Source organism: Chenopodium quinoa, unplaced genomic scaffold, assembly GCF_001683475.1.
Source record: "Chenopodium quinoa cultivar QQ74 unplaced genomic scaffold, ASM168347v1, whole genome shotgun sequence".
NCBI lineage: Eukaryota > Viridiplantae > Streptophyta > Magnoliopsida > Caryophyllales > Amaranthaceae > Chenopodium > Chenopodium quinoa.
Genome location: NW_018743920.1, coordinates 7356058 through 7427169, shown reverse-complemented (window position 1 = coordinate 7427169; position 71112 = coordinate 7356058). Strand labels below are relative to the sequence as shown.

General features: G+C 33.7%; 9 protein-coding genes and 1 pseudogene across 11 annotated transcripts in view; 6 read left to right on the top strand and 4 right to left on the bottom strand.

Annotated features, from left to right (window-relative positions):
- Positions 1 to 866, bottom strand: part of LOC110688588 — a 1403-nt pseudogene extending 537 nt beyond the window's left edge.
- Positions 867 to 7835: 6969 nt separating this feature from the next.
- On the top strand, positions 7836 to 10806 carry LOC110688306 (laccase-4-like). Its single transcript, XM_021865042.1, has 6 exons — positions 7836 to 8033; positions 8124 to 8275; positions 8745 to 8989; positions 9079 to 9210; positions 9319 to 10242; positions 10351 to 10806. Exons 1-6 carry the CDS (start codon positions 7935 to 7937, stop codon positions 10479 to 10481), a joined length of 1683 nt encoding a protein of 560 aa, XP_021720734.1. The 5' UTR covers positions 7836 to 7934; the 3' UTR covers positions 10482 to 10806.
- A 17238-nt stretch (positions 10807 to 28044) lies between these two features.
- On the top strand, positions 28045 to 30827 carry LOC110688305 (transcription factor DIVARICATA-like). Its single transcript, XM_021865041.1, has 2 exons — positions 28045 to 29721; positions 30017 to 30827. Exons 1-2 carry the CDS (start codon positions 29291 to 29293, stop codon positions 30522 to 30524), a joined length of 939 nt encoding a protein of 312 aa, XP_021720733.1. The 5' UTR covers positions 28045 to 29290; the 3' UTR covers positions 30525 to 30827.
- A 7783-nt stretch (positions 30828 to 38610) lies between these two features.
- LOC110688304 (beta-glucosidase BoGH3B-like) lies at positions 38611 to 43519 on the bottom strand. 3 transcript variants are annotated; one of them, XM_021865038.1, is made up of 9 exons: positions 43149 to 43519; positions 42816 to 43020; positions 42633 to 42723; positions 41867 to 42012; positions 41441 to 41684; positions 41042 to 41146; positions 40781 to 40963; positions 39686 to 39887; positions 38611 to 39279 (listed from the first exon to the last, which is right to left on the bottom strand). In XM_021865038.1, exons 1-9 carry the CDS (start codon positions 43303 to 43305, stop codon positions 38783 to 38785), a joined length of 1830 nt encoding a protein of 609 aa, XP_021720730.1. In that variant the 5' UTR covers positions 43306 to 43519; the 3' UTR covers positions 38611 to 38782. The 3 variants fall into 3 exon arrangements, with proteins under 3 accessions (XP_021720730.1, XP_021720731.1, XP_021720732.1); XM_021865039.1 differs by lacking the exon at positions 43149 to 43519 and having other exon boundaries at positions 42877 to 43008; XM_021865040.1 differs by lacking the exon at positions 43149 to 43519 and having other exon boundaries at positions 41867 to 42004; positions 42877 to 43008.
- A 1813-nt stretch (positions 43520 to 45332) lies between these two features.
- LOC110688587 (protein WUSCHEL-like) lies at positions 45333 to 46401 on the bottom strand. Its single transcript, XM_021865355.1, has 2 exons — positions 46062 to 46401; positions 45333 to 45601 (listed from the first exon to the last, which is right to left on the bottom strand). The coding sequence occupies exons 1-2, from the start codon at positions 46399 to 46401 to the stop codon at positions 45333 to 45335; spliced, it is 609 nt and encodes a 202-aa protein (XP_021721047.1).
- A 1857-nt stretch (positions 46402 to 48258) lies between these two features.
- LOC110688586 lies at positions 48259 to 53309 on the bottom strand. Its single transcript, XM_021865354.1, has 7 exons — positions 52226 to 53309; positions 52081 to 52131; positions 50563 to 50610; positions 49327 to 50453; positions 48750 to 49025; positions 48419 to 48622; positions 48259 to 48324 (listed from the first exon to the last, which is right to left on the bottom strand). The coding sequence occupies exons 1-7, from the start codon at positions 53307 to 53309 to the stop codon at positions 48259 to 48261; spliced, it is 2856 nt and encodes a 951-aa protein (XP_021721046.1).
- An 881-nt stretch (positions 53310 to 54190) lies between these two features.
- LOC110688303 (superoxide dismutase [Fe] 3, chloroplastic-like) lies at positions 54191 to 62399 on the top strand. Its single transcript, XM_021865037.1, has 10 exons — positions 54191 to 54313; positions 58689 to 58705; positions 58832 to 58969; positions 59687 to 59767; positions 60308 to 60499; positions 60966 to 61137; positions 61313 to 61386; positions 61487 to 61513; positions 61761 to 61784; positions 61870 to 62399. The coding sequence occupies exons 3-10, from the start codon at positions 58877 to 58879 to the stop codon at positions 61993 to 61995; spliced, it is 789 nt and encodes a 262-aa protein (XP_021720729.1). The 5' UTR covers positions 54191 to 54313; positions 58689 to 58705; positions 58832 to 58876; the 3' UTR covers positions 61996 to 62399.
- On the top strand, positions 54731 to 56065 carry LOC110688585 (glutathione S-transferase T2-like). The gene has a single exon (XM_021865352.1). The coding sequence runs from the start codon at positions 54731 to 54733 to the stop codon at positions 56063 to 56065; it is 1335 nt and encodes a 444-aa protein (XP_021721044.1).
- On the top strand, positions 56242 to 58611 carry LOC110688301. The gene has a single exon (XM_021865036.1). The coding sequence runs from the start codon at positions 56721 to 56723 to the stop codon at positions 58197 to 58199; it is 1479 nt and encodes a 492-aa protein (XP_021720728.1). The 5' UTR covers positions 56242 to 56720; the 3' UTR covers positions 58200 to 58611.
- A 5443-nt stretch (positions 62400 to 67842) lies between the features above and the next one.
- The window catches only part of LOC110688299 (ATP-dependent zinc metalloprotease FTSH 7, chloroplastic-like), a 7578-nt gene continuing 4308 nt past the window's right edge, over positions 67843 to 71112 (top strand). Inside the window, exons 1-4 of the mRNA XM_021865031.1 lie at positions 67843 to 69006; positions 70348 to 70413; positions 70524 to 70658; positions 70741 to 70806. Of these exons, the coding sequence (XP_021720723.1) occupies positions 68104 to 69006; positions 70348 to 70413; positions 70524 to 70658; positions 70741 to 70806 (1170 nt within the window). The 5' untranslated portion in view covers positions 67843 to 68103. The remainder of the gene's footprint in view (positions 69007 to 70347; positions 70414 to 70523; positions 70659 to 70740; positions 70807 to 71112) is intronic.

Sequence of the window (71112 nt, the reverse complement as noted above, 5' to 3'; positions counted from 1 at the left end):
AAACCATACATCTGTTTTTTTTGACATGAGACAGAAAGATTGTATATTTTTGTCAATAGGAAGAAGAGATAACCGAGTCACTAGAGCTATGCCATATGACCGAGGCTATATTTGGTGCCACGCCCACGAGAGTTAGCAACCCAAACATCAAAATCATTATCTGCTAAAATGAATGCCAAGGATTGGTCTAGAGGGTTAGATAGCCCTGTGATTCCATCCTACATCCATAAAATAAAGCTATTGCTGAAAGATGTAAACATACAATTCCAATTTTCATCTAGGTCAATATCTATTTATTTGATGCATAACTTTTGCTAATTTTTACCAATACGCAAAATCAAATTAGATACACGGTCCGTGCACAACATGACCTATGGTTGGGAACTTAAACGAGTAATTATTGCATGGTTCATTAGACATATGGTTATTATTTTCGTAAGAAGACCGAGAGGCCGGGTAAAAAGCAAAGTCTCAGGATCATACATACAATAATTTCTCCCCTACACGGCCACGCACCTCGTCGGCGTGATTGGTGTGTCATTGCTGATTGCGTCTTTTAAGTACAACTAACTCACTCCTGTCAACCAATTACATGACACGGATATCATTTCGTTAGTAATTAACGACTTTGACTGGCTGCGCCCTTGTTCTTTATGAGAGCTTCTAGTACGTACTTTTGGAATGTTATATATGTCACTGTTTATATAATGTAATTAAATCTCCAATGGTTTGACTAACGTGCTTTAATTTTCTGAATTTCTTGATCTGACTTTTTTTAATCTCTTTTGACATTTCAATCTAAATTAACAATTCAAGTGTCGGCTGTAGCAATTAAAGGGTCCAGCAAAAGTCACCTCACCTGCCATTTTTTAAAAAGACTTAATTTAGTTCGTCTTTATAATAATTATAAACTAACAAAATAACACTCATACTAGACGTACTTGATATATTCAAACATATATTGACTAAGTCATGAGTTTGACCCAAGAAATCCGGTTTAATAATTCAAGTTCTTTCATGCACACACTCATATATAAATTCACCTTTGCTTGCTTGAGAATTGTATAGATCAGATTGCTCAATTTTTTCGAGAGATTATTGCTGTTTAAGTGATCGAATCACGTAATTTATTAATATGAGCTGCAATAATGATGTTAATGTTCATGCACCAAAGGGAAGGACTGAAGAGTGCTTAGCAGGATCAGCATGCAACGATTCATCAAAGTTCAAGAAGCAAATTCCGGGAGAAATTCCCGGTCCGGTTGTTGTGTACATGACATCGCCGAAGGTTATAGAGGTCAAGCCAGAGGAATTTAGGGGTCTTGTGCAACAACTTACAGGAAATCAAGCATCTCCGCACCCTTCAAATCCCAGCTATTTTCAATAGCTACTTAGTATTCCCTTCGTAAATGTATTCCTGGTTGAAATATTTATCGAGATAAAAGTCAAATCGGGAAAAATAATTAGGAACTGAGGGAGTAATATATATGCTAGATATAGTTAGGGATGAAATCATGCTATCATATGCAATTTGTCAACTTTCTTTTCTATGTTTTGGGCAATGATGTGAATTAACTAGGAATCTAGGTTTTTGTTTGTCTCCTAGAGACCTATTTTCGCATAAATTGATGGTTTGAAATAAATTGAGTAATATTATGCTAGATATAATTACTTTTGCAAGTGAGGCAAAAAAAATTGTGTTCTTAATTAAATACTTTTGATAGCACTTCAGAGTGGTACATAGTTAGCAACACTTAAATGGTATAATTCCCAATAATTGATATGCGTATTTAAAAGTTTTAATATGCGAAGTAGAAGAAAAGATTAGGTTTGCAAAGAGGTGTACCTAGTGAGGCTAAACATGCATCTCCAAAAATGACAAATCTAACAAAATCGATCACATTTTATATTACTATCTGTTTCGGGGTTTTTTGATGTGTCCTGCGGGAGAGTTACAATTCCAAGAATGCCCTTCGACGCCTGTGCCTGCAAAATCACGAAGACTCCTGGGGGTAGGAGCTCCGCCTCCGACGATCAAGTTAGTAAAGATATGGGAGGTAGGATGCACGTAATGTAGAAGTTACTTCTCGCGTAATGGGAGAATTCTGCAATTAATATTGCTCGGGGTAAGTGTTTTTCTTTTTGAGGAGTATTCAATGTGAATAATAAATGTTCCAGATGCCCCTTAATGAGGGTCCTTCCACTATTTATAGTGGGGAAGGGATGGTTCCCCTTTTAGGGTTTAGAGGACACGTGTCAGCAGAGGATTGGAGCCTTGCTGACCAACGGCTGGGTGCCACGTGTCACTAGGCCATTGGGCCACGTGTTTAGGGTATTTTTACCCCAAATATTTGCCCCTCACTGGTGCTGACGTGGCAGGGTGCCACGTGGCGCCGGTGAAAGGTTTTTTTTTTTTTTTTTTTTTTTTACAACTCTTCAGATTCTTTTTGAAGGATGGAAAAGCAGAAGGCGAAGAGTCACGAATCTTCACCTTCTGGGACAAATCCTATAAATAGGAGAAGATGTCCCCCGAGCTCTCATTTACAAACTTTGCCAAATTTCTGAAAATTTGAGAGCAGCCGGCAATTTGAGAGTTGAGAGCATTCGGAGTTGAGATTGGTTGAGAGCAACCGGTCTACAGACCGTCTGGGTCGTTGCAAGCTAGCAAAAGGTTTTCGAGAGGGTAATCAGAGAAACCCAGCCGGATTTTGAACCGCCTGCGTCTTCGCAAGCATCCCAAAGAATTTCCAGATTTTCTTCTAGGTACCGTCTCTATTCTTTCTAGCTTTTTCATGTATTTCCGTTTGAGTCTTTTACTCGCATTTTTGTTCATTGGTCCCATAAGTAGATGGACCCCTTATACCCATACCCGGAACCTAGCTGTGAACTCAGCCGGTTTATTAGTACGGCTGAGTCTAGAACTAGGTCTGCCGCCTCTGTTCTTTGGGACAACCCTTTTTCAACACCCATATCGACCGACTCTGTGTCTGCGCAGGACACAATGGCCAGAATCCGGTCTACTGCCAGAGATCCCAACTACAGAAGTGGGAGCTCAGATGAGAAGCCGCCTGAGGTCCCAGCTTCAGGCGGTGAAGTAGAGCAAGGAGAGGTAGAGCAGAGAGGCTCACCCGGGGGCGCTCCTAGCACCCCAGGTGATAGCATTTTAAATGAGGAGACTGCTCCCCTCCAGGAGACCAGAGAGCAGGCAGGCTCTGATAAGGAGGTCTCCAACTCCCCAGCCGGCTCTGATGCCGGTCGCGTTCAAAGTAGCAGTAGCAGCTACTTAACCGAATCTGAGGATAGCGAGGAGGCGGAGAGGCCTTCTTGGGATAATAGGAACGATCCTCTCATGATCGCCGTCTCCTCTAAGGACCGCGAGCTCATGCGGGCTGCGCTGCCAGATTTTATCAAACGGCGGCCGCTGGGGGGTGACTATACAATAAAAATCCCGGCTGCTCTGGGAACAATATGGTGGGAGGATGGACAACCGAACGCGAACGCTTGGTTCGGGTGCTACGAGGCGGCCTTCTTGGCCGGAGTCCGCTTCCCTCTCCACGACACAATAAAATCCATACTTAGGGGGTATGGCCTAGGTCTCTGGCAATTAACCCCCAACTCATGGGTAAATATTTTAGGGTATATCGCCGCCTGCGAGATGCAGGGCCTCAACCCCGGCTGGGAGGCGTTTTCCCACATGCATTACTTGAGTAGGAGCCCAGGCGGCTGGAGAGCCTGGTATACCTTGACCACCCAGCCCAAATACCTTATGACCTTGGACAAGCCATCCAAATGGTCGGACTGGAAGCACCGGTTCTACTTGGTTAAGGCCCCAACTACGGCAGAGAACAGAGAATTCCGGATCTACAACCGGAAACCAGAACTCTTGGGAACCAAGTGCTGCCTGCCCCCTGTCCCGGAGCATGATAGAGAGACCATCCTTGACTCCGGGTTTTTTGAGTTAGTTCCTGACACCCTCTCATCCGGAGAGATAGTAAGGGTACCTAGAAACTGGGTGCCCAAACATGAATTTTTTAGGGACGAATGCTTCTTGTCCGCTTGTGGTCTAAGCAGCATGTTTAAAAAACGTATGTATTCGGAACTCAGCCGGTGTCTTTCGAACCGGATGCTTTTATTTCCTTGCTTGTTTATTATTCTAACCGTGTGTCTGCCTTTGCAGAAGAAGCCAAGAAAATGCTGCCCACCGAGAAGACACCGGCTAGGTCGGCTGCCGACATCCGGAAAGCCAATCTCGAGAAAAAACTTGCTGCCCAGGCGGCGAGGAAGGTATAACCGTCTGATCCTTCTCGTTATCTTCAATCCTTTTATCCCATAACTTATATTTTTCTCGTTTACAGGACGGGAAGTAGATGCCCCGGTCCCTTCAAAAACAGGTCAGGCCTCCGCCGACCCAACAAGAGTCTGCATCCAAGGTGCAGAAGACAGCCGACCGGCCAACTACCGGCGGCAAATCAATAAAGGTCCCAGGCGGGCCTGGATCTGCGGATGTGCTTTCTGCCATCCCATTGAGGACCGCAACCGGTCCCTCTGAAGGCCGTTCGGGCCGCCAAGGTAACTTCGACCTTACACTGCTTGACCTGCCCATGCGGGTCAAGTCTTATTCAGTCTCGATCGCAGCCGGGGGATTCTCCAATCAGCCGGCAATCTATAGGCAGAGCATATGCGAGTTTCTCACCGTCTGTTTCTGGTGCAGATAATTCTCCCCGCTGGCCGGATGGGGCACAATATGCCCGGGCCATGCTGAAAGCCGTCCCCAGGGACGAGAAGGAGGCGATCCCTGGGATCAACTCCTTTAATGCCGACCGGGTGCTGGTCGACCTGGCCGACGTATGCTCCAACAACCATGCGGTAATTTTCTTGACGTGCATTTTTAAATATGCAGTATTAACCGGTTGTATTTTTGCAGGCTATGCTGCGCGTAGAGGGGCTCAAACGAGCTTATACCCGCAAGTCTGAAGAGGTAAGGAGAAGCAAACGGGCTGTTGATGACGCCCATAATGTTGCTGACTACTCTTTGTACATGCATGGCTTAGAATCTAAATCTATACGCATGGAACAGGCGGAGAAGACCAAGGCCCTCCAACAGCAGATTGATCAACTGAAAAACCAAGTTGACCAACTGCAGGCGTCCCTGGATGATGCCAATAAAAAGTTGGAGGAACAGAAAGAGCCCCTCCAACGGCTGAGCAAGGCGGAGACTGAAAATGGCCGCCTTGCCAAAGAGAATGAGCGCCTGCTCAAAGAGGCAGCTGCTGCCAGTAAAAACTTCAAGGCCACCTTGGAGTCGGAGCAGGAGAGACTCATTGAAGAGAATGAGCATGACTGTGCAAACCAGATGCAACGGGCGTTTTCCCTCATCCACCCGGAGGCGGACTTCACCGTCTGGGAACTCGCCTTCAAATATTCTGATCTTGCCATTCTGGCCGAGGAGGCGAATGAGCCGGGGCCCGGACCCTATGACGCTTGGGTTAGGGAGGAGATTGCGCGACGGCAGGCGGAGGCTGCTGAAGAGGAAGAAGTTGTTCCTAAAGCCGACGCAGCCGCTCACCCTGATCCAACCCAGATTCTGTTAAGTGGTACCAAAATCTATATTTTGTAACTTTTCAACCTTTACAAAAATTAGTATAAGGCAGATATGAGGTGGCCAGGTGGGTGATGGGGCGGGGGGGAATGGGGCGGGTTCACTCTAAAATCCATACCTGCTCCATCACCTGTTGCGGGTACACTTTTTATACCCATCTCCGCCCTATACCCCGTCAAACCTCCCTCCATCCCTGCCTATTAGGGCGGGCATGGGGCGGGTCTCCTATTTGACCAGATCCACTATCATCCCTTATCATATTCAGGGTAATTAAAATAAATAAAGTATCCGACGGCAGGTTTAGCATGAGTTTAAAATCATAACGATAGAAATATCAAAGCTAAAATGCATGCAAATCTAGATTAAATTGTACTTTGTTACTAGTTCATGAAAATAACTTTTGAACTAAAAGTAATCTTGGCGTGTTAGCTAGCTAGAATATTAAAATGTCATGTCTACTGTTGTTAATGCAAGCTAGGAGTAGTATTAAGCAATCAATTTTGGTCATCAGAAAATGTCATATCGATCGATCGCGTAACTTATTATTCAGAACTATATAATATAATGTAACTACGAGTATCAGAAAGTTGAAGTGTTATATACGTTTTTTTTTAATGAAATTCTATGCAACTATATATGATAACAATGTTTTGACCGTTTAGGAAAATTTATTTATTGATTAAATTCCAATATAATTAAACGGTAGTCGGTAGGTATAGTAGCTATATTCACTAAGAAGAGGAGTATTTTTCTAAAAAAAAAAAAAAAAAAAAAAAAAGGATTATTTGGCTATTTGTTAACTATTTGTATAATCGTATGAGAGTACTTAGTTACAATGGTAAAGTCTAATAACTTGTACTTCGTATTTCGTACGACCGTATGAGAGGTGGCCACATATATACACATAATAGATAATTATACCGTTATACGAAGTATATATATCATTACTGGAGTGACTTTTATTAAGCCACATACATATATCGTCATCACTACATTAGTGATTAGTCTATTAGAGGCTTAGAGCCTGAGTTTGAGGATTCCTGTTAGAAAATGACAATGTAATTCACTAATTCATGTAATTGTTTCATACTTTTATTTAGTTGTTAATAATAAAAGCTAGTTGCTTTATTTAAATCATGGAAAAAGAGAAGGAAAAAAAAGCTTTACATCTAATCCAATAAAATAGTGAGGTCCAAATTAAAACTTCATAGAGGTTAAGTTAAGGTCTAGATTATATAGAATTATAAGTGTTGTGAGCTTGTATGTTGTTGCATATCTTGTTGCAAGATGAGATATACGGGATGTCGGGATATGATGAATTTATTTACAGTATATAATTAGACTTTTTTTGTTTTTACTCCGTATTAAAATTTTACTATTTTGACGGAACTTGATTTAATATGATTCTCCTACATACTTGTTTCTCCAAAAAAAAAAAAAACCCATGTATAATGCGTAATTTTTTTTGGTTTTAAATTGAAATTGAATCTTGAATTATTCTTGGTGGACCACCCACATCACAATGCATATTATAACCGTAAATGATGATCTCCAGCTCTCTCTACTCGCAAAATCCAGTATCTCAATGAGTCAATGCTATGAAATCAAACATAACATAGTTTATAGTAATAGAAATTAAATTAAATAATGTACTCGTAGCACTTCGTTAAATAAAAGGTTTGGTGTACTAATTAGCTGATAAATTATGTCATCAATTTGACCCAAAACTAGTTAGATTTACTAATATTCAATTAAAAACATAGCAACTGAATAAATATTATTGAAATCCTTTGTTTGGTTGTAGTTAGCTGAGAGTTCTGCTATACTTCAACCAATATCGTTATTTGTTAGAGTGTTAGGCCAACCCTATTTTTATTTCTTTTATATGATTGGATATATAATATTTCATACACAAATAAATAATAAATAAAACTAGCAAAAACTAAAAATCTTAGCTTAAAATACAGGGCATTTTACACTTTTTTGACATATATGCATGCACAATATAACTAATTTGGTGTAGTCTACAAGAAAAGCATCTGTCTTTGTTAATAGTTAAGGATTTTTTTTTTTTTTTTTTTTTTTTTTTTTTTTTTTTTTTTGCAAATTCTAGCTTGTTCATTTTCAATATACCAACTTATAAACAATGACATCTTAGCAATAATTAAATATTATCTTTAGCAAATTAATTAATTTCTCTCCTTTGCACATTATTATTCCTTTATATAAGCAAAGATTTACATTGTTTCATCTTGTGTCCTTCACTTGCTTGAGCAAATACATAGCTCGACCTCGGTGAAGTAAATTCATACGAAAATCTTTTTGTTAGAGAAAAATGGCAACTTGGGTTGAGAAGGTGTTGATATTGGTGATTGTAGGTTGCTTATTGCCTGCATTGTTAGTCGAGTCTCGAGTTCGTCACTACAAGTTCAATGTAAGTTCATGATTTCTTCTTCTTAGTTAAATGTATTGTATATGTGCATGTTAATTGTTATAATAATATATGTACGTGTGGTATTTATAGGTGGTGTTGAAAAATCATACGAGATTATGTTCAACAAAACAAATTGTGACCGTAAATGGTAAGTATCCGGGACCTACTATCGTCGCTAGGGAGGATGATACACTGCTTGTGAAGGTAGTCAATCATGTCAAATACAATCTCTCCATTCATTGGTTAGTGCCTATTCTTTATCATCCCCTCAACATACTTTGGAATTTGACTTAATTAAACTTTAACGAGAAAATATGTTTTATTTCCTATGAAAAATAAGGGTAATACTCGTTTTACTCACATGTCAACTTATATTTTTCCTATACTTTTTACTCACCTAAATAATTACTCCACCAAAACTAATGATATTTTTTACGAAGTATAATTTTACAACATTTTATTTATATTCGTATATTATCCCTTATTTTCAAATTCATCAAGTATGTAATTCGCCCTGTTAAAATCAAACTTCAATATTGTACCACATAATTCAAACCTTTTTTTTTTTTTTTAAGAAACATAAAATCAAACTTTTAATCAACCATATTATAAGTATTATTTTAACAATCAACCTTAGGCTATACATTAATTAATTTCAATGGGCCAATGACAAAATAAAACTTTATTTGGATGTTGTTTGATTTTTGGCAGGCATGGGATCAGACAAATAAGAACAGGTTGGTCAGATGGGCCAGCATACATAACACAATGTCCAATCCAACCAGGACAAACCTACACTTACAACTTCACTTTGACGGGCCAAAGAGGAACCCTTTTCTATCATGCCCATATTCTCTGGCTAAGGGCCACTCTCCATGGTGCTCTTATCATTTTGCCCAAACTTGGTGTTCCTTATCCTTTTCCCAAACCCCATAAAGAAAATGTCTTGGTCTTAGGTAATTTTTTAAAAAAAAAAATTTAAAATTATGCTTCATATTGAAAAAAAGATATATCATTTGACATGAATTGTGATGAAAATGGATAGGTGAATGGTGGAAATCGGATGTCGAAGCTGTTATCAACGAAGCTATGAAATCTGGCTTGGCACCTAACGTGTCTGATGCTCATACAATTAATGGATATCCAGGTCTCATTCATAAGAATTGCAACTCACAAGGTAAAACTCTATTCGACTTTTGAAAAATAAGGAAAATAATTGTGTCACGTTGTTATGTTATACTATATTATATGCATTTTAACATATACTTGTGTCTATATTATGCAGAAATGTTCAACTTGCATGTGAAACCAGGGAAAAAATACATGCTACGTATTATCAATGCTGCACTTAATGAAGAGCTCTTCTTCAAGATAGCCAACCACCACCTCACGGTTGTCGAAGTCGATGCTACCTATGTTAAACCCTTCAAAACGGACACAATTGTCATATCACCCGGTCAAACAACCAATGTTATAATTGAAGCCAATAACAAGGCGGGTAAATACTTGGTGGTAGTTTCACCCTTTATGGATGCACCTGTCCCAGTAGACAATGTAACCGGCCTTGCCGCTGTTCGTTACACAACGTCCCATCCCACCACCCTATCGACCACCCTCACCGCTCCACCACCAATTAATGCAACCGAGGTGGCTGATAACTTTACCAATGTTCTTAGAGCCCTTAACTCAAAAGAGTACCCTGCTAAAGTACCTCAACAAGTTGATCATTCCTTACTTTTCGCGGTAGGGCTAGGGGTGAACCCTTGTAAAACTTGTGTCAATGGGTCTAGGCTCGTGGCATCTATTAACAATGTTACGTTTGTTATGCCTAATATTTCTCTACTACAAGCACATTACTCTAATATAAGTGGAGTGTTCACGGCTGATTTTCCGGCGAAACCTCCTACACCATTTAATTACACTGGAAATCAAGTGACAAACCTTAATACAACAACCGGAACTAGGGTGTACAAACTTCCTTACAATGCAACAGTTCAATTGGTATTACAAGATACCGCGATGATTGCACCAGAGAATCACCCATTCCATTTACATGGATTTAATTTCTTCGTTGTTGGTAAAGGTCTAGGAAACTACAATCCTAAAACGGATCCAAAGAATTTCAATCTTGTTGATCCCGTTGAAAGAAACACCATCGGAGTACCATCTGGTGGATGGGTTGCTATCAGATTTAGAGCCGATAATCCAGGTAATAATCATCCATAATTTTTATAAATATTTTGTGCATATTCTCTATCAGTTTCCTCGTATTAAATATTGTGATACTTATATATTAACTATTCTTTTGATTTCGCAGGGGTTTGGTTCTTGCATTGCCATTTAGAGATTCACACAACATGGGGATTAAAAATGGCATTCTTAGTCGAAAACGGAAAAGGACCAAATGAATCTTTAATTAAACCTCCAAGAGATTTTCCCAAGTGTTAGCAAGTCGATCAATAAGCTTAATTAAATTTTTTACAACAAAAGTTCCATTTTTTTGGTCCTCGAAAGAGCCAAACACAAGAAGAGAGTATGGAGTTTAATTTTACTTCGTACGTCAAAATTTTATACAAGTATACAAATTTTTTATAAAGGAATTGCGTGGTTTTTAGTAGAAAGATATGCTTTTTGAGCAAGCTAAGTTTAATTTTAAGATAATAATATGGTTTGCTTATTAGTAACAATGTAGCCAAATGTATATTGGTCTCAAACACTATGTACTTCAAGCATATATATTTTTGTCAATAAAATAAATGCTTCGTTTCCATTCTTCACGAGATAGTAAATTCGGCCCAATAGTTAGGCCCAAATAAAGTAAATTCATAGCCCAACTCCAAATTGGAAATCGAACGATTTATAGTCCATCTATAATAGTCTGATCACAAATGCTCGAAAATCAGATTTGATTTGTAACATTATCAAATAAATTTAAAATTTTAGTGGATTAATTTTTTACCCAATTTTTAAAAATTTTATGATCCGCAATTTTTTACCCGATTTCATTATAGTGGATTAATTTAATACGTAGTTTCTTTCTATTCTGTAATCGTTACTGAAATTTATGTTGTTGAATTTACATCTAATCTTATAAGATTAGCATCGGCATACGTGCTTAGGAAAAATGTAGCAAGTATTTTAAAATGGAGGGAGTACATATCTTCAAAATAAAAAGTACATAGTCTGAAGAAAATAAATTACACTAGCCAAGAAATTGAGTAAATGATAAAAAATGTAGAACTTAATCTAGTACAAGCAAATTGTAATAACAATGATAATAAGTACCAGTACATTTTTAAAATTATACACCAATAAGACCATACTGATGTTACTATAGTAAAGATTAGCAATGAGAAAATTATACATTGAGCCGTTAACCATAAATCCGTTAACCATTAATCAATGTTTAAATTGTGATTAAACATTTCGACTTTGAACTCGTGATCAATGACATTTTTTCCAAATTGGAGTAGTAATAATAGTAAGGGAGAAAGTTGGCTCGCAAACCACTGAAGGGACACCCACGAGTGTGGTTGGAATCAAATTGGAGTCTTTCAATAAAAATAATAAAATTATTATTAAAAATATTCTGAAATTTTACTGATTAATTAATGCCTGAAAATAATGCAACAAACGGGTTTGTCAAAATTCCACCCACATTATTTCCATTAAAGGAAAGATTCCTAAGCTGTACGTTCTTTCCCCTTTTCTCAAGTCATACGGAATTACGGAGTACACCATTTTATATTACAAGTATTTTTTTTTCACCAAAAAAAATATTACAAGTATTTTTTGTTTTTCTCTTTAACTTATTTTCTTAGATATTTTGTTCGGTTTTTTTGTTGTTCTATAAACAAGTTTCTCTATAAAGAAGTTTGACCATTGTTGAGAAAATAATACGAGTATAAGAAATTATAAACGAAACTTTATAATCTCTACATTGAGTAATCGTTTAATTCGTCGTATGTATAACTATAAGTACCATATATATATATATATATATATATATATATATATATATATATATATATATATATATATATATATATATATATATATATATATATATATATATATATATATTGTGTTTAAATGATTTCATCAAAATACTTATATTTATCGTACTTTATTTCTTTTTAGACACTTCATATACACACATAGTATTTCAATAATGATCTCACATCTGATCCATTAATGACTTTGCTAATAGCAATTCTTGATAATGGTCTTGCATCAATTATGACTTCCGTTAATAATACCAATCTAAACAATCCTTGTTACATAAAAACGGATTTTGAAAATATATACTTCATGCATACGAATCGGTCAATCAGGATAAACAAAAAGAAACAGACGAGAAACAAATAGGAAGTAAATACATTTCAAGAAATAAAATAAGCAAATGTTTATACTATGTATATAGTATTTAGATGGAATAATTTTCAACATTGAGTATTCGCTACAATGGGATGCCCCATATATATTGTAATATATATATGGATGATGGGCAATAGTATTTATCAACTCCATTACAAAGTATACACAAACAAACATATATGAGTAATAGTTAATAAATTAAATGGTAGCAGGACCAGGAATAAGACAGACTGTGAACTACAACTAACAAAGTGGTCATATTTCATTCATTTTTTTCTAAAAAATAAAAAAAAGTGTCTTTGTGCCCTGTACTTGGTTATGAACCACTTTGGTTAATTAAGGTAGTTATATAATACTAATCCAATCACTTTTACTTGTTATTGTAATTAATTAGATTAAAGCTTCCTAGCCTTAATCCGTTTCTAATACGAAGTATTTTTGTCTTTGGCGTTTCTACGTTTCTAAATTGAATTTTAAATATAAATTTGATTTAATGTACTTTTTCACTAACCTAATGGATTATTTATTTATTTATTTTCATACTTTTGCTTTTTTTTACATTATTTTTTTACTCATCCCTACCTCACCGTATTGTTCACCTTCGCTATAACATATGATAATATCAATGACTATATATAATTTTTTTTTTCCTATCCACTTTAATTTCCACTAACTCTTTCATTTTCTAGATTTTATTTTACTCACATTAAGTAGAAGATAAAAAAAAATGCAATATAATGTATATTGATCAATTATTTACACTTTATTTTTACACAAATTCTAGCTCTCCGTTATTTATTTTAACATGCACTTTTAAAATTCTCATATATATACCTTTTTTTTTTGTTTTAATCCTACAGTATTTGATATTGTGATGATTTTACGAATTGAAAAAACGTTTTATTCACCTGATTTTATAGTAATACGGAGTACGTAATATCTATCCACGAAATAGTGAAATACTAACTCTTTATTTTTTAGCAAAACCTTAGTGCTTTGCCGAAACTTGTTCTAGTTTCAATATTTTCGCCCTACGTACCCGCCTCTCACCTAAATTATATACTTTCGTAAAAAAAAAATACAAATTAAGAATGTAAATCGTAATTAATTAGTGATTTCCAAAGACCCGCATGCAATCAAAATACTAGTATTATATTTTTTCACCCCACAATATGAGACGAGCACAACAAACTATATACAAAATTATTTAACACTATTATTTAAATAAATTAAATGGCTTTTTAATTTTAAATTTGTTGTAACAAAATAATATTTGTTGCATGCATCCACGAGTCAACTGAGTCTAGCAAAGCGTAAGTTGTACTTGTAAAAAATTGACTAATACGCGCACTTGTTGCGTTTCACGTGATTGCCGGGACGTGGGATAATCATTAGGGGAGAGAGAAAAGAGATTAGTTAAAATAATTAAGCTTAATTATGTTTAAACATTGTTAATTGATTAATGTGGACTGACTTATGTAAATGGACATCATTAAGGTATGAAGTGTAATGATGAAGCTTGATCTTGACGTTAAAAGTCGCATCAAATTAAATAGGACGGTCCATCAGTTCCATGTTGTTTGGAGCACTAAGTTTAGTACTCTAATCTTAATCTTTTTATTAATTTAGTTTATCCTTTTTGTCATATTAGAATGTTTAATTTGATGTTGTAAAATTAATAGTACAGTTGAATAACTATTTTGATAGAGTCCGACAACATTCCTATGTTAAAATAGTGTGCCCCGTTATTTAAAGTTCGTTGTAAGTAATAATGTAGGGATATAATTAGCACTAAATATATTTATATACTTTGTATAAAGGATATTCTTGAAATCTAAGGGTTTTTTTTTTTTTTTTTTTGGAAACTCTTGAAATCTAAGTTATTTATAAATGAAATGTTTGATCGAGACATAAAAACTTAAACTTAAGGTTATAGATTAATTATATGAGTTGAGAGGCTTTCATACATGAAGCCAGGCCAAAACGTATATTCATTAGTTTGTTATTACAATTGAGAGTCCTGACTCGTATATATATTTTTGGATAGACAATGAACCTTTTTATCTTGAAATTAATTCGTATTAATTTCACATCATATCTCGATCATAAGTAAACACTTCATACAACTCATATGAAGGCATATATAAAGCTATGCATGCATTAGATGTTTAATTAAACATTATAATTAAGCCAGTTAATCAACTAATTATTAAGGATCTTGCTAACGAATACCCCCGAAACGTTAGATAAGCATTGAAAATATTTCCTAAATTAATTTGAGAATACATGTCAAACTCACGAATTAATCGGTGTAATTAATATTTATTTTAATCTAATTTTCTACTTTTAGCTAGCTATCTTCTACAACGCCCCGAAAATATCCGTTAACTTTTGCATATAAAAAGGGACAAACAAAGCTAGGATACCATAGACAAAAAATGAACCACCGTTAATGTTGGTGAGATGCGGTAGTGCTAAATTTTTAATTATTTCAAACCGACATGCATGTTAACGAGGACTTATGAGCTGTCGACCATTTACACGGCCGTTAATAATCAAAATTAAGTTGGCGGCTTACTAATAATCAATTACTAACGTTAACTTATTTAACTATCTACGTCTTAATTAAGTAATAATATACTCCATAATTATATACAATAATAATATAATTCGAGTGGTATTCTTACTTTTTATGGCTCTATGATATTATTGTTACCTTTTATCAGTGACATTCTTGCCTTTCTTGGACCTGTGGTGTTTCCAACCACTTCACAAATATACAATTATTGTCCAACATCCTACTCTTCATTTCAACAACCAAAGAATTCCTTCATAATTTTTTAAAATTTCTTTTTATTATGACAAAATGAAGAAAAGAATCAAAATTCAGACATATGAATGTGTGCATCTACCTATAGTGAATGGATAAGTGCATAAATACTTTGAAAATCCAATCATCTTTTGAGATCAAAGAATCATTCCTAAACTTGATAGGTTCAATATTTCACAAATTTAAACAAACTTCATAGTACTTTGCTACATTTGTTATATCAATCAAACTTGCAACCGAAATAAAAGTATTTCATCAAGTGCCTAAAACATAAAATAGAGGATTCTAACAAAAAGGGATCGATCAAGATCAATCTTTCACTCTAATTAACACTCTTTATAATATGGAGTGCGGAATAATAAGGCTATGCGGGCTTAGAGCTATATGGAATCTAATGTTGCTCGTACAACTTACATACAAGTATCGAATTATGTGATTCATAAGCTCAATTGACCAACTTATTAATAATGTTAACTAATACTCCGTATATTGCATGCTAGCTTGTTAGAATTATTTCAAGATCCCCAACCAAATCATTATATAGATGAAGTCAATAATGCAATGCATCATAAAATTTAAAATTTGCTTTTGAAGTGAAGTGATTAACTAACATACCAAAAGAACCAAAAAAAATCAAAGTGGTACAAGTGTTAACAGCTTACTCTTTAAAGAAATAAATATAATTGAAGAACATTGTAGAAGTAGTGGACAACTGGCCAAATTGTATTGATCATATATATATTTTTGATTTGATACACCACTAAAACTACAACAAATTTTGGAGAATAAAAAATGAGGCAAAAACACACAAAAGAGGCTGCAATAATGGAAAAGACATAAATGGTCCGGAGCTCATGGGTTCGCCATGAGACGTGTCCAAATGCTTTCACGTGTTTCTGGTTCTTCCCCAATTTGGAAATTTCTACTTCCAAACCATTTTATACCAAATTAAGTAATTTTTTGTAAAAAATAAAAATTATCTTTGATTTTATATTTCTCAATTGCATTGGTTAGTAGTGTTATTTAGGTTACTTTATCAATTAATAATTCATTAATTACTCAATTTTGGTCTCTAATCATCCTCCAACGACATGTGTTTGAACACTCCAAAAGTGTCAAACAAAGATGTGGCAAATAATTGGAATTGATTGACTTATATGCCGTGGAGTATACATAAAACGTATCAATGTTTCAATTGCGTACGACTGTATGAGTATGGATTCGTGAATCAAGGATTGAAGCTAATTAAAGGGTAGTTTATGTTTTTGTGCTTCTTGCGGGTATATATGTAATATACGATTATCACGATACGTATTGGATGAAGTTGGCAAATTAAAGAGGTCAATTATGTCCGGTATGGTTATGGTACAGTATATAATTATGTCATGTCAAACCCGATGTATGATTTTACGTGTTTGAATTTTTCATTTCATTTGCTTACCTTATTATATAAAATACTCGTACTAGGGATATAAGTTTTAGTAAGTCACACAAGTGAAAAGTGGTAATTGCGTACCTAATTTCGACACAAACATCATAAAGCTCCCCACTCCCCACCTCTCCCTTCTCTTCCTGACCAATCATGATAGCAAATGGGTGCTAAAAGTAACATCTTTAGTAATGGCAACAAATGTATTGAATGGAAGCACACCCTAGCTAATTCAATTGAATTGAATTGAATTTTGGGATGTAGTAGTATTGCGATAACCAATGTGCTCACTCATGAATAAGGGGGTGATGAATACTTATTCTAGACCATTCCATCCATTCATTCATAAAGAAAAAGGGATGGGCATAGTATAAAATACAAGTATAATGCTTAAGTCAACGAAGAACATGTTACATGTGACCATCACTTAATTATTTTTAATTATTTTTGGCTTAATTATGGCACTTTGTTTCCATGCTACCTAGCCCTAAAATCCCTAATGCGGATTTTGTTCTTTAATTAATTTGGTTCATTGTAATTAAATTTCTGATTAATCAAATTTCAACTTAATTAGATAAAGCTAGCTTTTATGGTGTAATTTTCTATTCTTGTTATTAAATTGTTGTTGTCAACTTGAAAAGGTACAAGGGGGGAGAATTTAGAAGTAGTATGTTGGTATCACATGGTTTTTGGTGGAAGAATGGTTGCCTCTCTTCATATTGTATAGATATATTAAGGTAAACGAAGGAATAAGGAATCTCTTAACTAGAGATATTTATACCAAGGTTCATGCAGTTGTAGCATCTATAGTATGCTACAATAATATTACATGTCTGAAATTTGTGTAGTTCGTGCATGATTATGCGAACAAGCATACGTATAGTGATATGATATAGTGGGTGCATACAATATTATACAAGTACGCAGCATGTGTTAATTCAATATAACTCGTGGATATTTAAAATTTTGTTTTGGTACAATTGGAACACATAGCTTTACAAGTTGAAACTCGTTAAATTCGTAGAATATCTATAAGAGTATTAATTAACTAAGTTAAAATTCCGTGCAATGCATGATTGTTAAATATTTTTGCCAATAATATTACAAAATATAAAGTATATAAAATATATGTAGAAACATTTCATTAGGGTATATATAGATTAAATATGATTGTCAAATTAGAAAGAAAATATCTTAAGGTATAAATAGTTTACTTAAAGATTTAAAAAAAAAAAGGCGGGAAAATATTTCACAAGGTAATGACAAATAATCTAACATATGAAATGATATAAAATATTATGCAAAATTTAGTTTAAATGTGGTGTGGGCTTGGGTTTGGCCCACCTATCTACTATTACTAGGTACTTAAATTAGCCCATTCGAAGCCCCACACAACTCCTCCTCCCTTCTTTTTGCTAAACCTAGCTTCTATTCCAAGACAAACCCCTATATTAAAACACAAAATATTTAAACTGTAAAACTTAGGGCATGTTTTATTCACCTTATTTTCACTTATTTTAGGTCTAATAAGTTTAAATAAGTTCAGTTCAGGAAAAATAAGTTTTAATAAGGGTTAACCAAGTTCAAATTACAACTAAAATAAGTTTTAATAAGTTCTCATAAGTTCAGATAAATTCAATTTAGTTCAGATATGTGAAAATTAGGTGAATAGAACACACCCTTAATGTAATCTATTCCCATAAACTACATATAAGTGTTTCGCAATAATAGAAAAAGAGCAAGTTAACCACTATATAAGGTTCTTTTCTTATTGCTATATGATGTTAAGGTGAATTTTCTTTTGACTTTATAAAATGACTAAATTCTCTTAGCGATGAATACGCTCATACCTATAATTAACATAAACCTACCATCGATGTCACACCTACGCCACCAATTTATGTATTCTTATTAACATACACAAAGAAAGAAGTACTCCGTAGAAGCTATAAGTCAATTCTACCTTTGAGAGATGACATACGGTTTATAAATTAGGAATGTACCGTTGGATTAGTTGTTCAGTTGGTAGTCAGGCGTACAATAATCACTACTCATATGTCATGTGCTCATGTCCATACTATATATCACTATTATAATTGTTATTTTCATTTTTACAAAAATACTACTCCAATTTATACTATGAAATAATTTAAATCGAAAGTTATAATGCTAAGTTCAGATTGCATCAAAAAAAAATAATGCTAAGTTCAGACTTTCATTCACGCTTATAGTATTTAAATGCCATAAAAGTGGTCAACTAATAAGCCACCAGCAACAATTCTGCTTAATTCTATTAAATTAAAGAGAGGACAGTGATATGGACAACCCAACAATTCTCCCTTTTCAAATTTTAATTATAATTTGAAAATTTAATAATAATAATAATAATAACAACAATGATTCCTTTTCAAATGTAATACGGATATTGGTGCTCGTGCAAGCAGCTGCTCACATTTTTAGTAGAATCGAGTTCGCTATAGCTAGAGGGGTGGGGCCCCAGATTGTATTTCGATTCTCCACTAATTTCTTGTAATTCGATTAGTTTTTGTTATTTTTCATAATAATAATAATTATTATTATAATAGTAAACTGATTGATTGTCTTTCAAAAAAAAAATTGATTGATTGATTATTTTTAGTATTGTTATGGTGGGCCCTTAATAATTAAGCCCTCTTTTGTCAATTAATCTAATTAGAAGAAACCAAGATTAGTTGCTTAAACTCTTAAACATGGCCCTCTCGTCAAAATAAATAAATAAATAAATAAATAAACAAAAAAAAAAAAACATGCCCCTACTATTTAGTGTCCTTTCCAAAAACGGAAAATTGATTGATCCCTTACCTCTTGAACATAGACATAAATAGAAAGATGGGCCTCAAAATGGGCCCAACGGGTTAGTTAGCGAGCTAGCTATTAATTAATTAATTAAACCTATTTAACCTTTTCTACCTAATCAAAGTGTCCTATGTGAGTGAGTCTCAAGCTTATTATTATGCTTATGCAAATAAATGTAAAGTGGAGCAGCTTGCTTCCATTAACTAAAGTATTCAAATTTGGATTTACTTTTTTTTTATTTTTTTTTTTATTTTTTTTTTTAAACGATAAGATACGGGGGTGCCCCTCCTATCACAGGAGGGGTGGGGTGAGAATCGAACCCAGGTCACTTCTGGGGGGAAATGGGGAGACAAACCGTCCCTCCACTCCATGATCCTCGGATTTACTTCCTATTAATTTAAGTGCTTTGTCTCCCTTTTTAGTATTTGATATTTCAATTTACTTGTCAACATGTCGTAATTGTTCATTTTCTCACTATTTCAATTTACTTGTCGAAATGTCACATTTGTTCATTTTTGATATCTATAGACGTATTCAATGAAATAATCCGTTAAAACTTAAGTACTCGTATTTTATTAAGTCATTCCTAAATTTCTTGTTATGTATGATAATTCAATTAGCACAAATACTATTAATTAAACAAAAAGAGGACTATAAACCTTACAAGTCATTCGAAGAAAGAACAAGAACAAGATTCAATTGTGTGAGTTATTGTGAACAAGTTTAGTGTGTATGATAAGTCTTGTGATGATTAGGTATGTTGTATGTATGTATATTGACGCGAAATTAAGAAGACCTAATATTATGATTAAATATATACATTGAAATTCGTGTACATGATTAAACTAAAGACATTTATTTATATGCGTGAATATTAAAACATAGCCAAAAGCCCAAAATTATACATGAAATTATAAAGGTAAAAGTCAAAATAAAATAATTAAAATGCATGTATTTAGAGATAGAATTGAAAAAACTTTAACACAAGTATTATCTGCAGTTATCTTATCTAAAATTATTTTGTCAACAAAATAGAAATGAGAAAGAATCACACCCTAATTGGTTACATAAAATAGGATTTGGTGACGTGACAAAAGGGCTAAAAGAGGTACAAGAATTTGGTTCCTCGGCAATTGAGTATGACAAGGAAGGGTTGTTTGATGGAGGGGTCGACCGCTAGACGTGTCGAGTAGCAATGGGCATACACAAAGAAATTTGAGTTTTTAAAGAGAAAGAATGAAAGATGGTGCAAAAGCTAAAGGACCGTAAACATATTACACTACAATCAGGGTAGTTGGTCACATCACTAGCCCTTAACTAGTAATTTTGTGGTCACCTTTCTTCTTGCATTGGTTAACGGTTACCATTACTCCATCTGTCACATTTTACTCGTCGCGAATTATTTTTACCTAAAATTCAAGAAAAACATTTAAAAAAAATATATAAAGTATTTTTCAACTTTTATATATGGTTGGTCACACTGTGTGGCCAACCATCATGGGAATTACTTTGTTAATGTTATATGAGATATTTGACTAGTGTTACAGGGGTCACTTTGTCAATGTTATAAGGGTTACTCGGTCAAGATTTCAGGGGTTACTCAGTCAGTGTTATAGGAGTTACTTTGTACTTTTATAAGTGGCCACATAGTATGATCAGCCGCACACAAAGCACGGTTTCCTTGAAGGTTTGAATAAAAAATATAATAATACTGGACTAATATTTAGCAAGAAGGTAGTAATAATTATTACTTCAAGCCTTCTTATTTTCACAGTAATAGAAAATATTATATTTTAATAAGAATTAAGTTTATACTATGACTAGACTTGTCAATTTTCAACCCGTTTTTGTGGGTCTTGAACAATTTTTTTGGCCCGTAACCCGATTTAATCCAATCTGGTTCCGCAAATTTGTGGGTCAAACCCGACCAGATGACACGATTTTATGTTTTTTTTTTTAAAAAAAATACATTTATTTGAAAATTAATATTAGTTTATTGATTAAGTTTGATCGATTGTCTACCATTGGACATTCATTTTATCTCTTTCTCATTTATCTATCTCATATAAACTCTTGTTCAACTTCACACCAATCACCTATTACACCAATTATCGACCCACACTAATTGAATCCGCAGAACCCACATCACCGTCATGCCACCGGTTAACAGGTCTACTGATATTATGTCAAAAGAGATACAAGTATTACACTGCACATATATAATAATGTTGGCCTCCTCCTTAAATTTTTGGATGTTTAAAAGTTTTATTTTTAATTTTATTATCATTTTTTATTAGTTAGGAATTGATGTGTTTTGGTGAAATGGTGACTATTTAAATTATGTAGTATGTAATGCTAATTAAAAATAATATGGTGAAAATGTTCGATTAAAAAATTGGAAAAAAAAAAAGCAAAGTAAGCTTGAAAAATCATAAATTACTAAAAATTAGCCAAAAAAAATTAAATAAAAAATTGTTCTAAACACGTTGGGTTGACCCGAACCCGAAATTTTGGGTTATGGTTGAGCATTTCTCGACCCGTGACCCGAAGTAACCCGACCCGAAATGATCCATGACCCGACCGACCCGATTGACAGGTCTAACTATGACTATCAATTTCACTCTACAGCTATATACAAGTATATAAACTTAATATTACCTCCGTTTTTTTTTAGTTGATATGTTTTGACTTTAGCACTATTCACTCACTCCCCTTTGACTGTGTTTTGTGCTTTATACGTAATGAAAAATATAGTCGTGTGGGATCTTGTCAGATTTGTCACGATATATACTTTCAAAATATCAACTTTTTAAAATTTTTGTTTATTGGTAATTAAAGATATTAATAATTGAAGTTGTGCATTGGCAAATGTGACTAAAAAAACGTGTCAACTAAAAAGAAATGGAGGTAGTATATCATAATATCACACCAAGATTATCAACCGATGTCCAATGAATACAGGTTATTTAGGATATGTTTAGATATTAAGTTTATCAGGTGAAATGGTTAAAAATTCAGTCAATTAAGTATCTAGTTTATGGCTAATATAATTTGCATGCATACTTTGCTCCTAAATATAACTATACAAGGGGAAACCTAGCTATTAGTCACATCTTGGTGGAAAATTTTGTGGAGAGTTGTTGCATAGTCAATTTTAATAAATATATCCCCTTTCACTGTACATGTTAATATGGATATGAATTGTTGAAATTAATACAAAATAATTAAATAGCTTTGATCGATTCTCATCGCGTATTGGTGACATATTAGTTACGGCAGATTTTGAATGTAATCAGATTTATTTATCGAAAAACTGAAAATGAATGATTTACTAGTGTTAGCATTTTGTTCTTCTTTAATGTGAATGTTTATTACTCGGCAATACAAACCAAATAGGCACATTTCCTTTTGTTTAGTGTGGTGAGAGCTAAGCTAATTTAATACATATGAATTCATGGACTTAGGTCATGTTGTTGATCCAAGTAGTTATATTTTTACGCTTATTTAATCAATTTTTTTGCACCGATATCAATACTCCATTCGTTTTCTAATGATCTTAATATATTACGCTATCCTCATCCATTTCAAAAAGTTCGTCACCCATGTTTTATCTAGTCTTTAGCAAATGTATGCGATATTTTACCATGTTACCTCACAATATTTACTTATTTTCACCCCTTCCTTATACTTTGTTGTTTCCATTTTTCTTACACCTACTAACCTTTGTACACTCTCACCCTGACGTGGATTAATGTGAACTTTGATTGTTAATCTTTAGTAAAAGAACAAATATGTTAATCAAAATTAAGAGTAAGGTTGATGATCAAGGCTGCATGATGTGGCAACGACTACTTGGCCAACTTGAATGATTGGCTCCATCTGCTTTGGACGAATTATTAATAATTCAGCCACTTTTTTTTTTTTTTCAAAAAAAAATATAAAAAATTAAAAAATAAAAAAAAATAAAAATGCCACAACCTGACCCAATAACCCATCACCAAGTGTCCTCATCGTACTCGAAAGGGTACCCTAGCAAATTAGAGTAGTGCTAAGTGTTTATACGAGTACTCTACTTCTTATAATATGAGACCATAACGTGTGGGTCCCTCACCAACCATCCTAAAATTGTTGGTTATGGTTGTTGCTCTTTTTCTTGTCCAAAATTTTTACTGTTCTTTTACACCAAATTCTCTGTTTTCATAACTTCTCTCTCAAATTACTAGTACTCCCTTCGATAAAGAAAGTACTCATATATCAATGTATAATGTCATATCATTTGTTTGGAAATAGTTGTTACGTTGTTGCTTTGATTTCAATACATATATGAAATTTTTTTTGAAACGAGAGAAGCAATGTAAATAAAGATTCGTTAATTGGATAGGAATGAAATGTGAATAAATTTTTTAAAAAAACGAGTAGAATAGTTCATTTAACTCTACTAATGCTCAGATAAATGAAGTTCAAAGTGAATAGATTCAGATATGTGAAATTCAAGTGGTTAAATCTCACATTTATTAAGTCATGTTCATTTATTTATCAATTTCTTTGTAAATTATACTTTGTGTTTGGTAAAATGGATTTTACAAAATTAATATTTTTATTTATCCATTAGAGTTTCATAAGCCCAATATTGTTTCACCTAATTTGTGTTAAACCTAAAACTGTTTTTTTACCAACTAAAACTTAATTTTACTAATTGAGGTTGATTTTTAATGCTTTGTAATTATTTTACTAATTCGCCACAGTAATCATTCTTTAAGATTACTAATTGGTCTTCTCACTTATTGAAACTTATTAATTTTTCTTAAAAAATATGTTTATTTATGAAAACCTATTTGTAATTGCTTACAAGTGATATTAACTAAATATTATCGAACTATTTTTTTTAAAAGGTGAAAAGGACATTGGCCAACAAAAATACGAACTACTGATATACATATTCTAAACTCTTTTGCTTTACCTCTACCTTTATGGTTGACTATAGGGGAAACATTTCCTCTTGAAAGAGATAGTTAAAACAATATGTTAGCGATAGAAAGTGCAACAAATACAAGTATTCAATGTGAAGTCAAGTACCAATACATAATAGTTTGCCAAAAACTAATTATATAATAAACTCATTTTCTTCAACTCTGTTGTCTACCTTATATTTACATATAAACAGGAAAATAAATATTATTTTATAATTTTCTTGACATTTTCCAAATGATTATGGAGATTAGTAGATCGATTGATAAATACAATCATAAGTCAACACTAGAATTTCTTTGACAAAGACTAATAAATTTTTAATCGACGAGAAATAGATAGAGTATACTGATTGTTCCGAGAGAATGTTGTTCAATTTTAAGTATCACACATCATGGCCAAATTCCATCTTAATACTACGTATATACTTCATAATAACTTGACTTATTTAATTTGTGCTAAACAATATTTATATTTGTTTAATTTCAATTTTTTTTACTAAAACTTTGTTTGGTTTAACTATTTTTTGCTAAGTTGTAGATTTATTGAAATTAATTTTTTTTTTTAAAAAAAAATTATAAGTATTCCGTACTACATAAAAAAGTTGAAAATAACAGCTAGAAGTAGAGTATATTCTAATCATACACATCATAAATAATAATAAAAAAAAAAAGAAAAAATAAATCCTCCGTACAGATATTATGTGCTTCGAAGTAAATTATCGAAAGGTAATTTTTCAACATAAATATCTTTAGTCAGTCTGTCTTTAATTTAATTAAAAAAAGGAAAAAAAAACCCTCTAGTATTAATGGTTGTGTACTTGTGTGTAGTACACGCAGAAATAATTGATAATAAAGCTTGAATCCCCAAATTATGTGAGCTGTACTTTATTCCATTTAATATTAGAAGCAATAGTATATTGACTTCTTGACGAGATTTTGGGTAAGGTCAACATTCAGATTTCTTCTTAAATCTCTTTTAAAACCTTCTCATTAAAATGCAATATAGATAATTAGCACTATTAAATTTCAACTATACGTTTAATACTCCTTTAGAAAAAATGATTTTCCATCTTGTATGTAGGGAAATTTACAAATAATAACTTTGGATATGCCTAATTTTAAATGTGTATTCGAAACAGCTAAGAAATTTTACAATTAATAGCAATATAGCATATGAAGAAATGTAATAATCGTGCTAATTTACAAAAGGGGGAAATTTATTTCTCTATATTATTTATAGGATATATTTCTATTATTGAGCCATAGCAATAGTTCTCATAATTATTAAGATGTGATATGTCCCTTACTATAATGGTATAATATGGACATCTATGCAAATACACATTACCTCAATTCTTTAGAAACTGTGGACACGTGTTTACTATTTAGTTGTTAGAACGCACCAATGCTAATACACAAGGTATATTATTTTGAAAAATAAACATAACACATATAGTCTGTGTATGCCAGCATTTTTTAATGTAGTCGGAAAATAAAACATGCAATGCAAGAGTAACTTAAATTTATGTCTCTATTGTAATTGGGATCTATGGGGTAAACAAAGTTACATTGATACTAATTTCTTTTTGTCATTAATCCTGTAGTTTCTTTTTAGTCAAATTGAATTTAAATTTGCCGAACATTACAAAAATGAAATTACTAATTTCCTCTTTCCATATTGAAAAGAACATGTGTTAGTTTAAAGCTAGGTTGGTGACAAAAAGTTGGGAGTTATGAAAAGAAGCAAGTCTTTTCTACTAATTTAAAAAATTTGATTAAATTAAAGTAAATAAAAATTGAGTTGACACTTAGACACCCTAATGATAGCTTGGCAAAACGAGTCTGTAATTGACTGGTGGTAGCCAAGGTAGGAAGGTGGAGTAGCGATCATCCATTATGAGGTGTCAAGTGTCAACCTATGCTTTTTTCTCCTTATTTTAATGTCTAATTAAACATTACGAGTACTAGTATTTTCTTACCACCCAAAACAAAAATGTCGACATAAAATAGATAATTCATAAATGTTTATACAATGGTTTAATGTAAATCAATAATTATGTACTAAAAGACACACCAATAATGACACGTGTCATCTTCTAGTGTGTCCTTAGTTTAAGTTTTTTTATATATATATATATATATATATATATATATATATATAATTCTATTAAAAAAACAAATCTTATACTAAAATAGTTTCTAATCTTATAAAATATAATTACTTAAAATAAAAAATATTTGACATATCTTTAATCTTCTTTAATACTAAAAGACACACCAGCAATAACACGTGTCATCTTCTGATGTGTCCTTAGTTTAGTTTAGCCTTTTTTTTTTCTATAAAAAAATAAATCTTATACTAAAATAGTTTCTAATCTTATAAAATTTAATTACTTAAAATAAAAAATATTTGACATATCTTTAATACAAATATTTGTATGGCTACGAAGTATAAAAAATATTCTTAACATAATTTTGATAATTTTCTACGTCATTTTATATCTAACATATTTTTCGTAATCCTTTATTTTGATTGAAATTTGTCAACTATATTTTTAAATATTTTTGTTTATAAAGAACTAATTATAATAATATTTTAATAATAGTTATTGAAAATTATCGTGCATGGCACGGGAACTAACCTAGTATAATACCAAATGCTTGCCATAGATTAAACCAAACTCTTGATCGTTTATTATTTATTTATAAAACTTCATATTTTGGAGGTATTAAAATAGATAATCTTGCAACATTTTACAATGAAAAAAGTTTACAAGTTGCCATTAATATAAGATAAAAATGTAGATTTCAAAATGATACACTATAAACATATCGATATATCAGCTTAAAATAAAAGTAATACTCCGTAAGATAAAATATCACTTCAATAAAACCAATTAATGCGTAATTTTGTAATAATTCTTAATTGAAAAATGATAAACATAACCCTAAGGGCTATGTATAAGATGTTTAAAAAGGGAAATATTGAAAACAAAGTAACATTAATTACACCGATATGCGCATGATTTTGTCATAAATTCTCAACTTAATTCCATCTTAGGAAGTATATTTAATGCTTTTATACATCCCTAAGGGTTGCATATATCATTACCTTTCTTAATTTATACCCTATATTTATTATCAATTTAGAAAATATATTAAATGCTTATATTCATATATCATTAGTTCATTACCCTTTGTTTTTCACTATCTTTACCATCTTTTGCCCCACTTTTTGAGACATACTTCGTATTCATTACGGAGTACTACAATAGTACATAATAAAGCCATTTGAAAATATGCTTCATACCTTGATTTTTTTTCTTTGTTACAAAAACTAGAAGTACGAGTACTTCACAATTTCACGACTGGTTCCTCTTCCTCCTCTTTTTCTCCATAGTATTTGACTATTTGATGTTACGATAAAAGAGTAGAAAATTAAGATGAAGAGAGCGTAACAACTTTCATTTCGTAATAATGGTTAAACTCTAATTTTTTTACAGTCCCATAGAGTAGTGTGTGTGAATTATATTACTCGGTATTAAAAAAAGAAAAAATACATATAGAGGGGACATAATAAAACCATGGTAAACAAAATTAAGCATTTATTAAAAGAAATTAATAAAAAAAAAGCATGAACTTTTTCAATTTTATTAGTTGCAGTATCCACAAACACCATATTACCCAATCACAGCCCACCACCTTCAATACCCTTTGCTCAATTCTCTCTCTCCAGCTCTGTCTCTGCTCTGCCCTGTCTCTGAAAGATCTCCCCTTTCTTTTATTTCTATTTTTTTTTTCTTTTTTTTTTTTTATTTTTTTTACTCCTCTTTCTTTGTGCATAGATGTGCTAAAATTTAGATTCATTCCTTGAACCTCGCTACCTTTGCTTTTTTAGGTTATTGGCCCTTTATTACTTTCCCTCCTCTGTGCCTTCTCTTTACTTTGCTGCTCAAACCTCAAGAAAAAATTAAAAAGAAAAAAAGAAGGAAAAAAAAAAGGAAAAAGAAAAAAGAAGAAAGAACAGATCTTTCTCTTTCTCCTCCTTTTTTCTATTTTTTTGTGTTGATTTTTCTGAATTTTCTCACTCCTACAAATTCCTCTGCTTCCACACCTGGGTCTTTCCATTTTCAGCTCTTCTGAAACCCCTTTTCTTGAAACCTTCTATTTTCTTCACAAATTAAATCCTCTGTTTTTCTGAACTTTCCTGATTTGGGTTTTAGCAGCTTCAAGTGAAACTACTACCTCTTAGATTTCCACCTTCTACTACTGTATTATTATTAGCTCAAGCTTCTGTCTTGCAATTCAGGAAAAAAAAAAATCATTCTCATGATTAGTTTTTTTCTGGGGTGATTAGCTGATTAATTAATTCAAACACCCTCAAATTCTGTTTTGACCCAAGATTTTTATTTTAAATTTTTTTTTTCTCATGTTTGGGATATTTTTGATAGATTTTCTTTGATATTGGCATAGGTGGGTCTTTTTCTAGATTCCTCAAGAGGGGTAGGCATATTATGCAAGAGTAAAAAAAAAAAAAAAAAAGAAGAAGAAAAGAGGTGGGAGTATTCTGATTCCTTTCTAATGCTCCTGCTCTCTCTTTCTTTGATTCTCTTAAATTGGCATTGTAAAATCTCAACCTCTACATTTGCTTTCTGGGTTCTCTTTCTTTCCTTGTCTCTCCACCTCATTTTTACTCAAGAAATGAAGTCAAAACTGTCTCTTTGACAACTCCAAGAAATAAAAAAATAAAAAAAACACCTCATCAAAAATTTGAAGTAAATTAAAATTTGGTTAGTCCAATTTTTGTGCTGATTTGATGAAGTGGGGGATGGAAGTTTTATCATCATACCTATCATCTGCAAGCTGGTTGATTGATGAAAGTAGGAGCACAAGTTGGACACAAGCAGAAAACAAGATATTTGAGAATGCTCTTGCAGTTTATGATAAAGACACTCCAGATCGTTGGCAAAAAGTGGCAGCTATGCTTCCTGGTAAAACTGTTGGTGATGTGATCAAACAATACAAGGAATTAGAAGATGATGTTAGTAATATTGAAGCTGGTTTAGTCCCAATTCCTGGTTATGATATTGATGCTGCCTCAGCTTTCACCTTAGAATGGGTTAATCACAATGGTTATGATGCTTACAAGCATACTTATAGCCCTGGTGGCAAGCGGGGGCCGCCCGGAGCTCGGCCCCCGGATCAAGAGAGGAAGAAGGGGGTTCCATGGACTGAAGAAGAGCATAAGTAAGTTTCTATTAACTTCAATGTGCTAATTTTTGTTAAGTATTAGGTTAATTGGGTTTATGTTGAATAATTCTTTGATTAATAGGGGGTTTAACTTTAATTTCTCGGTGTAAATATCCGAGCTTTTTGGTTAAATATTCAAAAGAGAAAGATATTTGTTTAGTTTGAAATTTTGCACTATTCTTGATAATAAAGGGTTATTGTTTGTTTTGACTTTTTGATCTTTTGTTGGTCTACAATAATTTGATGGCATAATTTGATATGAATTCTAAAATTATGTGATATTTTTTAATAGGTTGTTCTTGATGGGGTTGAAGAAATATGGGAAAGGAGATTGGAGAAACATTTCAAGGAATTTTGTGGTAACAAGGACTCCAACCCAAGTAGCTAGCCATGCACAAAAATACTTCATAAGGCAGCTATCAGGAGGGAAAGACAAGAGAAGAGCTAGTATTCATGATATAACAACTGTTAATCTAGAAAATGAAGCTCTTTCACCAGATAATAACAGCAAGAGGTCTAATTCACCAGAGCAGTCCACAATAACAGTGCAAACCCAACAGCAGGCGAATTCGATCACCATGCCTAAAACACATTTCCAGTGGGATCAATCGAACAACGGAACCGCCATTGCTTTCGATTCGATGCAGGGAAACATGTTCATGGCACCCTATGGTGTTGGCTCTTATGGGTTAAAAGTGCAAGGACAGAATTTGCAGAGGGGTGATTATCTAGAAAATTATGTAGGAGCTCAAAGCATGGGTTTCCAGATTCAACCAACACAGCACTATCCTCATGGATGACATGGGAGTTTAATTAGTGTTATTAACAAGGATGTTGTCTTAATCTTAGTAGTTTGTACTGTTTGCATCTTTGTTTTTGGGGTTTCTTAATTTTTATGTTTTCTAGAAGATAGCTGTGTTTTTGTCTCTCTGCATGGTATTGTCTATGTGAATATTATTAGTCCATGATATTCAAATTATAAGTGAAAGAGGCGCAAAAGAATTATAATTTGGCTTAGAATATGGAAAATGTTGGATTTTGTAGAGCTAATTCTAATGATTATTATTCCAAATGGAATTTTCCCTTGTATAGTTTCCAATTAATTAACTTTATTATGATATTCTGATTGTTAGAACATTTTCTTTTTTCTCTTAGCAGAAGACAATCCTTATTTATCCGACATTCCGGTTAATGGCCTTACCATTAGGCAATGAAACGAGGAAAATTGTTGATAGTTCCCTCACTGCGGTTTACTCAGTAAGGGTACTTCGGACACTTGTCTCTTGTTACTTTGTTAGTTACCTAATTAGTTAGTTAAATAGAACATTTCTTTGTCCAAATCCCAGTCTAGCTAAGCACAATAAGCACAGCATCAACAAATAGCGGCAACTATTAAGAAACTTAAGGAAGATACCCACCAGAGATCAGCATATGCTTTGTTTTTAGGTAAACAAGTACAAGATTTCATGAAGAAAGGAGCAAAGTACGGCCTTGAATATGATAAGAATATCCAATCATGAGTATGTTCTAAGAGAACTGTATATTATTGATAGGAAACATATAATTCATATATCATAATAATTGAAGCAACATTTGACGACAGGTCAATTATTTTTTGGTTTCTGACATGAACTGTGTGTGTAACTTTCATTTGCTGTCTAAAATGCTGAAGAAACTACAAACCAGAAAAGTTTTTTCTTAGATTGTCATCAGGATAATGAAAGCATCTTCAAGCTTCTTCCCCTCTTCAGCAAGATCTAACCTTTAAATGACACGCACGAATTCATAATCCATATATCATACCTAAGAACAGGACCTAAAAAAACAATCCCAAAAATGTCTCAATCCTCCAATGTTCAACTAAAACTCAAAACAGATTCCCATGACTATATGATCAATTAGCTTAGGGTATGTCGCCTATTAACCTTGAATATGCTAGTGTTCAATATCTGCAATTACAAGCTTAATTCCAAAGCTGGCTAACCTTAAAGTTCAGATAGGCTTTCTCAAAACTGGCTGAGTCAGAGAGCACTTCTTTGGTACTATTCCATAACACATTGTCTTCATTCTAGTTCATGCTTTCCTTTCTCAGCCCTTTAGAATCATTTACTATTTTTGAGCCAAGCTATTCATCACCCCAAAATGGACTACTTGACTGGGTAATTTGACCTAGAATTAAGTTCATAGCTGAGTCCACATTCCACTATATAAAGCACAATATGCTTCATTTCCTTCCTAGCCCCCACCCTTCCTAAATCTTTTCCAAATCTTTCAACCAAGATCTTTTCCCAGGAGATCCCTTTCTGAAAGAAGAGAGTAGGGATTAATGGGTTACTTTCAATGGTAAAGGCATAGATTTTAACTATAATTAACCTTCGAAAAGCATATGCGAAAGACATTTAAGATTCACTTAGATAAACATTGCATATAATGTTTTATATTTTTCACCTAATTCTTTAGACCAATGTCATGTACTATACTTTCTAAGACTATTGCATTAGCACGCGACTGCTGTCTTTTTTTCTTAGATTATGGAATCACATCATGATTAGTGGTAGTATAATGTATAGTAGCCACTTAATTAATCTTTCTTTAAGAGTGGTCCAGTTCTTTAAATCTGAGGCTTAGATTCTGACATAGTTCAAGGAAGCAAAAGCTAATAACAGCTTTTCATTAGATGGAAAAAGGTTACCTTGCCTTTTTCCTAATCAGTTACTATCATTGTTTTCTAAAACTTCATAAGCACTCTAAATCTCTAATTTTGCCAAATTCTTAAGCCTCGAGAATATGGACTGTTTGCAGTCAACCGACTGTTGGCCGGTTCACTTGGCGAAGAGCCAATCAAAGGGGATGGCCGAAAAGCCATTCACTTGGCAAGGCCGAAGTCTCAATGCGAGTTTTTGTCAAATAAACTAAATTTAGAACTTTTCAGTGAAGTTCAATAGGGACCTCAAATGTTTAACTAAAGCATTACCTTCCTTAGGAAGATTTCATTTTTCACAGCAATTGCCAACTTGACTAGCTAGAGATTCCACTAATACCAAGCATTATTGGTTTTTTTTTGAAGCAATAAGTCTTGTTGTAGACTGAAAGGGGTTGGATCAATTATGCACTCTCCTATACATGCTTATTTTGTGCCTTATACACAAGATTTTGACTTGTGATTTGATTTGTTGCTTTTTATGGGTCATCTTACAATAATGAATCAGTTGAGATGAACTGCAACAGATTCTTCTGGTTCCAGTGGCCCTGAAGTTATCAGCAGAACCTTTCAAATTAGTAACTTTATCTTCTCCATACATTAATAAAAAGTAAAAGGCAAAAAAAAAAAAAAAAAAAAAAAGTGAAGAATAAATCTTCACCCACACATTTCGACTTGCAACAGTAAGATGTGCTAATTTCTCATGCTAGAATTCTAAGAATTCCCACTTGACCCGTGTGACTCCTATCTTAGAGTAATGAGCAGTAATCAACTATCACAATTTCACCCCCCCCCCCCCTAATTCTCTCCCTTTCATTTTCGCTTCTTTTACAAGTTTTTATTTCACCTTCTGCTTCTTTGTTCATTACGCGTCAGTTTGGAATATCTAATGTTCTAAAACTGACCACTATGGCAAGTGAACAACATTCAGAGGTCTGAGAACTTCTGGTCACTCTCATAGTCTCATGGTAGATTATTCAGCTCCCAACACTAAATCAATTGAATTAACAGGCAACTAAGTGACAAAACTTACCATTCCTTTTCAAAAGAAGCATCCTTGCACTCAAAAACACCTTGGCCACTTTATTCTCACAATGTTGAATTTTAGAGATAACTGTCAGCCACGTGTAAATATCAGAATATTTGAACTTCTGGAATTATCTTTTCCTAGCTTCTCTATTCTTAGAGTATTTCTTACTCGTTATTTGATTCTCTTAAAGGGTCATATAAAACTCACATCAGAAGGTAAAGAAAATTTAAGCATGGCAGTAAAGGACATCCAATACATAAAGAACTTTACTGCTCTGCCTGCTAACTATGGGCTTAAACGATCAGTCAAAAACCTAAATCATACACCCAAAATCTTCCATTACACTCTATACTGACACTGTCAGGTTAGATCACAATGAATAAGAAGAGGGAAACAACCCAGTGGTACATTTTCGCTTAGTCAGATATCCCAAAGCAGACAAATTTGATCCTAATGACTCTTTCAACTATATTCAATCAAAATAGAAAAAGTTCAGTACAAAACAGCGGAAAAAAGTGAAAGAAAATATTGTGATTAGCAGATGCAGTATTCCATATAATCAACAAATCAGGGATTTTCATGACGTCATATTAGACAAAGTGAAACGCATCAATTGCATAAAAGATCATTTCACAGGCATCTTTTAGTAAAGGTAACAAAATAAAGATGATAAGAGGACAGACCTTCCATGAGAGGAGAGATGCTTTGTGCGTTAAAGCCTTTTTTATTTTGATGCGAGTCCACAGAAAAGTGAAGCCACTCCTGTATTCCCTAAAGAATGTCCTAACAAATTTCAACCCAAAAGCTACAATCAGTCAAATGCTTTACTAACTATTCTACTCCAAAACAACAATGTTCCACAGCAATGGAAATATGATCAATGGCTATGAGAATGACCGGCCTATGAGCCAATCATGACACCGCATAGATAACTTGATCAGCGGGCATGCATAACTATACGCATAGAAGTTACTCTTGTTTTTTGTTTTAGGAAGAAGGATTGTGCTGACCATTGACACTATACTTCTGTCATTTTAACTTATTCACATAAATGTCCTCTACGTTCAAAACCGCAGGAAACAATATTTATCACGAAAAGAAGGCAAGTTCCAACAGGGAAAAGTCATAAAACTACCAAACCAAGCTATTGCATCCAAAACCACCATCGGGGTACTTTAATTTTGTGTTCAAAAGTGAGCAAATTTGTTGCCTTGTACTTTCTCTCAAATACGATTCTGTTTCTGACACATAGGGCTCCAAACAAGAGCTATTCCACTACAGATATAATGCCATGAGCAGCATGCAGCTCCTTATACACTGCAACAAGGATATTCAATAAAGACTCCAATAAATATGCTAAATTTGTAGTAAGAAAAAGTATCGTTGATCCAAAAATAAAATCAAAGTAGCAGTGGAAAAAATCAATTGGCGGAAAACTCAAATGAATCAATCATGCAACATAATGCACAACAAACTGATGCTAGTGATAATTATACTGGAAGGAAACGGAAACTGGTTGCTTAGAACAGAGACTTCAGATCTTTCTAATATACAAGCATATGCTTAGTTAGTCTGCAGCTTGGCATGTTACAAAAGCAGGTAAAATTTATCAGGCTAGATAATAAGTCAGGAGTTCTTCATAAAAAATTCAGTCAGAAGAGGTAGATTCCAAAAGTTTAACTGCATGAGCTTTATAGAACAACTGATTATCTTTCCAGATACTTAATCCAAAATCCCACATACAATTTTGTTACATGTCAATTGTCTATACGGATTACTCAATATTTACACAATCTTGTTTCAATAAGATGGATAAACAAGATCAGAACAAAGCAAACTCGACTTACACTTCCTCTAAAGAACTAGAGAAGAGTGAGCTAAACCATTTTGCTAGGGCATCTATGATGCTGAATTGCTGATACATTTGACAGATGCTATGTTCCACCCATTCATATGTTAACATTCGTGCCTTCTAATTGGAATAGTTTAGAATCTTTGTCAGAAGTAAACAAACCAAAGTAAATTAAAGTGGTAAAGTGTGAGAAAGGGCCTAAGTCATGATTTTTGAGGCAGAATGTATCTCTTGTAATAACGAGGTACATCCTAGCACAGGGAATTAGCCCTGATTTGGAATCTGTACATAGATCTCACAGTCAATAAATATTTATTTTTCTTCCCAGATAAACTCTTTAAGCAAGCACTGAGTTTATTAGCAATAAATAAATAAAGAAAAAAAAGTCTGTTCATCAGTAAAAATATTGGTTACCCACTTAGCATGACGCAACGCGGAAACGTCGGAAAGAGCAAATGGATCTCCCAAACTCAGGTGAATAAGAAACAAATTAATCTGAGAAAATAGGAGCATATCTATCCCATGTCATGAGCCACACTGAAAAGTTTCCATTAAATAAATTCTGAGAAGATAAAGCTTAAAGTTCTAGGTGTAAATGTGTAATGCTAATTAATGGCATGCTGAGGACACTGACGAAACATCATGTATAACTTCAATGACAATTCAGCTATTTATATGTTATGTTCCAAGTTCCAACACTTCATCAAGCAACAGTTCCTTTGAATATATCTGCACAAGGATTGTCATGCATGCACAAGCACCTCTCTAATGTGATGTGGCCTGTATCCACTACGTTCAGAAATAACTAGTATTTTTCCAAATTACCATTTTCCCATATCTATATCATATCCATATCGGCATCCACGTCCATTCTCGGTGCAAATGCCCCTTCACCTTCAGCAAACTGTAAGCCTCAAACTAAATAGCTATATACATCCACAAGATTTAATGCGAAAAGACATTGAGCTCAAAGGAAAGAAATGGACCATGGCATTGGATACTTGAGAGAGGTTGGCTTTGTCACAGCGCACTCAATGAGATTCCAGCTGATTACTTTTTATTTCTCCTATTCTTTAGCACACTTTTGAACTATTTAATTCAAAAAATCATAGGAACCCAAACCAAAGATAGCATACCTAAGTGAAAAAAAAAGGTTTCCCAAAACCTCTCCAGCATATAAAATCTCACCTTTAGCATCAGTTCACAGGAAGCCATACTAAAATCATACTTGTGTAACAGAGAGTCAGTCTTGCTGTCCAACATATGACTGATTTGAGAACAAAAGCCGTGATCCGTCCCCCGAGATGGATTAAACAACCTACTCATAGCATAAACTGAAACAAAGATATTATGTTTTTCTATGGATGAAACGATCAAGATACAAGGGCACCGACAAAATAATAAGATTTGACATTTCCATTTTCCCAAGGAATCTTTTCCACTAACACCTACTGTATTAGGAGTACCTAAATCCAAATCCACTACCATGTCACTCACTACTTTTTCATAGTTTATTATTCATGAAAAAATCACGATCTCTTGCAATCTGTACGGCACAACCTATTTACAGCAAAAACAAAAGCAGTCATTGGCTCATCTCTCAACTCTAGGGTTCAAATATTGACTATGTTCAGGGAGACAAAGAAAAATGCTTTATGCTTTACGTACACAGGGTTCTTTATTATCGTGATCATGCATTCATCCATGATGTAATTGCCACTATTGTCCACTAATAATGTAGTTTAAGCTAATCGCACGAGTGGGTTTCAGCAAAACAAAGAATATCAAGAATCCTACTTTATGAGTCATTATTAACAAGTCAGTTGCTCACCCTTAAACAAAAATAAAAGTAGTTGATAATTCTTTTTCCCTGCAATCAAATGTCTGTCTTACCTCAAACAACAATCCAGAATTTATCCCCTAGATGCAGAAATTGTAAAAGTCCAAATTTATGCAGACTAACCTCTAACCAGTGTTTTTGTAACAGTTGTAGAACCACTTCCGCAAGCAGCTATCACTTTACATGATAACCTAGAAAAGCATTTGTTACAATCCGGTGATGAGACCGAAATTTAATTCTTGTCCTCAAACAACAAATATCCAATATAAAGGTTGTTTCCAAGAAATTTTTATGTCTTAGACTCTTACTAGCTTGCAAAGAGTAATAATCCCTCAATTTTTATTTTTTTTAATGGTTCCACTTTTGACTTTAACATTTGCTTAATGTACAACTTTAATCATTAAAGTCTCTAAATAAATCTAAGTAATAATTATTAAAATTAATATTATAAAAAATATACACGAGACAATGTAATGACAAACCCATAGTATTAGTACATTTGATTTTATATATTATTAGAAAAATATGGTCAAAGTAAAAAATGTGAATAGTGCAAGAGTCAATATAGAACGATTAATATGGTTGAGGCCTAAAGGAGGATGTCTTCCAAATTTAGAAATTGCTACCCACTTATTGTAGGCGGGCAATATAGTACGTAAAAAAAAAAGAAAAAGAAGAAGAAGAGTATAGCATTATACTCCATAGAATGTATTTCTAGTTGCATGGCATATTTGCCTACAATGGCCAGGAAAGTAAAAAAGAAGGCTAGCTAATATTTCAACATCAGATTTCATTGTCAAACTTAAGGACGGAGGGAAGTCACATAAGCCTACCTCAGGTCTGTGCTATACGTGATAACAGTTCTATTCACAGAGCATACAACTCAAGCATAGTGTAAAAAAATAAAAAATAAAAAATCACATTATCTTCATACAAGTCTCTTTTCTCAACTTGTACAAATAAAAGTTAGACGACTTCATTTCACAAGTAATTTCAAACCATGCTCACCAACATTTTGCACAAAAATCAGAAGTTTAGACTAGCAGTTATTGTGCGAGTTATCTCAACAAACAGATGAGAGAAACATAATTTAGACACAATTTGCGAGACAAAAAATTCCTTAAACTAGGAACACAAAGGACTAGTTTCATTGTCCTCCATGTCAATGATAGATGGAAAACTTCATCACACCATATTCACAAATCACACATGTGAAAGAGGGAATAGACTTCGTATACAAAACAATATGATGAAGACATCATTTAGACAGCTAAAGGACAGAGAAAAGGACGTACCAAAACTGTTTAGAAGATGGAAGCCCACTTTAGTAGAGCACCAAACAATGATAGGCTTCATGAGCCTTTTTCTTTGACAGATTGAATCTGGAAAATGACAATTCAGATCACATTCTAACTGACCAACACATCATACAATCATAAACAATAATTGTAAGTTCAAACTGATGGACGAGAAAGAATCAACTTCATAATCGTGCTGCTTCGGACCAGAAAATGAGTTAAACCCAAAGGAGAATACACAAATTATTAACCACTAACAAAAGCTCTTATTAGTTCACAAAATACTTTCTTGTTTATCCTAAAGTACAACACCTGCAGTGATTCTTGATACTCAAAATCACGAAATTACATGTTTTTCTTTGTTGGTTTTCAATCCATAACCCAATGGGAACAGAGGATCATATGAATTCTGTCCAGCAGTCATTGGAAGTTGATTAACACTTTTAAACCATGTCACTGGGAGTAGACCCTCAAATTCAAAATCTCCGAAAAGAACATCAGTTACTCCTTCTCCTTCACTTCCAGGCAAGAAAGCAGCAACCAAAGCATCCATCTTGTCCAAAAGCCATGGCTCTAAAACTAAAGGCCTTCCAGAAACCAGAATGACAAGAGTAGGAATTCTGTCTGCAACTGCACTAATCACATCTGCTCCATTCAAAGGAATATTAAGCACCGAATTGTCCCCTGTGAATTCTGCATATGGAGCTTCACCAGCAGCTACTATGGCAAAATCAATATCCTCCCTTGCTAAGGTTTCATGTGATGGAAATTCTTCATAAATAACTTGAGTGTTATCCCCAACGACTTCTTTAATTGCGTCCAAAATGGTAGTGCCTGTAATATAAATGATGTATCAGCCTTATCTCTGGAATTACTGCTTCATAGATCATACAATTAAGAGATACCAATCATTGTATTAACATCCAATAACATCAAGCGGACAATACCATGAAATTTTATACATGCAAACAGTACAAATTAAACACTGTGAAGGGGTTATAGAAGATAACATATAGTTCGTTGACTGGCTTTTCCAAAATGATTTTTATAGACAAAGATAATCATTAATTTCGGTAAAGTACATAGAGATAATATATTTTTTAGTACAATTAACAGCAGTACGAAACACTGAACCCAAAAAATAAACAACAGAACAAAGCAGGCATATAATAAGCTAACATGAGTGGCAACACAGGTACAGAAGACGCAGGGAACAACATACTGCCCAAGAAATACATACCAACTGTAATTCTTCCACCAAGTCCATCCCAAGTTATAGTCCACCCACCACATTGGTATCCAAGATTGTCAGCATGTATTCCAGCAACAAGAACTTTTTTGGCTTTCCTGTCCAATGGAAGGAATGGATACCTAGGGTCTTTCCCATTTTTCAGGAGCACTAAAGACTTCCGTACTGCTTCACGTGCTAGATCGCGATGCAACTAAAACAAAAAAAAAGCAATTAGTTCAATATCTATGCCAGCAGGTAAATAAAAGCAACGGAAATTATTTCAGAATGGGGACAGATTTTTATAAAACACAATAACATTCTTCTTGTTACAGGATTGCAACTTGCAAGTACGGTCTTAAGGTAACATCCGAAATAAAGTTTAAAATAGTAGTCCAGGAAGCCAGGAAATACAGAAAGTACAGTGAGGGGAGTAGACTCCATTAATTGACAAACAAAACATAAGAAACATACAAATGCTCTCTTCACCAATGCCTAGTCTTCAAAGTACTATTATTATAAAACAAAATAAGTAGGTTAGTTTGGATGCTTAGTATGGTAGAGTTAGCACCATTTTACAGAGAAAGTGAGAGGACCACATGGTTATAGTCCTCCAGTCAACTATGGGGTCATGCTTTCCATATAACTAGACCTCTTTGGGATATTTCCCATGCCCAGTGACACCTGTCAGGCTATCACAAACCCAGGACAGCACTGCAGAGAGCTATGAGATCCTCCTTTTCTCAAAAATGTATTAGAAACATAGTTCAGAAGATGGCAAAGCACTGTTTAACCAGTGAAAATTACCAATTTAAAGTTCTGCATTATCAAAAAGGGTAAGAATTTAGAGGAAGAATTAGAAAAGGAGAGACATCTAATACAGCCTATAAGAGTTTCTGCAACCTGCAGAAATGGTAGGAACAGGATAGATATGCACAAATTTAATAGTATACAATCTAAATCTTCAAAATTAGCAAAGAGACAAAAAGAAAGTCTTCAGGGGAATAACATATCAGAAAATGCAACCCAGTGAAAACCTCATTAAGGTATGTTCAGACTACATATAATAAAAGACATACTAGAAAAAAGAGTTAATAAAAAGACAACCTTGCATCCAACTTTATCTAGCAGAGACCGGTCAGTGTAAGGGTGCTCAAAAAGCCCTGCGACAAATTTTACCCTAAGGATCCGTTCAACAGCATCGTCAATCCTAGACAATGGTATCTCTTTCGATTCCACAAGATAGGTCAAGTCCTCTAGGTACTTTTCGTACTTAAAAGGTACCATTACCTGCATATACACTTTGTGGTTGGAAGATACAATTAAAAAAACCCAAGTTCTACAATTTTGTGTTTTATAACTTCTTACCATGTCAACTCCTGCCTTAACAGCAGCTAAAATGCAGAAACGAAAGTCTGAACCTTGAGGTTTACAAAGTCTATCAATGCCTTCCCAATCTGAAATTACAAATCCCTGCAGCGGAAATATAAACCAGGATGTGAACATCAGTTTCCAGGTGAAACACATGCAAAAGATTCCAAATAAAATCTAATGAAAGAAAAAACAGGATTTGGTCATTTTCACATACATTGGGGATAATGAAAGTGAGTAAGCAAAACTCATAGCGGTAATAATATGGTAGCAACTTCTTAATGATTTGACTAAAGGGATAGAAGGAGATACGGTAGACTCCAGAAAAAATGAATATTCATGGTAAAGTATTTTCTTAATAGGCCAACATATATCAAAGCAAATATGAAAATATACCTTAAATCCCAGCTTGTCTTTAAGGATCTCTGTGAGAAGAAAACGATCAGCATGTAGCTGTCTACCATTCCAGCTAGAATAGGAAGCCATGACAGTGCAAACTCCCTGAGAGATACAGTCCAGATAGGGTGCCATATGAATCCTCTCTAAATCTTCATACGAAGAGATTGTATTCCCCTCATTTATACCTTTATGTGTTCCTCCATCACCAACAAAGTGCTTAGCGCAAGCAATAACATTCTTTCTGGAACCAGACACACAGTAAAAAAGAAGATAGAAATTAAAAATAAAAAATCAAAATACAATCATTGAGTTTCAGAAATGTATCAAATTGATCCATAAGGCAGTGATTTACTTTAATCTAAACTACTATAAACTGGGTTAACATTATATGAGGACTTGTTAAAAAGTTGACTTTTCCCCCACCTTCCTTTTAGAAATGGGTAGCCATTTGGGTGTCCCTTAGGTGGATCCCCCTGTAACCCTGATACAATGGAAGTCATCTTCCTTACAATTTCGGTAGCCTCACTGTAACACTCATAGCATCTTCCCCATCTTGGATCTCTGCAAACCTTTAAAAGACCAGCTTCAGATTTTGTAGAAAGCAACAAAGTACAAAAGCAGCCACAAATAAAATCAACTTTTTAACAATTTTGATATCCTCATTGTAACACTCATAGCATTTAGGCAATGGATATTCATCAGATTTTCAGTTTCTCCAAAATTATCCACTTAAATACTACAAATAAAATCTTCCACACTAGTGACTCCTCCATTATTTGAAATTTGAATCAATAGGCACAATAAGGATAAAAAACACTCTGAACATCGAGTTTTCCTACTTCAATTGCATGAGTGCTACTTATCACTCTTTAATCTTTAGGATGAAGGGGTTACTGATAAACGGTTGCTGCCCCAATAGAAAATTTTTGGTTAATTAGAACACCAGCATGTCAAACTTATGAATTATATATTACAAACTACAAGAACATTTGCATAGCACTACACCATATAATTCTTCATTATCCGATATATTTTCCCTAAAAACTTCACAACGGCTACAAAATCAGTTTACCGCTAGAATAGTCTACAACCTCAATCTCAAGTCGTAATGTAGAAAGCCTAATAATTTCAATTCCATCCAATAAAGTATTCGAGCAATACGCAACAATAAATTCTGTTAAGTACTTACAGCTACACATGGAGCAAATGTATAATGAGCTCCACTAGCTCTAACCTCCAAAGCAGTTGCAGCCCCAATTCTATAAGCCAAATCAGCATCCCTGCACCAAATTCCCCAATTTTTTCACCCATTTGCACATCTAAAACAGCAAATTTACAAACACTAATTTCCAAAAAGAAGCAATCAACTAACCTAGTAGCACCAAGATTAACATTGTGAGGAAAAATTGTAGCACCATAAACATTATTATTACCATGAACAGCATCAAGACCATAAATAATCGGAATCCCTAACCGCGATTCCAATGCCAATTTCTGAAAATTATCAATCATATCCGCCCAATCAGACGACACCGCCTTATCGCAAGGCGCACTTCCTCCGGCATTGAGTACACTACCTGCAAAAAAAAAAAAAAAAAAAAAAAAAAAAAAAAAAAAAATCCAAAAGCAAAGCAATCATGAAAACAGTGAAAACGAACAAAACATAAACCCTAGGAGAGAGAAAATTGAAGATAAAGGAATAAACCGATGGCGAGGTCTTTGATGGCAGAAGGAGAAGCGACGGTTCGTTCGATTTGAGTCATTTGAGCGAGCTTCTCTTGCAGAGTCATACGAGAAAGAAGGTCTTTGATTCGGTCTTCAATGGCGGCGTTAGGGTTTCTGTAAATGAAGGTTTCTTCCATGGCTTCTTCCAATTGGATTGAGTGATTTAGAGGAGAGAGAAAGACGGTTGACTTGAAGATGATGATGATGAGTGGAGTCAGTGAAGAATTGAGGATATGATTGTTGCGAGTACCAGATTGTTTTTTCCCAGGAGCAACTGTCAATTTCACAAATATGGCGGGAATAGGTCGGTATACAAGCTCGGTTTTCTCTAAATTTATTTTGTTTATTCAAGAATAAAATTATCAAAACTCAAATATAACGTTTTGTGTACGGCTAACCACAGCATATAGTAACTTGTAAAAGAAAATATTTCTTATAACGCTGACTGAGTTACCCGGCCTATAATACTCAGTGAGTAGCCCTTACTGAAGAAGTAATTCTTGTAACTTTTACCAAGTAACCTTATAACACTATCGAAGTAAACCCCATGATGGCTATGTACTTATGTGTGGACAGCCACATAACAGAATTTGTGAAACTCAAAAGTTTTTCTTAGGTAAATTAAAATTGTCAAATGTTTTTTTTTTTTTTTTTTTTTTTTGAGTTAGGTACACGACTCTAAATGTCACTCTATCATAGATTGATAGGGATGAATCTATATGTAGGGTTTTACACAGTTCTGAACCGTAACCAAACCGTATTTTAGCGGTTTGGTTTGGTTTACGGGTTATAATAATATGATTTGGTTTGGTTTTTCAAAAATTATAAACTAAACCAAATCGTAAACCAATAAACCGTATTTTAATATTTATATAATTTTTAAATACATTAAAATAATTATTATATATTAAAAAAAATAAAAAAAAATAATTAAAACATTAAAAATCAAAATACAACATAGGGTATACGTATAGTAATGTATTATTATGATGATCAATTGATTGTTATTTTTATTATGTGTTAGCACTTGATTGTTATTTTTAATATAAATTTGTAATATAATTTAATCCGTTTGGGCTAATAATATTTAAACTTTATTATAAGTTAATGAAGTATTATTTAGCAATTTTAAGGAAAAATGTCGTCTCATTATAAAGCGCAAACCAAACCGCATTATTACAGTTTGGTTTGGTTTGGTTTGAATACTAATACAGTTTGATTTGGTTTGAAAAATTGACCAAATCGTATTTTTCAGTTTGATACTAAAACCGCACCATGTTCACCCCTACCTATATGAGGGGAAAAAAATAACACAAGGAACAAAATGTTGTGGTGAGCCCAATCGACTTTAATTTGAACCAAAACATGAATCAAAACATGAACCACAACCTTGAACCTAGCTACCACCGACTTGAGTGGGAATATGAATGTATTCCTTGTTAAAACCAAAAAAAATTACCCCTATCTTCTTTATTTGATTCGCTTACTACAAATATGTGTAAAGTGGGCGGGCGTAAAAAAATGAATTAAGTAAGATAAGGTGTAAAAGTGTATGATAATTGTTACTGTATTTAGTAGTGAGCTACTATAAAATGTACAACAATTTTCAAAAGGGAGGCTAGCAGCCTAGCACAACACATTGCCATCATGCATGTCATGCAAATCTCTTGATGATTATATAACAAACTACACAGTAAAATGTAATTTAAGCACGATCTAATGACATCTTTAACTAAGTAGACTGGAATCACCGGATAATGATCCATTTTTTAAAAAGTTAGATAACCAACAATTAAGAGGAAGGGAATGGTTGGGTGGGGGGTGGTTAAGTGTGAAACTCAGCTCATCAACTGAATACACAATTTACAAATAGATTAGGCATGAACGTTAAGAAATTGTGGATGATTCAGGGATTTTGTTTGGTTCATTTGTCAAATTATCATCATATCATCAAGCAAGCATTATGTTACGTACAATCATATGCTTATGTAGTAGATAGGTACGTTAAAAAAAAGACATTGAAAAAGCATTTAATTAAAACCATATTATCCTTGTTACAAAAAACGTACAAGCCCTTGAACTAAGTATACCAATACCATTTATACCGTATACCCCCATAAAATTAAAATCAAGTTAGATAAAATTGTTATAATTAAGAGATTATCTAGCTACTAGTACTAGTACTACTTTCTCCACCAAGCTTGTGATCCAGTATTCCAGTTGGGTGTACAGGGAAAAGATTCAGTGTGGTCATCTCCATCGAGTTCCCTTGATTATGACGATCATTATCCATCGATCTCAACGATCTCGTCTTCATCATTCCCTGATGATGATGATGATGATCAGCTGATGCAGGTGCAGTGAAGTGATGCAGTGGAGCATTATAAAACCCAAGGCTTGGTTGTGGCAAATGGTAATATGGGCTGCATATTACTGTCAATAATAACAATTATAATAAGTGCACCATGTCCAATATCAACTAGCAATTTGAGTAAATAGTTAATCAAAGTTTTAAGACTTCAAAATAATTATTACCAAAATAAATACAAATGCATGGTATGATCTAATATTTTACTCGCGTTTTTATATTATTAGTTCCCTAGACACAACTAGCACAAAATTGATATTTCATTAGTCAATTACGTACCACTGCAATGATTATGTCATAAAGTTGTTAATTACTCGTAAAATTTAATGTACTAGATATACATACACACGACATGCATACACGACTATACATAGATGCGGAGTAGTATATATAGACCAAGGTCAATTTGTCAACTTGTAAAAACTAGTCTTAAGGTTGCATTGTTACAGTAACTTATACATGCTCACAGCAATTAGGAAAATTTGAATTTCAAAAAGAAAATTGTAACAAAATAAAGATGCATACCATTAGGATTAGGAAGATACTGATGAGGGTAATTAGTAGGATGATGAGGAGCAGGAAAAACAGGCCGAGGTTGAAAATTATGATTAATAATCCCAGGATAATGACAGTGTTGATGAGGCGAATGAGGAATTCCATTAGCAGAGGAACTCGCGGCGGTAGTGGTTAGTAAACCGCGTTCATGCCTTTGCTTCTGGCGTTGGCGAGCCTTATGATTTTGAAACCAGTAAAAGACATTTTTCCCTTCAATATGACCGTACACTCTAAGACGAGCAGTGATCTCCTGTATCTGCTCTGCACTAGGTGTTCGTATACCCTCAACGCTGTAAACCTTCTCTAACATCTCAATTTGCTCCTTTGTTGGATTCCATCTTGTCCCCCTACTCCTGATCTCTTCTCTGTCTCGTCGTCGTGTTCTTGATGATGATGTTCTTCCATTTCGAATGAGTGATGTTACTAATAATAAACACCTTATATTTTGTAACGTAAGACTACATTCTAAGTACAAAGATTTTATGTTGGATTTTTTTTTTTTTTTTTTTTTTTGGTTCAATTGAATGAAATTGGTTTTTGTTGTTGATATGTTTTGAATTACTTGCATGCATTTTATTTTTATAGGGGGATTGACATGCGTTTTGTAATTGGGTCTAGAGGGGTCTAATGCTTTGGGAATTTAATGTTTTTCTTAATTCATGTAATTATATTAAATTAGAGATAAAGTGAGTACTTAATGACAACTACTCCACTTCCCTAGTTAGTTCTCTACGTTTTTTTTTTGCTCAAGTTAGATCAGAACATAACATGAAGTATTTTTAGTTTCTCTACATGATTGCTAGTCCTGCCTAGTATGGTGTACAACTCATATTCGTGTTTAGTGTCCTATCAATTTCGAATTATTCATAATATATACTTGTATTAAAAATTATTTTATCCGTTAACTAATTTTTAATATGACTAATTAAACATACCAATCAATGACCAAATTAAGTCGGTTTTGGTTGATTTCTTGTTATGCCGATTCTGATCTCTAAAGGACAATGGAGGCACAAATGAGTAAAGATATGTTGACAAAAGTAAAAGTTATTCTGCGAAAAATAATTTTGGTTTTCGATTTATGCAAATTTAAAGATTATTTGTGATTTGTTATTGGTTGGAAGGTTGGACTTTGATGTAAATACATTATTTAATTTTATTGTTTTTTTGAATTTGTAACTCCTTCAAATCAAGCAATCAATTGTGAGTCTCCGCGTTCCGAGCCATAATTAGTTTTGCCAATTAAATTGGCCAATTAAGATTTTATGTTGATCAATTTTATTTTAATTTAATCATCTAGCCAAAAAGTAGGGGCATTATTGTATAGGGAATTGTTTTTTTAGATCTTCAATTTCATAAATTGCATCATCTGTATGAAGGCAAAATTTTTGGGCTCAAGACAAAGGTTCTGATACTCATCTCAACTGTTTAAATCCAATACTAATTTCCAATAAAATTAATTAAAAATGAATAAATTTAGAAATTATAACAAAAAACACAATCTATGGTGTTGAAAATCTTGTTCTTCAAGCATATGGTAGCTTCAGATTTTTCATCACACGTATTGGTCATATTTCCTCTGCCTCTAAAAATATTTTTGTTTTGACTTTTTATTTTGTGAGACAAGCTCCGTTCATACATATATACAAGTACAATTTTTAAAGAGTAAATCAAGTGATTGCAATATACTGAAAACTATATACTATATCAACCTATCACTTCCAAACAAGAAAAATAAAAAAATTACTTCATACGCGTATAATTTATCACCATGATCCCTCTCATCTAATAAAGGGAATTTACATGAACAAAATTGGGTACTTCTACTCTAGCTTAATTGTTTACTCTACTACTACTACATTGACTCTTAATCACGTACACATGACAAGTGCTCATGCTCTTCCTAAAACAATTGACTAAATAACGTAAGTAGTTGCATTGCCTAGCTAAACATTGAATTAGTACGGTGCTTATTGAGAACTTAGGATGTACTTAATTGGATTTCTAACTAAATTTTTTACTAGTCCAACAATTAAACTTAACCTTTTCCTTCGGATTGATTTCTACAATTTTGCTCAGAAATCACCTCATCAAGACATCAACATCAACTGTTATAGCTAAGTGAGGCATCTCTTCATTAATTAGTACCTTTTGTGCTATTATTTGCCTATTTGAGATCAATGTCATAACGGTCTTCGTTTGCCTTCTCTTGGGAGGTAGACTCATCGACATCCTATACAATGTCATATAGCTTATGAATGTTAATATACACACATAAGGTACACTCAGATATATGTTAGAAATTGCAAAGGGCCAAAAATACGTACACAAATAATTTGGTTACTAAGTGACTCATCTTTATGTTCATCTTGGACTTGATGTAGCGGTGTGACTTTCATATTGTCTTCCAATCTTAATTGATCCAATAAATCTTCTTGACAAGTTGTAGAGTTAGAATCAGATATCGATTCCTTTAGCTCCGGCCTTGAATTCACTTCATTCTCGTTTGTTGCTAGACGTTCACCTTTGTCCTGAAAAGAAAATTAAATATTATTATTATTCCAATTATCATGCATTATTATTTATGACTGGCTACCAAACGGATTTAATTTTTTTTTTTTTTTTTTTTAAGTTTTACGCCTTTTAAGCAAGTTGTACCTCTATTCTTCTAAAGTAGTCATTTTGTTCGGTAGTTGAAGAATTTTGATCCACATGCTCTTTTTTGAGATCATTTGCATGAAATTCATTAGATGTTGCGCTCGTCTCTTTTGGTTCTTCAATTTGACTCGTCGTAGTAGTACTATCTTCAATACTTCTCTGAGATCCTTCTTTAGAATCTTCTTTATTTTCATCAAACTCAAATATTTGATTGATCTCATTATGGAATGTCTCCTCTGTTTTCCGCTCTCGAACATGAGATGATCGCTCCACATCCTATATATCATCATAAATTCACAACTTTAACTAATATTAATCCACAATAACGTATGTAACTCTAGCATTGTGTTTGAAATCACCGTGACATATAATTCTACAAAGTAATATTGTAAAAACTGATGGTTGAGCCTATGATCAGTTTATGCATACTCTATCATTAACATATTTTCTATCAAAAACAACTATTTTTCACGTGATTAATTGTTTGTTTTATGTGAAAAATAATTTTTAGTAACGAAGAAAAAAAGGGAAAGTGTATTTTTCACATTATAAGGTTTATTTTGTTAAGCATATATACCTCTAAAAAATTAGAGCCACATTCACTAGGAGGTAGATTAGCCAAATATTCTGCAAGATGATCTACTTTACTCAGCATTTGAGACGTTAAACCTTCTGAAGATGATGATGAACTAGAATCCAAAATATCTCCATTAGTACTTTGTAGATCTACAATGAGTTTTTTCTTACCCTCATTAGGCAATATCGACCTCGGAGATAATGACGAAACTACCCCTCCAACTGTGGCTTCTTGATCATCATCATCACCCCCCTCTTCCTCCTCCCTTGACATTGATATTGTAGGAAAAGGATCATCATTTTCATTAATTTGAACATTATCGACGTTACACAAGTTCAAGGGTCTATTATATACCTTTTCTTCTTCTTTTAAGGTATCCTTTAGCTTAAAATTCATTCCAAACTCCCCTCTTTTGGTTGGATGAGGTGATATACCCCATAACTCTTCGTCGTCTATTGAATTAATATCCTTGTCGTCGTCTCCATCATATGAGTCTTGATCCGTTGGTGAGTTTGCTTCGTTGGCTGTCATTGGAGGGGACCCGCCTTCTGAGACCTCGACTTGCATATCCGATGCAATGGAGAAATTTGACTTGTGATGATGAGGTTCGGTGTAAAATGATCTTTCTTGCATTTTACTAGGTATAACATCATTAGGACCATTAGTGTTACATGCTAGGAGATCTTGTAGGTTACTTTGTTGTAACAAGTCCTTGTTCCTAGGAAATGCTGCCAAACAAGTAAGAACCTTTCTTACTGAATTTCTAAATGCCTCATTCTTTGTTGCATCTAAACGAGCCCTCTCGTTAACTGAAGATGATGATGATGATGATGAAGATGATGATATAGAGCTCTCCTCATCATCGTCGATTTGTCCCTTGTAATCTGACAACACGACATGGTCTTGTGTGGGTTGAGTCTGATTGTCTCTTGTGCACCAAGAGATTAACTCTGATTCCATGTTAAATATGTTATGTTCTTCGTTGTTTGTGATTGCTAATTTTGTTTCATTGTTCCTTTTCGGTAGACTTACAAAGTGATTTGAGCCTACAATCTCGTTATAGATGGCAAAAGGGTTTTCAAAAGTTTGATGGTCTTCATCATGATTATCATTACTCTTTGGCTGAACTACAAGATTACAATAAAAAGGGAAAAAAAAATGGTGGTAAGTTATGAATATATATAATAAACTAAGGAACAATATTTTTGGCGTAAAAGTAAATGAACATATCTTCACCTTCATGAGGTGACTCTTCATATCGTTGATCTTTTGCATGAACATTCTCTACAAATGGAAAAATTAAATTAAGAAGATGGTATGATTAGTTATCCAAAACAATTTGGAAAGAATATTTCTCATTAGAGTTCGGCATGAGCTAGCTAGGTCGATAAGCGAACTACTTAAAGTTGGTAGTTGGCAATCTTGGCATGAAGTTGGTCTGGCTTGGCATGAGCCTGTTAATCTGTTATGAACCATACATGGCCTAAAGGTAGGCCATTTAGCAATTTAGTTAAGGGTGATGCATGTACATCATTTTTAACATTTATCTTAAGCTATTACAATTTAGGATAATTTGACTTTTGCTACCACCAAAACACATGCTTTTGTCTTTTGCTACCCCTCCAAATTTATTTTTTTAATTTTGCTACCACACTAAAACACTTTTGTTAAAATTTGTTACCAACGGATTCCGTTAAGTTTATTCCAAAAAAAAAAAAAAAAAAAATTAAAATGTTTTTTTTTTTTAAAAAAAAAACCCAGCCACCCTCCCCCCTGCCGGCGCCCAATGCTTTGGCCAGTGCCGACGACCCTACCCCACTGCCTTTCCCCCACCAACGCAACCCACCCCCCCTCCCTTATCCCTTTCTCGCTGCCCCAACCCCCACCCCGAAACCGGAAAACAACCCTCCCTCCCCATCCCCCCCACCGGAATCGGCCCCCCTCCACATTCCCCCACCGAAATCGGCTCCCCCTCCCGTACCCCCACCCAAAAATCGGCACCTCTAACCTTAAACCACCAGCCCAAAACCACCCTAAATGGGTTTTAGGGTTTCGCTTATGGTGGTTAGGGGTGGTGTTTATGGGTTAGGGGTGGCTGTTTTGGGTGGGGGGAAGGGGAGGGGGGCCGATTCCGGTGGGGGGGATGGGGAGGGAGGGTTGTTTTCCAGTTTTGGGGTGGGGGTTGGGGCAGCGAGAAAGGGATAAGGGAGGGGGTGGGTTGCGTTGGTAGAGGAAAGGCAGTGGGGTAGGGTCGTCGGTGCCGGCCAAAGCATTGGGCGCCGGTCGCCGGCAGGGGGGAGGGTGGCTGACAGGAGGGGGGCACTTGAGGGTGGCTGGGTTTTTTTTAAAAACATTTTAATTTGTTTTTTTTTTCTAATAAACTTAACGGAATCCTAACGAAAGTGTTTTAGTGTGGTAGCAAAATAAAAAAAAGATTGGAGGGGTAGCAAAAGTCAATAGCATGTGTTTTGGTGGTAGCAAAAGTCAAATTATCTTACAATTTATAACTAATTAAGCAAATATATACCTTAATACCTTATAGGCTAAAATCAATTAAGGACCTAGTTGGTACAACACATGAGTCGAGCCATGTATGAACCTCGCACAAGCTCGACTGGACATACACGAATTTCCTTGACCTGTTTTGGCTTGACAACACCGTACGTAGGCGTGCTTAGCCCGCCTGCCAGACCGTGCCCAACTCTAATTCCCATATAATAAAGGAAAACATTTAATTGAAATAATTTAAAGTACCTTGTCGCATGGATAGTTTCTCTATAATCTCCTTAAGTCGTTCTTCTGCATCTATGGATAATAAAATAAAATTAAAATCACCCGACAACTTTTTTACCCATGAAATCAAAGATCCAAAGGAAAAACTTAATATATAAATCATTACCAGATTCCCTTCTAAATCGCGTTAATCCTGTGTTGTTGTTAGATACCACCTTTGATTTAGTAAAAAATCTAGGAAGAATAAGATCATCCTTATTATATTCATCCATTTTACTAATCTCATGGTTATTATTATTACAAAAATTAAAGTGATCCTTCAACAAATCTCTATGTTGTTCATCAAAAAAGAACTCCTCATCAAAACTACCTCCTGTAAGAACAGGCTTCTCTTCGTGTGGATCGTAAGGAAAATCGAAAGGATTTCGTGTGGATCGTAAGGAAGGTGCTGACCCTGGTTGATGGTAGTCATCACCTTTGTCGTCGAACTCTATACCTCCCTTCGAATCAAAAATAGACCCCATAACTTGCTGGTCTAATTGATCATGTTGATCAAATGAATAAAAATTGTGCCTCCTAGGTTGCATACTAAACATTTTACGTGCCCTTCGTTTCGCTATCAAGCTTTCGAGTCTCTTGTTCCTCTCTATCTCAGATGAACCAAGATTCATTAGATTTTTCTCATCATATTCTGTCCATTCTACCACATGCTTGTTTTTCTCTTGATCGCGTGCTGTGTCTTCTTCACTTTGTGATGATTCGGTGGAGTCAGAACGACTAGGAGGAGTAGTAACTCTAGTAGAAATAATTTGTGTTTTCTCTTCGATTATATTAGGAAGATTATTATCATTATTATTGTTAGAGTTTTTTTTTTCAAATCTCCCAAATGTTCTTCTACTCATCATATGGGTCGTTTGTAGGTATGAGTGACAATCTTTATCATCATCAATCGATGTGAAATCACATATACTTCTCATTGCATTGGCTACATTGTGATCTTTCTTTGGGCTGCTTTGATGTTTTTCCAAATTAAATCGCGATTCTCCAAGAAGAATCGCGAGGCAAATTACCAATGGAAAGGTATAGAATAGAATGTTAAAGACGGAAGAGTAGAAAATGTACAAAAGATAGAAGAATATTAAAACACCTGAAACAATAGGATGTTCTTTTGCCCATTGCCAACATGTTTTCATCAAATATCGAAACCATGCTTTTGTCAAAATTTTAACATCATTGATGTCGATTCCCATCTCTTGGATGATGAACTTTAAACTTTTCATGGTGGTACGTGTATACGAAATGATAAATGTCGACAAATCGAAGTCTTACAATTTACAAGGCGAAAACAGAGAAATGAAAATTATGTAATCAAACAAGATGTTCATGAAATTTTGGCAATGGAATTTTCCTCTTTCTTTGAGAAAAAGATTTGGTCAATGGATTTTCATTTTTAGTAACTTAGGATTGTTTGGTTCGTAGTCTACCATGGTCCTTCAATTTAGGCCTTTTTCATATTTTAATTCATTGTTTCTTCCTATTTTATCTCAAGTATATAATTGATACAATAGAAAATCTTGCATACAAGTGATTGTGGTGGTGAATGTTGCGCGACAATTTCTAGGATTATCAAATGTGTTTTACTATAAAAATTGTATGATAAGCAAAGTCTTCTTGGAGAAAGACGAGATTTTCATGAATTAACTTGAGCAAAATTAAGTTCATTAGTTGATATTTTACAATAAAAATGTTCCTAAGAATATATTTATTTACGTGTCATTATTCCTCATTTTATGTCACCTACTTACATTTTGAAAATGAGAAATGTAGTCAGTAAGCTCAAACCCACAATCTCGAGTTTCAACATTAAAAATTATCCAATAAATTATGTCATACTACACATTTACCCATTATCTTTTAAAAAATTATTGTTATATGACAAAGAAAAATTACACCATACTCATTTTGTTAAAAAATACTACATTCTTTATAACCATTTATGCTACTAGTCTACTACGGGGCATCGCCGGGCTTAAATACTACGAGTAGTTTTGAATCAAATATAGTGTAACTTGTGTTGTACCGGGTAATAACGTTGGGCCAATACAAAACAACACTAGACCTTCCTATTAGGCCATAACCTCTTATACGAACATATCAACATAGAACAAATTAGAAATTAGTCAATTACACAGGCGCCAAATCCCAAAAAAAAAAAAAAAAAAAAACAAACTCATCCGTCCTAAAATTTGAAGCCCTAAGAGTACCCACAGCCATTAACTATTTGGGTGGTTATTAAGAGAGAGAAAATGAAAATATTAATAAAATATTGAGGAGAGAGAAATTATTGGGTTATCAATTGAATAACCAGGTTATTCAAATAACCGGTTATGTATATGGTCATGCAATTTTTTTTTTGCTTTTTGGTTGACATGGATGGCTAAGATTTTGACACGTAATACAAATATCAATGGTTGAGATTTGCTCTGAATTTATAACCGTTGTAATTTTTGTAACGGCCATAATTTTTAAAATACAATTCTGAAAAAAAAAAAAAAAATACACCAACGGCTCTATTTTATTTTTCTCTATAAAATGAGCCCAATATTGAAGTATTTTGAAACAAATTTTTTTTAAGTGAAAATTACTCTTCTTATTGGTAAATTGTGTTAAGATGAACATTCCAAAATCTAACAGAAAAAAAAAATCCACAAAATCTCATAACTCATCACAGCCCCAAAATAATCCAAATCCTCAACCTTACTATTCTAATCTTCCAATTGATCTCAACTCAGATTTAGATACAAATTTTCAAAATTGTCCGAATTACGGTTCACAAAATCTCAATTTCTCAAATCCAAGTACTTTCACTCCGTTTCCTTTTCAACCACCACAAAATCCTAATTATTCAAATTCTCCAAATGTTATCCCATCTTTTGAAAATATTCAAATCTCTCAAATTGATTCAACATTTCCCATGTCTCAACATTTTTCTATGTCACAAGGTGATGGTGCATTTCCGAGTTTCGATTGTTCATACACATCGAATGCATCAGATGACGAAAATGAACTAGAAGTTGAAGAAGGCGAAGGTAATGAAAGAGGTAATGAAGGAGGCAATCAAGATGGAAGGAAAATTTTTTGGTCAAAAGCTGAAGAAGTGGTTCTTGTGAAGGCTTGGCTTGAGGTTAGTCAAAATAAAAAAACTAACACTAACCAAAAGGGGGATGTTTTTTGGAGGAAAATTGAAGAAATGTATAATAATGTTAGACTATACAAACAAAGGTGTTTCGAAGAAGGTACTGATCGGGTAACACGAGAAGATTTGTTGAAAATGAGGGGTACGGAGCAACTTAGAAACCGTTGGAGAAGGATTAATGCTTCATGTTCTAAATTTTGTGGCTCACATGCTCATGCTGAATCAAAAAAGGGAAGTGGTATGAATGATGAAGATGTTATGAAATTAGCATATAGTATATATGCTAACGACAAAACAAAGTCTTCATTATGCTCTAAAACCTTTCAAGACAAGCATGTTTGGGACATCTTAAAACAACATGAAGCATGGAAACCAAGTGAAGATGTTGTTAAAAAATGCAAGGAAAAGACATCCACTCAAGGAAGTGACTCAAAGAGATCTCGTATCAATGAAGCTGGAAACTACTCCTCTTCATCAAACCCAGAAACACCAACCAGTGGTGATATTGGGTATTCAGGCTTTCCTTCTAGCAACGAATCTAGTAAAAATAAAGGAAAGAGCAAGGTGCCAAACATGCCAAGTGGAGCATGGCAACAATGGTTGGACACTGCCCAGAACATGAACCTTATAAGGCAATCAGAAAATGAAGTTGAACTTACAAGGTTGCAACTAGAAAGGGAGAAAGAAACAAGGAAGCAAAGAAAAATTAATATGGAGTTATTTAAACACCTCGATTCAAAGCCAAACTTATCTTCGGAAGATCAAGAATTAAGGAGCACTTTGTTGAAGAAGTTGTTCCCCTCAGACTAATGTATTAGTGTATGGTTGATTATTGTCGTAATGTTGGTTGATTTCAAATAATTCCTTTTTTATTGTTCTTTTTTATGTACTTAAGGTCTGATTTGTAGTTTGAATATTTTTAATAAGTTGTTGTTTGAGGATGTGAATGAATTTTATATTATAATGTCATTATTAATAAAAAAAATTAGGTTAAATTACATGTCTCTTCTTATAATCGTATTATAAGCTTAATAATATTATTCAATACATTAAAGTTTGTATATAATAACATATAATTATTATTGATCTGACTAAACCTATTGATTCACTTTGATATATCACTGCAAAAGATGTACATTGATTTACATTACACTGTAAAGTATTTGATGTACCCAACACTGAAAAGCAAATATTAAATACTAGACATTGATGTACTTAACACTGAAAAGGTAATAGTGAATTTTGTTCACTGATGTACTTAACACTGAAAAGGAAATAGTAGCATGCATCACTTGCTTTGACGTACATAACAATGTTAAGGTGATAGTGACAATGCAAAGGCATGCATCTCCATTACTTTTAAAAATTATTAACTACTTTATGAATCATTGCATGCATGCAAGACTTCAAATTTACCATATAAGACAAAAAAATTACTACATATCATACACACTTGTTCTATAAGATGGATACATCAGAGTGGGATTCCCTTGAACAACCATCCATTTCCCCCTATTATACTTTTACCTTCCATTCTCATATCAAATTTGGTTTTAAAAACATGTCATCTGACGATAGCTCCAACTCTTCTAATTCCTCTTCCAATTCAGAAAATAGCCAAACCCAACGATATGAAAGACGAAGGCAAGCCAATCGCCAGTTCGATCGAATGATGGATGAAGTTTTTATGTCCAATCCAGTTGAAGTATATCAAATGTTTAATCAAGTGCCAAGGCCACCAAGGGTTCCCGTTCCAAGGGATCGTGAGGATGGACACAGTCGTTTATGGAATGACTACTTTACCGACCATCCTGTGTTCCCTCCACAATTATTCCGTCGGAGATTTCGCATGAACAAACATATATTTCTCCGAATTAAGCAAACTTTAGAAGAACGTCATCCCTTCTTCCAGCAAAGACAAGATGCTACAGGAAGATTTGGTGCCTCTGCATTACAAAAATGCACCGCGGCTATGAGACTAATAGCTTATGGCACCTCCGCTGATTCTGTGGATGACTACATTCGGATTAGTGCATCTCTTGCAAGAGATTCACTTCAGCATTTTGTGGAAGGAATAGTCTCTTACTTTAGTGATGAATACCTTCGAAAGCCCAATGAAGAAGATCTAGTAAGACTACTAAGGATTGGTGAACGTCGTGGATTTCCTGGCATGTTAGGTTCTATTGATTGTATGCATTGGAGGTGGAAAAACTGTCCACTTCGATTAAAAGGTATGTTTTCTGGAAGACCAGGTAAACCCACATTAATCTTGGAAGCTGTGGCATCATATGATCTTTGGATCTGGCATGCCTTTTTTGGGACACCAGGTAGTCGTAATGATATTAATGTTCTTGATAGATCCCCATTGTTTAATGATGTTTTTGAAGGTTGTGCACCCTCTATTAACTATGTTGTGAATGGTCGCACATACAATATGGGATATTATCTCACTGATGGTATATATCCTAAATGGGCGGCATTCATTCCTACAATATCACTACCACAAAATGAAAAAGAAGGTCTATTTGCCAAAGTACAAGAAGCTAAACGAAAGGACGTTGAGCGTGCTTTTGGAGTATTACAAGCTCGTTTTGCAATAATACGGAATCCAGCGCTAGCTCGTGACGCATCAATGTTAGGAAAAATAATGATAGCGTGTATTATTATGCACAATATGATTGTTGAGGATGAAAGAGATACATATAAAACGTATTACGATCCAAATGAATATGATCAAGCTACAAATGCGTCTTCAAGTAATGAAAATAATGAAGAGCCTTTTCAGTTCCAAAATAGCAACAACCGAATTGCAAGTTTGGAAACTTACATGTCTAATAGAGCACGTGTTCGTGATGAAGCTATGCATAAAGCATTGAAGAAAGACTTAGTTGAACATATGTGGCTCAAATTCGGTGTTCAAAGTAGGGACAATAATATGCATTAATAGATGTGTAATCGCAATATTATATCATTGTGTTTGTACTTGTTCGCGGTTCGTTATTATCTTTCAAAGACTTTTGTCATTTGATAGAATATATATGTATGATTTTTATTATTGTGGAATGTAGTAGGGTTACAATTATTGTTTGTGTCTTAATTAACGACTAATTACGTACTAATTAATATCAAAATTGCATTATTTTTAAATTTTTGAGATTTTATCTAATTAATGTATGCTAATAAATAATTATTAATTTTGAATGATTATTACCAAATGCATTATTTAATAATAATAGAATTTAAGTAATAAATTGTGTGGTGGGGTTGGGTAAAAGTAGGAGAGAGAAAATGTATAACCAAAATATTATGGTTAACTATTGGCATACATTGGTTATTAAATGGTTATAAGAGTGGTTATAAGTAAGGTGGAAGATGGATAAAATAATAAAATAATCAATAACCAAGATGGGGTTGGGCAACCATTGTGTATGCTCTAACCCCCAAAAACTGGTAAGCTCATCTTTTCATTCTTACACCTTCTTTACCCAGAAAACTGCACTTAAATTTGCTGAATTTTTTAAGTAATTGGTAAAATTTTGATTAATTTTTTTCTGGGTGTTGATTTATATTGAGTAGGGATGCAAATTTAGCTCACTGGAGTTGAAAATTCAGTAAAAAGAAATGGGAAGTTTTACTGCAATTACGCCTGTTAGCTCATCTCTTCATGCCAATGACTTGTCGTTCAGGATTAAATGTCTAAATATTTCTTATCAGGTAATAATTTCATTAATTTTCATTACTGTAAATTGCTCTTGTTGTTGAATTTTATCCTTAATTATTCAATTTTGAGAAATTTGTTTTTTCTTGCATTTTCCTGGGCAATTTAGCATTGTTGGAATTGGGTGTTGTTACCTGTTAATAGTGTACTCTTTGTTTTACCTCGAAGTACTCGTGTCGGATACTTGACATACTATGATATCGAAAACTTCTATTTAGACGAACATATGCAAAATTTGGGCATGTATTGGTGCTGTATACTTGTGTAGATAATTATTATGAGCTCTTTGATTACCCTTTGGTTGGCTTGTTTGGTTTTCATTTCTTTTGATTTTGAGTATTGTGTACATATGCTTCAATTTTTGTAGTTGAATTTGATGTTGCTATGAAGTGTTAATTAGAAGCTGTTTAGCATATTGGTGGGTATCAGGATGTACTAGCAAAGATGGGAATATTGTGCTTAACTCCAGAAGTGGCTTTAATCTCTAATGAAGTGGTTTTCCGATGAACGTGACAGTATAATTTAAAGATAAACTATATGGCTACTGGACATTGTATAGATAAATTGTTTTGATTTCAGCCTGTACTGAATTTTGTTCTTTTTATTTGACTGTCGATATTGGCAATTGATATATGCTTTCTGTAGAGAGATATTACCTATGAAGTTGTTTTAACATGTATGTTTGCATTTCTAATTGTTGTGATTCCCTGCAGCACAAAAGAAGACATGAAGGACCGAGAAGAAAGTCTGGTGTTGTTGCATATTATGGGCTTAAAAAGCCCCCTTATAACCTTGTAAGTTATCCTCTGGAATCTGCTTCCTATGTATGAAACTATGAACTTTGTATCCTGTTTGCCTCTTCTAGCAAGTGGCAATAGAGTAGGAAGACATAAACTTAAGTACAACTTCCTTCACCAACTTCTATTAGGATTTTTATGTAATAATAGTACAGTACACGAGATTCTATTTATAATCTGCATATTCCAATGTGCCGAGTTTGCCTTGATGGCTTCTCCTATAACCCTTACTTTTTCTATACCAGTTCTGGTGGATTTTTTTTTATTTATTATTTAAATTTGAGTTACCAATATGTCAATATCATTAATTTACAAATTTTTATGTTCATGAATGATTTTACATGTGAGGTTGGTATTGTAAGATGTAACTAATACATTTTCGCTACACTAAGGTTTAGAAAAATTAAAAAAAATTCTTAAAGAAGAAAAAAATATATGCTCTTTTCTTTCTCTGTATACCTCATAATTTTCTGTTAATGTTTCATCAGTTTCTTTATACCTTCTTCTAGTTCCTCATTTATCCTCTATCAACTGCAGGATGCACTAGAACCATATATGAGCCAGAAAACTCTGGAGTCACATTGGGGAGAGCATCATAAAGGTTACCTGGATGCTTTGAATAGACATTTGAGTAAGAGTGATATACTGTATGGCTATACTATGGATGAACTTGTGAAAGTAACGTACAATTATGGAAACCCCTTACCCGAATTCAATGATGCTGCACAGGTGTGTTTAGATATTGATGTAGTCTCTCATTGTTTTTGAATTCTGCCTAAACTAGATGATTTCATTTAGGGTATTGAGGGCCAGGTTTATGTCTTGCCTATTTGTAAGGTATACTGGTGTACATTTGAATGTTTATGTTAAAAAAAAATTCAAACTATGTCCTGGACCTATGGATTGAATATTTCATGTGCATGGTCTTCCTACAGGACTTGTACCTGTATCATGGATTTCTACTTCCACTATTACAATAGAAGTTTGCTTAGGTATTTTTATTGGTTGACATTTCGAAATACCATTTCAACAGCTAGATATCAGGCATAGGTTACCCTTGGAGAGGTTTTTCTGTGACTTAAATCTGTATTTTGTAGGACAGATTTCATTCTAGGTGTGATTCTTAACTTAAATTTGAAGATAATGCAGATGTTTTGAGCTGTAGAATTTGTCTTATGAATGTAAACCTTTGCAGGTCTGGAATCATGACTTTTTCTGGGAATCCATGCAACCTGGAGGTGGGGAGTCTCCAACACTCGGTCTACTTCAGCAGATTGAAAAAGATTTTGGTTCTTTTCCAAACTTTAAAGAGAAATTTATAGAAGCAGCTATGACACTCTTTGGTTCTGGTTGGGTTTGGCTGGTTTGTAAGTCCCTTATCAAACTATTGCTTCACTTCTTTGGGGCGTTAGTTACCTCCCTTGAAAATCATTCACTAAGACTCAAGATTAAGATTCATTATGTACTTAAACAGCCTATTGTAGTTTTTTCTGTGCTTTAATCATTAGTTGCTTATATGTCTACTCATCTATGGATTTATAGTGAAGAAGAAGGATAAGCAACTTGCAGTGGTTAAGACATCAAATGCAGTCACTCCTATTGTCTGGGATGATATCGTAAGATATTCTCCTTGAAGATCTTTCATTTTGGATTCTGTATGGAAAAGTTTATCTCTACAAGTTTACTTGACTCACTTCAAATTTCTTTTTTCTGCAGCCCATCTTATGCTTGGATGTGTGGGAGGTATTTCTTGCTTTTCTCTTGATCTCTATTTATGTTCTTGCATAATATCTACTATTTCTTCCATCCTTAAATGATAGGCTACATTTTGTGAGAAGTTGAAATTTTAAGTTATTAAATTTTGAATGTAGCCTATTATATCGGAGCATCTTAGTTAGAGTAGAAATATCCCTATTATTTAGAGATGGCGGAATATCGATTCTTTGAAATTGAACAAAATCTGACTTCATCCATGTTTTCTATCTTGCAGCATGCTTACTACTTGGATTATAAGGTAAGAGACTAACATGCTTCGCGTTTTCAAAAATGTTTATCTTATAGTTGTCATGTTGCTAATTTTTCTTCCTCTCTGCAAACAGAATGATAAAGCGAAGTATGTAAATGTGTTCATGGACCACCTTGTATCATGGCATGCTGCAACAGCACGCCTTGCTCGGGCACAGGCCTTTGTGAATCTTGGAGGACCTAAAATTCCAGTTGCTTAAATTGATATTGCTTCACATAAACTCTCTTCCCTCTCTTCTTCCGTTACTTCTGAATGCATGCTTGTTTGTTAGCTTAGCTTGTGTATGCATCTCTCTTGCCACTTTAGCGCGTTAGTGTTGCCTGTAAGGCTATAAGCACTAAATCAACCCAAATTTTCCCATCTAAGTAGCATAAGTATATTAGGAAAGAGTAACTCTTAGAGTCTTTAGTGTGAGACTAATATGAGCATGAATGACTTGGTAAATTGTAAGGCTTTTTTTGTGATCTAAATGATAGTGAAGGGGTTAGTATTATTGAATAATGGAGTGATTGTATGTTATTGTCCTTATTGGTAAATTAAGGTAAACAGTAAAGAAATGAATTTCTGTGATATAAATTAAGGTAGCATTATCTTCTTTTTTTTCAGAGTGGAATATCTGTCCAATATCTATTATTGAGTTTCTTCCTAAGACCATAAATATAAATTGGTGAGATTATGGGATTTTTTACTAAATTGAGCTTAACACATAAACTATTTACCAATCTAAACGCGTGGCCAAACTATTTACCAAACTAAGCTTCTGAGGTAAAACGGTGCCCCGGTCAGCGTTTTACCCTTTAATTTTATAAATTCCGTATTTTGTGAAATACAAATTAGATAGGAAAAAAACTGAAAATACCAAAAACGCTGCCTCAGTCAGCGTTTTTGTGTATTTCAGGTTTTTTTTTAAAAAAAAAAATTTGAAGGGTAAATAACAGGCCATAAAATGCTAACTAAGGCAGTGTTTTCTGTAAGGAATAAAGCGTTGCCTCAGGCAGCGTTTTATGGCCTGTTATTTTGACATAAAACCCTTCAAAATTAAAATTAAAAAAAAAAAAAAAAACCTGAATAATACGCTGCCTCAGGCAGCGTTTTTGGTATTTTCAGTTTTTTTTTTCTATTTAATTTGTATTTCACAAAATACGAAATTTTAAAAAAAATAATAAAATAAAAGGATAAAACGCTGACTGAGGCAGCGTTTTTGGTATTTTCAGTTTTTTTTTTTTCCTATTTAATTTGTATTTCACAAAATACGAAATTTTAAAAAAAAAAATTAAAGGGTAAAACGTTGACCGAGGCAGCGTTTTACCTCAGAAGCTTAGTTTGGTAAATAGTTTGACCACGCGTCTAGATTGGTAAATTATTTGTGAAATTAGCTCAATTTCGTAAAAAAATCCGAGATTATGCGATATAAAAGGCAGGGCATGGACGTATGGCCCATGTGAATGGCATGTCCCTATTATGAATCATTCAGATAGACGGTGACAAATATATTCCGAACGGTTGTTTTAAAAAATTTATATCATCTGTGATTTTGATATGGTGTATTAGGGAGGGTTAGGAGTGTCAATTAATGGCGTTGCCTAATGCACAATTTAAAATTTATATCATTTGTGATTTTGATATACAGTATGTGCGAAAGGGTTTGGGGTTTATTAGGAATTGTTTATAAGTGTTGATTGACTATCTTTTATTAATGAAATCTTTTTTCTTGTCAAAAAAAGAAATTCAAGATTATCGAGTAAATAGTAAAATAGGGATTACAAAAAGGGTTTTGCAAATTTTGTAAACCGATTTGAAACCAGATGTACATGAAGATGTAATTAACTTTTTTGTGTGGGAGAATGTAGAGTGGATATAAACATTCTAGTATGGGCTTGATTTAATGTTTTAGCTGGTTTGGACTTGTGTTTTGAGGTTTATGATTTTTAAAAGTTATTTTAAAAAATAGAAATAAAATTTTAATCACAACTCCTGTTATAATTTTAATCTACGGAGTAATGTTTTATGATGCATATCAATTTTAGATTCGATAATATAAATTTTGTAATTAGTACAATTACATAAAACTTACAATCACCATTCTTGCATAAACCAAGGCACCAAATCAAAGGTTTTCAAAGGAATGGTTTGGTTCTGGTTCAAATTGGATTACGCACACCCCTAACTCACAATTGTGAATTATCCAATCTCATGGGTTTTTTTATGTACTTGAAATAAGTGTGGGATGCACAAGATTAAAATGTGTCATTAGTTATGACTTTTATTAGGCTTGTGAGTTGTGAGCTTATGACTTACATCTTACATACACGACAAAGTTCCATTTATAATTGAATTTGGTCGAGTTAAGGGCACAACTACTCCCTAAACTTAGCCAAAAGTTGCAGTTAGCTCACTGAACTTTCAGAAGTTGCAAGTTAGTCACTGTAACTAGGAGTGAGCATAAAAGGGTACCCTGTTAAATTTCTTAGAACCGAAACCGAAACCTGTTGCAACAGGTTCCTCAAAATGAGAACCGGAACCTGTTGAATAGGTTCCTGAAAAATCTACAGGTTCCGGTTCCGATTCAGGGTACCTTGTCTTTTAATATATTTCGTACTTTTGTGCACATTTTAAAAAGAAAAAATATTAGAGGGTTATAAATTTACAATTCTTACAATTTGCAAATACAATAAACCAAAAATAGGTATTTATCAAATTTAATACATATAGTTATAACAATTATTTTATTAATATTTAGTGGGGTTAAATTGATATATGATCTGGGCTAAAGTTATACTTTTATTAGGTTACAGGGTACCCTATAGGTTCCGATTCCAAAAAATCGAGAACCTGAAACGGAACCGGAACCTGTTGCAACAGGTTCTCTATTTTACAATCGGAACCGAAATCTCTTGTACAGGTTCCAGTTCCGATTCAGGGTACCATAAATTTTTGCTCACCCCTAACTGTAACCTTTTGTGACCCCCCCCCCTGAATTTTTGCTCACCCCTAACTGTAACCTTTTGTGACCTTCATTTACAGGTTAATTGGTAGAGCTCCCTAAACTTTCTGACTTAAAAATTAGCAACTTCCTAAACTTTCTGACATAAAAGCTAGTGCACACCCTAAACTTTCTTATAACTCTCTAAACTTGTTCACATGATTTTTAATTAACTAGCCATTACAAAAAAAAAAAAAAAAAAATAAATAAATAATAATAATTAAAAATCGATTATTATAAAAAAAACTAACAACAGCTATATATATATATATTCCAATGCGTTATCGATACTCTGTTATTATTCTGTAAAATAGAAAGTGAAGAAAGCTCCCACAAATTAAAAAAAAAAAGAATTATTATGTAAAAATGAAAAAAATGGCTATAATAGCCAAGTCTTTTTTTTTTGAATAAATAGCTAATTTTCCTTTAATAATTATTTTCATTCTACTTTAGCTCTTGTAATAAAAATTAAAAAAATAAAAAAAAACAAAAAACCTTAATATAATGCATAGTAGTGACAAAACATTAAAACAATGGATCTTTTATCAAAATGGCTAATTAATAAAAGTATTTACCAAAACGGCTATTTATATAATTTACCAAAACACCACAAAAAATTCTAAACTTTTTTCTAGATCATGATCGTATCACAAAAAATTGGAATTTTAAGTAGTTTTGTTTTATCAACACACGCAACTGCAAATTCATACGACAATGAGGGGATTTTTTTTTATTTTTAAGGAGACGATAAGGGATTTTTTAGTACTCTGTTCTTTGCTAAAGTCTGCTAATTATAAATTTTGTTGAGTTTAATGTGTATAATAAATCAAACATTCAAACTAATTACTATGTGATATATAATGGCACACAATGAATATGCTCAGCTTGTTCGAAGAACAATCTGATTCTCACTTGCTTGATTTGGTAAGTCATTCTTTCTCCTATGATGTTAATATAAATAAATCATCTAATTTTATTTTATTTTTTATTTTTTTTAAAAAAAACAAACAAACAAATCGAGCCAAACTAGTGCAAAGGAAAAAATAGATAATAATTTCCTTTCAAGTCAAAAATTTAGCTAGTTTTAGAATTTAAATTTAGAGTTCCCATTGGCTTACAAAAGTATCATTAGATTGTTAAATTAAAAAATATAAAAAAAATACCAAAGTTTAGGGAGTTTACCTATTAGTACAATAGGTTTTTTTTTTTTTTTTTTTTTTTTTTTTTTTTTTTTTTTATAGGGAGTTAACCTGCTTTATCAGGTTACTACCTGAAAAATGACCTCCAGCCACCTGAGGCCCCGTTCACTTCACCTTATTTTTGCTGAACTGAAATTAGTTTTGCTGAACTGAAATTAATTTTACTGACCTGAAATTATTTTTACTGAACTGAACTGAACTTATTTTTACTGAACTGAACTTATTTTTGCTGAGCTGAGATTATTTTTACTAAACTGAAATTATTTTTATTGAATATTATTTTTAAGGTGAAGTGAAAAGGGCATGAATAATGAGTAACTTGCGAACTTTTAAGAGTTTAACGAGTAATGTGCAACTTTTGGCTAAGTTTAAGGAGTAGTTGTATGCTTAAGGCCCTGTTTGGTTCACCTTATTTATGCTGATCTGATCTGAACTTATTTTTTCTGATCTGATCTGATCTGAACTTATTTTTTCTGATCTAATCTGATCTGATCTAATTGTTTGATTTGACCAAACTTTGACCTTAAGTGTACGATAATCTATAAGGAAAAAATATATTAAGTGGGATCTTGTTAGATTCGTAATAATGTGTAGTTTATTAATATGTAATTTTCACAATTTTTTTCATTACGAAATTAAGAATATTTAGCGATAAAAAAATCGCACATAAAACGATGTTCTGATTTGAACTTATTTTTTCTGATCTGAACTTATTTTTTCTGATCTGAACTTATTTTTTCTGAAATAAGTAAAAATAAGGTGAACTAAACAAGGCCTAACTTGAATTTAGTCACTCATTCCAACTTGGTCGATCTTAGCATATATGGAAACTATATTTAAGAATAACAGAAGTATTAAATCTTTATTTTATTTTTTTCTTGATTAAAAAAAAAAAAAAACTTAAATGCACTTTTCCCCCCTAAATTATGCACCCCACAAGGCCACAATTCTGTCACGTTACGAGTATATGGCCTAGGATAGTGTAGGCGTGTAGCAAATGAAGACACAACTCGGGCAAACTTCGAAAATGGTCCACCACAACTCTTACTATATGAAGCAATCACAACCTCAAAATAAAATTTAGGTACACGTTGGCAATTTTAGTTAAACTTCATGAACCCATCAAATGTAAGAATGGACCCCGCATTAACACCCTCTCAAATCATTTTGGATAATTCAATATCAATGGCTCAAAGCCAATTGTTTGGTTCTACTAGACGACGACTACTACTACTAATTTAATCAAATAGATAGTTGAAGTGGTTAGAACTCTCTCTCGATTTCAAGAGACCTTATCATCGATTCGCATATCCGTCCTTGTGGCTCTCTAAAAAAATAAAAAATAATCAATCAATTACGAGTATCTAAACGAATAATGCGTGTAAAACGAAGGTGGGACAAATCAAAGAATACCCATATTACTCCTATAGAGGATACTAATAGTATTAGGATTGACAATTTAAATGAAAGTTGATTACTTTGGATCATGAAATCAAAATTAATTATGATAAAATAATTTTATAAGACGTTATTCCTGAGTGATGTAATGTTGTAATCAATCTACTTGAAACTTTGTATTGTTGCATTATAACTTTATAAGTAAGGTTAAAATTGGAAACTCATATGTACAAGTCCATAGCATGGTTAGAATAAGTTCGATAACCTTGTGTCATGTTATATTTTACAAATTTGTCTAATTATGTCACAGTTAAACCCTAATTTGGACAAAATTTTCCACCGTATATTTTGACACCCATCTTACCGTAACATGCCTTCTTATTATCGCGTCTTAAGTCTTAAGCTTAGCCGATTCAATCCAGTCCAAACTTTACCTAAGGTGTTTTGTCTTAGATAAGTGGATAAAAAAACGAAGGAGATTGTTACACAACTCGAAATTGACGGTCCAAACATCCTCTCCAACCCCAAAACAAAAATCGGATCGGACGGTCATTATTCGAAGAATTTAGAGTCTCCAAAAGTCCAAAGACTCAACCTTTGCAACATCCATTGAAGAAGAAAGTAATCTTTCTGAAATAAAAAGCTCCAAGTTTTTCATATGATTCCTCAAACAATTGAAGATTTCATCAAATTCCCAAATTTTTAGGGTTCTATAATTTATTCCGAAATGTCAGCAATTGCAGATAGACCTTTAATTCATATCTCAAATCATTGCTATAAACCAAGTTATTATTGCCATGGATTAAGCTACTTTTGTTGTCCTTCATCTTCTAGGGTTTCTTTATCCAATTTTATCCGGAATTCGTCGACACATTCTCGATTATTCAACAATTCTTATCGACAATTTAGGGTTTCAATTTCTAGGGATTTCTGCAATTCCTCTAATTTGTGGAAGGGTACTACCAGAATTCGAGCTAATAGTTCTTGTGAGCAAGATACTGATTCTACTACACCCAATTCATCTTCTTCTTCTTCGTCGGAGAAAAACGACGCGAAACAGGGGAGCAAAGGGGCGTCGAATTCGAGCTCCTCGTCGCAACCGTCGTCGTCTTCTTCTTCTTCGCCGAGGAGAGAGAAAGAGGGTAAGAGTTGGTTTAAAGGTTCTGGGGGGAAATGGCGGTGGCAGCCATTGATTCAAGCTCAAGAAATTGGGGTTTTGCTTTTGCAATTAGGGATTGTGATGTTTGTTATGAGGCTTCTTAGGCCTGGGATTCCGTTACCGGGTTCCGAACCGAGGCCTCCGACGACATTTGTAAGTGTACCTTATAGTGAGTTCTTGAGTAAGATTAATGGTAATCAGGTTCAAAAGGTTGAGGTTGATGGAGTTCATATAATGTTTAAGTTGAAGAATGAAGGTGGAAGTGGTGTTATGGAGGGTGAAATGAGGGGCAGTGTGAGTAATTTGCAGGATTCGGAGTCGTTGTTAAGGAGCGTGGCGCCAACGAAGAGGATTGTATATACTACAACTAGGCCTGTTGATATAAAGACCCCTTATGAGAAAATGCTTGAGAATCATGTTGAATTTGGCTCACCGGATAAGCGATCAGGCGGGTTTTTAAATTCAGCATTGGTAAGTTGATGAATTGGGTTTGATTCATATGCTTAATGATAAATGTGCAAACTATTTTTGGGTAGTATATATTTTGCTTTAGAAATTGAGAACAAAAACTATGTATATAAGCAGTATGTTGGCAACTTGAACTATCTGTTATTCATTGTAAAGTTTGTGATATGAAACATGTTTGATTCAACACTGAATTGGATATAACTGATTCCTCTGTATTACCCTTGCCCAATGTGCAAGTCCATTCCAAGTTGCAATTTTCATGTTGTGTTTCATGCTATTTCATATAAGGAAATAAAATTTGGTGGACCTCAGAGTGGTGCTTTCAAATGATGTGGCAACAACCCAAGGAGACATTAAGGAAGATAATCTCCACCCCCCCCCCCCCCCATCCCCCCGAATTCTTGTCATGTCACTTGGGGGTATATGCTCTCGAGTGTACCTAATAGGGTTTCCCCTTCTTAGAGCTATTTCTAATTGAGGTTGTCACATTCATTTAGATGCAATGGAAAAATGAAGAAACAAGCTGGGTAAATGTTTATAGGAACGGAAATAATGTACTAAATTACAGACCTTTAAGTTTAAGTGTGAAAGAGAGAGCATCTCATCAATTGGGTTAAGAAGTATATGACCCTTGAAACTGTTATTGAGTAAATTTTCTGCTGAAAAGATGTAATACTTAATTTTAATATTCTCAGATTGGTTCAAAATTTAAGTTTGTCTGAGCTGGTAATCCTTGATTTGCTTTCCATGTTATCAACCAAGAAATCGTATCAGAAGTCATATTCCTGCTAGGTATTACTAGGTAGGTATATAGAAAACTGCAAGAATATTTTATATCTATTTTATGGAGGGTTTTGTAGACCATTCATTGTCTAAGGCTCAAATCTTATGCAGTCAGGATGCTCAACAGTTCCCACTTATGGGATTAAGGCTTTGATTGATTGATTGATAGTTTCTTTGCTGTACGCATTCTCTTGGTGAGCAAGTTCCTCGTTCTGAAACTCTTGGGAAATTGGGATTTAAGATGGCTAGCAAGTTCATCCTCTCTCTCTCTCTAAATACACCAAAAGTTTTTCTAATACATTTCCTCATCTATTTATTATAGCTTAGTTTCACTTCTTGCATATCCTAGTTCCTTGATTGGTTGAAAATTGTGTTCTCTTGTTTCCCTATTTCTACATTTCTACATTTCTAGTTTCCATTTTCGTTTTCGTTTCCTTTTCCATGCTACATAAACGGTCTTCTCCTTCCCTACTTTCTAGTTCCACTACATGTATATGTTAGGTTGTGTGAAGTTAGACAATTGCATGCTTCTGATTTTTTATTTTTTTATTTTTTCTGCAGATAACCTTGTTCTATGTTGCTGTTCTAGCTGGACTCCTCCAGCGGTTCCCAGTTAACTTTTCACAGGTGTGCAATTTTCCTCCCTCTTCCCCTTTATTGCAAAAGGGTCTTTCCATTAGGAATTAGGATTTAGGAACACACCTTTTCTGCTTATTTACTGGCTCTGATATGTACAGAATGCACCGGGGCAGCTTAGAAATCGTAAATCTGGGAGCTCTGGTGGTACAAAAGTAACCGAGCAAGGAGAAACTGTCACTTTTGCAGATGTGGCAGGTGTTGATGAGGCTAAGGAGGAATTAGAAGAAATTGTGGTACCTGTCTTGGCCTTAGGTTTAAAATCGTCAGTTTGTGTTTTATATGAAAATGATGTACTTATTTCTGCTTAATGGATAGGAATTTCTAAGGAACCCAGATAGGTATGTACGGCTTGGAGCACGTCCTCCTCGTGGTGTTTTACTGGTGAGTATGCTTTGATGTTTTAGATAATACGAAGTATTATGTTATAAGAGTCTTAATCTTAAAAAATTGCCATATTAGACATTAGACTGCTTAAAGAAAGATGATGATATATTGTACTAGGAAATATTCTTTCAAGCACCATCAGTTTGTGTGAATATTGGCTTGCAGTCTGACTTAATTAAATCACCTGCTTTGTTGTTATACTTCATTTATGTGTGTTCCTTGAGAAAGCACTTGCCAGTGCTATTCTTGAAGGTTAGATGTTTAAGCTAAGTTACTGCTGTAAGATAAGGTATCAAGGCTAAA

Coding starts and splice junctions, on each gene's coding strand:
- LOC110688306 (XM_021865042.1), top strand. CDS start 7,935: ATGGCAACTTGGGTTGAGAAGGTGTTGATATTGGTGATTGTAGGTTGC. Junction 8,276..8,744: donor TACAATCTCTCCATTCATTG/GTTAGTGCCTAT, acceptor GATTTTTGGCAG/GCATGGGATCAGACAAATAA. Junction 9,211..9,318: donor TAAGAATTGCAACTCACAAG/GTAAAACTCTAT, acceptor TATATTATGCAG/AAATGTTCAACTTGCATGTG.
- LOC110688305 (XM_021865041.1), top strand. CDS start 29,291: ATGAAGTGGGGGATGGAAGTTTTATCATCATACCTATCATCTGCAAGC. Junction 29,722..30,016: donor TGGACTGAAGAAGAGCATAA/GTAAGTTTCTAT, acceptor ATTTTTTAATAG/GTTGTTCTTGATGGGGTTGA.
- LOC110688304 (XM_021865038.1), bottom strand. CDS start 43,305: ATGGAAGAAACCTTCATTTACAGAAACCCTAACGCCGCCATTGAAGAC. Junction 43,021..43,148: donor CATCAAAGACCTCGCCATCG/GTTTATTCCTTT, acceptor TTTTTTTTGCAG/GTAGTGTACTCAATGCCGGA. Junction 42,013..42,632: donor CATTTGCTCCATGTGTAGCT/GTAAGTACTTAA, acceptor GGTCTTTTAAAG/GTTTGCAGAGATCCAAGATG.
- LOC110688587 (XM_021865355.1), bottom strand. CDS start 46,401: ATGTTAGAGAAGGTTTACAGCGTTGAGGGTATACGAACACCTAGTGCA. Junction 45,602..46,061: donor GTATCTTCCTAATCCTAATG/GTATGCATCTTT, acceptor TATTATTGACAG/TAATATGCAGCCCATATTAC.
- LOC110688586 (XM_021865354.1), bottom strand. CDS start 53,309: ATGGGAATCGACATCAATGATGTTAAAATTTTGACAAAAGCATGGTTT. Junction 50,454..50,562: donor TGAAGAGTCACCTCATGAAG/GTGAAGATATGT, acceptor GTAATCTTGTAG/TTCAGCCAAAGAGTAATGAT. Junction 48,623..48,749: donor ACTACTTTAGAAGAATAGAG/GTACAACTTGCT, acceptor TTTTCTTTTCAG/GACAAAGGTGAACGTCTAGC.
- LOC110688585 (XM_021865352.1), top strand. CDS start 54,731: ATGAACATTCCAAAATCTAACAGAAAAAAAAAATCCACAAAATCTCAT.
- LOC110688301 (XM_021865036.1), top strand. CDS start 56,721: ATGGATACATCAGAGTGGGATTCCCTTGAACAACCATCCATTTCCCCC.
- LOC110688303 (XM_021865037.1), top strand. CDS start 58,877: ATGGGAAGTTTTACTGCAATTACGCCTGTTAGCTCATCTCTTCATGCC. Junction 60,500..60,965: donor AATTCAATGATGCTGCACAG/GTGTGTTTAGAT, acceptor AAACCTTTGCAG/GTCTGGAATCATGACTTTTT. Junction 61,514..61,760: donor TATGCTTGGATGTGTGGGAG/GTATTTCTTGCT, acceptor TCTATCTTGCAG/CATGCTTACTACTTGGATTA.